The 67,032-nt window shown below is 50.5% G+C and overlaps 2 protein-coding genes and 2 long non-coding RNA genes across 4 annotated transcripts; 2 read left to right on the forward strand and 2 right to left on the reverse strand.

Moving 5' to 3' along the window:
• Positions 1 to 13,119: 13,119 nt before the first annotated feature.
• LOC114021907 (tigger transposable element-derived protein 1) lies at positions 13,120 to 21,149 on the forward strand. Its single transcript, XM_037912656.2, has 2 exons — positions 13,120 to 13,352; positions 17,231 to 21,149. Exon 2 carries the CDS (start codon positions 17,514 to 17,516, stop codon positions 19,212 to 19,214), a length of 1,701 nt encoding a protein of 566 aa, XP_037768584.1. The 5' UTR covers positions 13,120 to 13,352; positions 17,231 to 17,513; the 3' UTR covers positions 19,215 to 21,149.
• Positions 21,150 to 40,927: 19,778 nt separating this feature from the next.
• On the reverse strand, positions 40,928 to 42,099 carry LOC122462446. The gene is made up of 3 exons (XR_006284979.1): positions 42,033 to 42,099; positions 41,695 to 41,717; positions 40,928 to 41,000 (listed from the first exon to the last, which is right to left on the reverse strand). It is a non-coding gene; the product is annotated as an uncharacterized LOC122462446 (long non-coding RNA).
• A 9,040-nt stretch (positions 42,100 to 51,139) lies between these two features.
• On the reverse strand, positions 51,140 to 61,698 carry LOC114021908 (tigger transposable element-derived protein 1-like). Its single transcript, XM_043525533.1, has 5 exons — positions 61,670 to 61,698; positions 57,170 to 57,258; positions 55,819 to 55,931; positions 55,313 to 55,449; positions 51,140 to 53,033 (listed from the first exon to the last, which is right to left on the reverse strand). The coding sequence occupies exon 5, from the start codon at positions 52,276 to 52,278 to the stop codon at positions 51,286 to 51,288; it is 993 nt and encodes a 330-aa protein (XP_043381468.1). The 5' UTR covers positions 52,279 to 53,033; positions 55,313 to 55,449; positions 55,819 to 55,931; positions 57,170 to 57,258; positions 61,670 to 61,698; the 3' UTR covers positions 51,140 to 51,285.
• Positions 61,699 to 62,422: 724 nt separating this feature from the next.
• On the forward strand, positions 62,423 to 66,113 carry LOC122462425. Its single transcript, XR_006284963.1, has 2 exons — positions 62,423 to 62,705; positions 64,350 to 66,113. It is a non-coding gene; the product is annotated as an uncharacterized LOC122462425 (long non-coding RNA).
• Positions 66,114 to 67,032: the final 919 nt, after the last annotated feature.

Below are 67,032 nucleotides of genomic sequence, written 5' to 3' on the forward strand. Positions count from 1 at the left end.
CACAAGAAACAGCTGCTGCTGAGTTTAGTTCCTTAAGTCTAGATGATCCAGGACTGTGGACCCACTTGAGCAGTAGCCCGAGGGACTTCCTTGTACTGCGTGGGCCACAGCAAGTGAGAAACTTCATGTTCCCCAAAGACAATGAAAATAGAAGTTTCCATCCAACTCATTACTGGCCTGAAATCCCCAATGGTGACAAAGTGAAGAGGCCATGGCTTATGTACTCAAAAACCCAGAATGCTGCATACTGTTTTTGTTGCAAACTCTTCCAGTCTAATGTTCTAGCCACATTGGGTTCTACAGGAATAAAGGACTGGAAAAATCTGGCTAGAAATTTGGCATGCCATGAGAAGGCAGCAAATCACCAGAGAGCATTCCATAGTGGAAAGAGCTTGAGATGAGATAAAGGTTAAAGGCCACCATAGATGATCAGCATCAAGAGAAGACTGCAACCGAGTCTCTTTGCTGACAAAATGTTCTGAAAAGGCTCATTGCCATTGTGAGAATGCTTGCTCCCCAAAACCTAGCACTGTGTGGCACTTCAGATCAGCCGTATGTGCCAAACAATGGAAACTTCCTTAAAATTGTGGAGCTGATGGCTGAGTTTGATGCTGTACTCCAGGAGCATCTAAGAAGAGTCACTACCCAAGAAAGGTACACACACCATTACTTTGGAAAAACAATTCAAAATGAGATCAGTTACTGGCAAGAAAAGTCAAACAGAAGATTGTGGCAGATCTGAAGTCAACAAGATATTACTCTGTTATTCTGGACTGCACACCTGACATCAGCCATACGGAACAAATTACTTTAATGGGGCGTTTTGTAACAAAAACAGAACCTAGTGAAAATGTCCCTGCAATGATGACTGTCAGAGAGCATTTTCTAGAATTTATTGACATTGATGATAGTACAGCAGCTGGTATGACAAATGTGCTTCTTAAAAAGCTGGAAGTTATGGGAATTGCGATAGCTGACATGCAGGGCCGGCCCACAACATTTTGGCACCTGAGGCGGGGAGCTCAAATGACGCCCCCATGCCCCCTCGCTTGGGCCAAAACTTTGAAAGGTCCACCATCTCTGTGCATCTAGCGCAGAGAGAATACATATGCACCAGCAGCAGACACAATTTTCTACACTCTGGGTCCTAGTGGTGCCCCCCAACCCCACCCCCCAGTCTGGCACCTGAGGCGGCCACCTCAGTTCGCCTCATAGTAAGGCCAGCCCTGCTGACATGAGAAGTCAGGGCTACAATAATGGTGCCAACATGAGAGGAAAGAACAGAGGAGTGCAGACATGGATCCGAGAGTTAAACCCTCAAGCTTTCTTTGTCCCATGCAGTTCTCATTCATTGAACTTGGTGGTCAGTGATGCAGCATCAGCTTCTAATGAGGCTGCTGAATTTTTTAATGTAATTCAAAGCATCTATGTATTTTTCTCTGCCTCAACTCATCGATGGCAAATTTTAAAGCAACATCTGGGAACATCCTCTCTGACACTGAAACCACTGAGTGCCACACGATGGGAAAGTCGAGTGGAGGCGATAAAGCCTATCGAACACCAAATTGGAAAGACAGATGATGCCATAATTGCCATTATGGAGGATAATTCTATGACAGGAACTGTTCATGGGAGAACAGTGGCAGAGGGAAATGGAATCACCAGAAACATACATCACTTCAAATTTCTGTGTGGCTTAGTGTTGTGGCATGACATACTGTTTGAAATAAATGTTGTAAGCAAGAGACTCCAACGTGTTGATCTTGATATATCTGGAGCAATGGAACAACTGGACAAAGCAAAGTCATACCTACAATCTTACCGGTCAGATGAGGGATTTCAAAATGTTCTGGAGAGTGCACAGAAGTTGGCAGAGGAACTTCACACTGAAGCTATTTTCCCACCCATTCAAGAATACAAGAGTCACCGAAGAAGAAGACATTTTGATTACGAGGCATGGGATAATTCCATAAGAGACCCCAAACAACAATTCAAAGTTGAATTCTTTAACCAGGTGCTAGACTGTGCAATACAATCAGTTGAAGAATGTTTTATGCAGCTCAAGGAACACAGCAGTATATTTGGGATGTTGTATGATATTCCAAAACTCCTCACTATACCTGAAGAAGACCTACGCCAGCAATACAGGGCACTAGAGACAATGTTGACACGTGATGACATGCACGATATTGATGCGAATGATTTAGGTGATGAACTGAAAGCCCTTTCAAGATACATTTCAGCAGGATCAACTCCAAAGGCTGTTCTGGAATATATGTGCACAAATAAGACGACCACCCTCTTTCCAAATGTTTTGTTGCTCTGCGCATACTTCTAACACTTCCTGTAACAGTCGCCAGTGGAGAACACAGCTTCGCCAAGCTGAAGTTAATAAAAACACATCTACGCTCCACAATGACACAGGAGAGGCTGGTTGGCCTTGCAACCAGCTCAATAGAGCATGAGCTGGCCCAGACTGTGGACCTTCAGCAGGAAGCAGTTCAAATCTTTGTAACCAAGAAGGCACGGAAAGCACCATTTTGATTATTCAAACAGATAAAAATGCCAGTGTTTACTATGCAGACAAGAAAAATTATCTTTGCTGTTCAGGCGTTTGAAAATTAAGTGTTACTTAACATTTTTGAACAAGGCATTTTAAGTTATTAGTTCTTCTTTATTGGGGTAGGTGGCAGAGAAGTACCATGAGAAGAGTAGAACAGGAAGAAGGCAGAATTGAGACCTTTCAAAGCTTTGGCCCAAGCGAGGGGACATGGGGGTGTCATTTGAGCTCTGGGCCTCAGGTGCCAAAATGTTGTGGGCTGGCCCTGACTCCAGGACTAAACCCACCAGGCATTTCTAACCTCCTCTCCCAATAACGGAGTCTATGAACCAAATGCTAGAAAAGAGCAGAATCAAAGGAGTTGCTCTGGGGGATTCCCCCAGACACTGTTCCCAGGGCAGCACATCCCCCCCACAGCCCCTTGGGGACCAGGCAAAGGCAGGAACTGGCTTTTCCACTCTCTGCTCCTCACCTTGTACCCAAGAAACTCAATCTGCCCAGGCATGTTGCAGTGAATGGGGCTGGGCAGGGATGGGAGCCAGGAACCTCCCTCCCTCCTTAATGCTCTCTCAGTTTCTCTCTCTCTCTGTATATCTCCTTCCCTCTGCGGGGGTGAGGAATACCACACACTGGGGGCTGACATACTTAGATTTATTCATTCAAACCCTTAATTGAACCAAAAGCATGACCTAGTGTTTACAGTTACTATAAAAGCAATGAATGACATATACAGAGAAAGACATTGGCCAGTTACCTTCTCCTAGGGCACAGGTGGGTCACAATGGATTTCTCCTGCAAGTCTCCAACTCCACCCTTCCACTCTAGTATAGTCGTACCTTTCCACACTATGACCATCTAATAACCTATACGCCTGTACAGACTTCAATTTACATAGCTTTTGCTCTCCATGCTATTTTCATGCCACCGTGTCACCTTACTCCATAAAAAGATACTCCTGATAGGGAATTGGCCAGTACCTTTTGTGTATTAAGAGTTTACTGATTATCTTCCTCTTAGCTCTGCCTTTCAGCACTGTACAAAACATCCCCTCAATCCCACACAGCAGCTATAAGCCTTATTTAAGCAAGTCCACATAAGGATGAATTTTGCAATGCGACACATCAAGCAAAAACTAGGCCACAGTCAGTTACCTTAGCATAACATTACCCTGGCCTGGGTACATGACACATGCATCTGATATTTCCAACACCTCTGTAGCTGGGATACACTGTCTCTGTGCCATTCCCAGGGGCGTTCACTCTCTCATAGTGGGATCAGCTTCTGCAGGCGCAAACGGGAGCAAGAACCTGTGCGTGGCACTGTAGAGAGGTTAGCCGGGGCTCACCAATCTCAGGGGCGGCAGGGCCCCCGCTGCCTCACTAAGTTCGGGAAGAGATCTAGCAGGGAATTAGTCCGGCCACAGGAGTCTTCCTCCGCAGCCTTTGTGAGGGCAGAAACAACATAGTTAGTCGTCAGCCCAGGCCCTAGGTCAGGGCAGGGCAATGGTGAGTCAGGTGCTCAGGCAGGGGCTGAGCAAACACAGGTAAATAGCACACCCAGGCTTCAGGTTCCAAGCGGCCTGGGAGAGGGGGAGACGGCCACCTGCGAGGTGGGTGGCAGGGGGGATGCAGGCCCTCCCACTCCACTGCGTCCCAGCCCGGGGCCCTAGCAGCGGTAGAAGATCCGCTGCTGGGTCAGTGGGGATCCTGGCCACAACACACTGACATGGGCTCTGGCAGTGCTGCAGCCAGACTAGGGTCGGCTGCCCCCAGGCTACTTCCAGACTCCCCCTCTGGAGGTACCTGGGTCGGGGTGGTGTCCCCAGGGGCGTCCAGCACCCTGGGTTCCTCCGGGTAGCTGGCGTGGGGCAGGCCCGGCCAGCCCTTGGGTCCACCGCAGGCCGCTGGGGCTTCCCAACTGAGAGCTAGGCCAGAGGTGTCTGGTCTCGTTGGTGGCTGCTCTCCCAGTGAGCTCTGGGGTCCGGCCTTTATACTTCCAGTACCACGCCTGACCCTCTGGGGGCGGGCTCAGAGCTCCCGGCTCCGCCCACTCTGGTGTCCGGGGGGGCTTGTCTCTCTCCGGGGTGGCGGGGACCCACACCGCCTCACTACAGGCAGTTTGACAGCAGCTGCTCTGGGATTCACAACCCCCTGGGGAGCAGAGTTGGGAGTGTAGAGGGGTTGTTTATGAAGAGAGTCACTTTCCTGTCTGTCCCCAGCACTTTTACCCAGCTCCCTCTCAATCACCGGAAGTGTCTGGCTCAGGAGTTTATGTGGGCAGAGCCCGGGGCTGCCCTAGGGCAGGGCTGGCACCTTGAAGGGATGGAGGGATATAACTCAAGCGGGGTGAGGATACAGCGACAGCTCCCCTCCAGTAACAGGAGAAATGGCTGATGATAAAAGGGATGGGAAACTCCCCAGCTGTGAAGGGATTTTATACCAATACTTGAACCTTAACTGGAAATTGGGAAAATCTGAGGAGAGTTTCTATTAGTGACTGATGGTTAGAGAAAAGGGACAAAAACTCAGAGGGAAGTTTCTATCTAATTTGGAAATCAGATGGAAAATAGAGAAAATCAGAGGAATTTTGGATCAACAGAGAGAAAAAGAGAAAAATCCACGGTCATAAATAACTGGAAAATGCTGGTTGCCCCAGTGCCCTGCCATTAACCAAGGTAGCAGAGAGCCCTGGGCAATGCCAAGTTGATAGGGGAGGATGGAGCTGGAAGGTCCCATGGCATTTGGGAGAGGGCAGCAGCAGGGAAGAGGCAGGTGACTGACATGGTTTGGGGGAGCTGGGTTGGCACGCGGAGGGGAAGAAGCAACTGGAATGGGGCAAACTGGGGCTGGGCAGTTGTCCATCAGAGACATTGCTCTTCCTTCTATCGAAGATATATATTAGTATTTAATAGCTAGAGGGAAAAGGGGATATATCGGGATTTTATTTCAAAATGCAAGAATTAGAGAGGAAACAGCAAAATCTGCAGTTGGAGATAAATGTCAAGTCCTTGAAAAATGGCCCTTCCTTAAAGGTGACTTGATGAGCAAAGAAAAGATCATTGTTGTGGGCTGACAAATTTACCCTACATGTGAGTGCTCAGGGCAGGGGGCTGGGGGCACCCCCACGGCCCCAGCCCACCTCCGCAGCCCTGACTCCTGCACCCCCCTCACACACACCAGCCCTCTGCCCTGACCCCTGCACCCCCCTACATACCAGCCCCCTGCCCTGACCCCTGCACCTCCCCACACACCCTCCCAGCACTACGGGGACCGAGGGATGTGCTTTAACTGTAAAAATTCCTCTTTGATTGCAGCCTCTACCCGTCGCTAATCACACATAATATAAACCTTATCTTGTAGTAACGATGTGCTCCAGGAAAATTTAACTTGCAAACACAACATTGCCTCTTACACTTTTCTTACATTATGATGGTACTATTAATGAGTCAGTGACTGCAGTAACCACAAAGGTCACCGTCAGAGAGGCTGTAAGTAACAAAAATATCTTCAGCTCACTTAAAGCATTGTGATGTGGTGGCTCAGCACACGTGTAGAGTGCAGGGCTGACCACCTGGCCCAGAAATTGGCGGCGGCTGCAGTTACTAGACATGCTCTGTATCTGTTCCTGAACCATGTTGACTCTGCTGCCCAAACCTGACATCACAGTTAATAGTCAGAAATCCCAGAGATGTGACCATAGCCAGAGGCGGATTCAGATTGATAGGGGCCATGGGCACAAAGAACATTTGGACCCCCCACACTCCCTGCTCCGCCACGGGTCCCCTCTCCTTGCCCCTGGGACCCCACCCCACAGGCAGGCCAGGCTGGAAGCTGGAGCCAGGCTGTGGTAAGAGCTGCCCAGAGAGATTGGGCTGCTGCGGGAAGCCCCGGACCTTCCACCTGCCCTGGGCGGTGCGCCCCGGGGGGCAGGAACATCGGCTGGGGGCTGCTCTCAGGCCCCCCCTGGTCCTGGCCCAGGGCAGGTGGAGAGTCCACAGCCTAGGGTGACCATACATCCTGTTTTGGCCAGGACAGTCCCCTTTTTAAGTGCTGCCCCGGACATCCCAACTTTTTTGGCAAGTGATCCCAAATTGTCCCATTTGCTCCTGTCAACTGATCACCTGCTGGCAAAAGCAAACAGGAAAAATGCCCGCTTTTTCCAAAAAGAGGTTTGGGGAGGGAAACAATGGGGGGGAGGGAGGCTGGGCCAGCTCCGCTCAGGGGGCGGGTCTCAGGCCACCTCCACGCGGGGGCAGGGCCAAGGGTGCTCAGGCGAGTGGCTTGGCCAGCTCCATGTGTGTGGGGCAGGAGAATATGCCCACCCAACTACAGGGGGGGCTCCAGCTTCCAGCCTGGCCAGCGGGCGGGGCCTCAGGGGAAAGAGGAGGAGCAGGGGACGGGTCCAGAGTTCCGGCACTCCTGCGGGGTGGGGGGAGCCCAAATCAGCCGGGGCCCCTGGGCATGGGCCCCATGGGCCCCTGCAGTAATCCACCACTGACTATAGCTGGAAAACTGGCAGACCAGTATGTGGCTAGTCATCCCGGATTTGGGAGAAAATCTAATAGAGATGGAATGGGATCAGAGGACAGGGATCAGGACCATGCTGAGCCCCACAACCAGGGGGCAGGGAAACCACCTCCCAGAAGCCCTGGGGTGGGTGGGGAGAAGCAGTGTGCCATCTGTGGCCAGCAGGGTCACTGCCTGAGAATGCCCACGACGCCCACTGAGCTGCAGAGCCGTGCTGGAAAAGCCGGCTGCACCCCCACGTCACAGAGGTAACTGTGTGACTGAACCGCCGAGGGAGAGCGTCTCGCAGCCAGTTTGCCAAAGGCACATAAGGTTCGTGCTGACTCACTCACACCCCACACCGCTGTGTACGTGTCATGCTGCACCCTCCTGGGTGCTGAGCCAGCAGATCACCAGCGGGAGTGGAAGGTGGTGGTTAATGGGGAGAGGTTCAGTGGGTGGAGAGACTGCTAAGACTATAGATAAGTGAAACCCCATCAGATGCCCCCCAGGATGCCAAATGTGGGTTAAGGTTCCTGATGCAAAATCCTTCATGCTGCCTATGTCACAGATACAGCCCTAGGAAGGGCCAGGAGTGCAGGCTGTCGGTGTGTTGTCTGATAGTCCATGTTCTTTGTTTTTGGGGAATGACCTTAGGGCTCTGAATGCAGAAGGGCTGAATCAGCCCCTCGGGTAGCCTCAGACAGGCAAAAAGGGTGTGTGAGCAAAGCTGCAGATAGAACAGCTGAGGGGGAGTCACATTTGCCCAGCCAGACTCCCAGAGGGGTCAGGTGACACCCCCAGCTTTGCAGGCAAATGCCTGAGGAGGAAGGCAGTGACAGGGTGCACCCTAGAATCATAGAATATCAGGGTTGGAAGGGACCTCAGGAGGTCATCTAGTCCAACCCCCTGCTCAAAGCAGGACCAATCCCCAACTAAATCATCCCAGCCAGGGTTTTGTCAAGCCTGACCTTAAAAACCTCTAAGGAAGGAGATTCCACCAGCACCCTAGGTAATACATTCCAGTGCTTCACCACCCTCCTAGTGAAAAAGTTTTTCCTAATATCCAACCTAAACCTCCCCCATTGCAACTTGAGACTATTACTCCTTGTTCTGTCATCTGCTACCATTGAGAACAGTTTAGATCCATCCTCTTTGGGACCCCCTTTCAGGTAATGGAAAGCAGTTATCAAATCCCCCCTCATTCTTCTCTTCTGCAGACTAAATAATCCAAGTTCCCTCAGCCTCTCCTCATAAGTCATGTGCTCCAGCCCCCTAATCATTTTTGTTGCCATCTGCTGAACTCTTTCCAATTTTTCCACATCCTTCTTGTAGTGTGGGACCCAAAACTGGACACAGTACTCCAGATGAGGCCTCACCAATGCCGAATAGAGGAGAATGATCACGTCCCTCGATCTGCTAGCAATGCCCCTACTTATACAGCCCAAAATGCCTTTAGCCTTCTTGGCAACAAGGGCACACTGTTGACTCATATCCAGCTTCTCATCCACTGTAATCCTCAGGTCCCTTTCTGCAGAACTGCTGGCTAGCCACTCAGTCCCTAGTCTGTAGCAGTGCATGGGATTCTTCCGTCCTAAATTCAGGACTCTGCACTTGTCCTTGTTGAACCTCATCAGATTTCTTTTGGCCCAATCCTCTAATTTGTCTAGGACCCTCTGTATCCTATCCCTACCCTCCAGCGTATCTACCACTTCTCCCAGCTTAGTGTCATCTGCAAACTTGCTGAGGGTGCAGTCCACGCCATCCTCCGGATCATTAATGAAGATATTGAACAAAACCAGCCCCAGGACTGACCCTTGGGGCACTCCGCTTGATACCGGCTGTCAACTAGACATGGAGCCGTTCATCACTACTCGTTGAGCCTGACGATCTAGCCGGCTTTCTATCCACCTTGTAGTCCATTCATCCAGCCCATACTTCTTTAACTTGCTGGCAAGAATACTGTGGAAGACTGTATCAAAAGCTTTGCTAAAGTCAAATAATAACACGTCCACTGCCTTCCCCTCATCCACAGAGCCAGTTATCTCGTCATAGAAGGCAATTAGGTTAGTCAGGCATGACTTGCCCTTGGTGAATCCATGTTGACTGTTCCTGATCACCTTCCCCTCCTTTAAGTGCTTCAGAATTGATTCCTTTTGGACCTGCTCCATGATTTTTCCAGAAGGGACAGGGCCTACTGACTGAAAGGGAAATCTGCTTGTCCCTAATGCACAGATAAGGGAATTAAGCTCTCTGCTAACCCATTAGAGGGATACAGGGGCCATACAGACCATGAGGTTGCCACAAGTAGGGACATGGAGGCAGCCGCGGAAGCTGTTCATTCTCTCTGGGGCACCTGGCACTGGCCACTGTCGGAAGACAGGATACTGGGCTAGATGGACCTTTGCTCTGACCCAGTCTGGCCGCTCTTATGTTCTTATGTTATGGCACCCACCCCAGGGCTGGATTTAAGGGCAGGTGACCCAGGCAACCACCAGGCTCAGGGGGGCACCGGGCTCAGGGTGCTGTTTTTGTTGTTAGTGACAAAAGGGAAAATAGAATGTCTGAAGTAAAATGTTTCCAGTATTCCATATGTGGATTCATTTTTCACTAACTTCCTAGAATGTTCTGGAGCTTTGTAGAATCGCGTGGAACCTTCCAGACTTTCTGAGAACTACATTTTCGTCGAAGCTCCTAAAACATTGTCCGCCATGCCCTTGCGGGTGGATAAGGGGCAGGATGTCACCAGTCAATCAGTGAGATATAAGACCCAGATAAAGTGAAGTAAGAGCCCAGCTGTGATATTGTGAACCTTGTTTTATTGTGTAATTGTGAAAGTGTACTTGTGTTTTAAGACTTGAAGGGTGTAAGTAGCTACAGGTCGTACTTCCCTGGTCCAGCTCCCTCGGAACCTGACTGGTCCCAAACCAGGGAATTTACCGGACCAGGGGAGGTCAGGTCAATGCCGGCCCCTCTGCTGCTGCCGGCTGTGGGTTTCCACTCCAGCGGAAGCAGAAAAGCTGGCATTGACTGAGCAGGGACAGCTGCAGAGCCCCGCAGCCAGCAACGGAGCCCAGGGGCCGGGACAGCTCCCGGCTGCCTGCCGCTGGGCTGCGCTCCTGGCCCCCGGCCGCAGGACTTCACAGCTGTCCCGCATCTTCCCCCAAGTGTCCCCCAGTCCCTGCTCCTCCCCCTCCCTCCCTGAGCTTGAACACCGCAAATCAGCTGTTTGCGGTGCTCCAGAAGTTCTGGGAGGGTGGGGGAGGAGTTACTGAGCCTGGGGCCCCCAGCTTTTCCCCATGAGTGCTCCAGAGGGAGAACCAGCTTTCAAGTTTACACCCAAAAGGTTAAAATGACTCAGGGCCTTCTTCCTGGTCCAGCAAATGGACAGGACCCTGGTCCCCTAAGGGCCCCAGTCCTTAGGGGAGGAGTGGAAGGACTTGGCCGGCTGAGGCCTCATAAGACTGTGGCCTTGCTTGGAGCTGAAGCTCTGATGAGCTTTAACCAGAAGGAAACCCCTAGAGTGGGCTGGTGCCTGGTAAGCTTATTAACAGGTGTGTAGGTTCTTGTATTGCTTTTAATATGTCATCTTTTTACCTTATGAATGATGTGGGCTTGCTTAGAAAGAGCTGAGTGGTAACTTTACACCTGTAGCAATTATTCTGTAGCCGTCTCAGAAGTGAAAGCAAGCAGGTGTCCTAGGACAGCCTGTCTGTGCTGGGAATTACAGTGAGTGCCAGGAATTCGGCAGCCTAGACACACCCTGATCAGAAGGAAGAGGGACGTGGGTCCCCACCCAACAGAGGCAATGGCTGGGGGGAGCTGGAGAATGGCTGCTCTTGCAGCATCAGTGAGAGGAGATACAGGTATGGGTGCTCTGAACGGTGACACCTATTTCTGTGAGAGGGGTTGGGCTCAGGACACACCGCTCTCATCAGCATCTCCCCAGGAGGTGTCACGGACCCACAGGATTGGTGCTATGGCCCCAGCTTTGGAATAGTCTCTAAGAGGAACCAGTTCAGTGTTCCAGACCCCCTCGGGGTCTCACTCCTCCTCCAGGATAAGTCACGCAGCCTCACCACCTCCTAACACTGAGCCTCTGAGCTCCAGCACTCCTGCCTCACAGCGGGGGCTTTGTTCAGCGAGTACAACTGAGATAGACGCCTGGTGAACACTTGTCCACTCCTCAGGGAGTAACGCACTTCATCCAGCATTTGCAGTGACAGTCCAAATAACATTGCCCAAACAACCGGCTTTTTTAGTCAATTGGACACAGCATAGCAAGTCCTTAGGTTATCATAGAGAAATGAAAAGCAAAGCATAGGCCAGGCTGGTCAGCCCAGAACCCAGCCAAGCTGTTCTGAATCCCCTTGTTCAAGCACTATCTGCCTCCCCATCTGACCTCCTTGGTCAGAGCCCCAACTCCTTCCAGCAGCCAACTCTTATTCTCCCACCTCACACCTTCGCAGTCCTTTGTTCTCCATCTGGGGGATATTTGCTTGGCTTCCCCGCTGAGAGGTGAGGGGGCTCCATCTGCCTCTGGGTGGTTGGGTGCTGGGTGTCAATGTCCAGGTAACTGGGTTTGCTATTGTCTAATAGGTTTCTCCTTATCCAGCCAGCCATTCAGTCTCAGACAGCAAGAGGACATTCATGCCTATGCCTTTTAGCCTGCTCTGAGAGCAAACAGTCCTTTTTCACCCACTAGGTAACAATGCATCACATAGGAGAAACTGAGGCACACATAGGCTTCAGAAAAATATAACAGAAAATTTCCACTTTGCTACTGGAGGCTCCTGGCCTAGCGTGCTGGTTTTTGTGGATCCCGTTCTTAGGTGTCAAGTTTCAGAGGGGTAGCTGTGTTAGTCAGTTTCAGGAAAAACAATGAGGAGTCCTGTGGCATCTTAAAGACTAACAAATTTGGGGATAAACTTTCGTAGGCTACAACCCATCTGATACGCATCTGAAGAAGTGGGTTGTAGCCCACGAAAGCTTATGCTCAAGTACATTTGTTAGTCTCTAAGATGCCACAGGACTCCTCATTGTTCTCAGTTGTCTCTCCCCCTGTGCATTGTATGGGGAGCCCAGGCACCTAGCTCAGGCCTTATGGAGCACAGTGTTGTTCCAGTGATTTTCTACAAGTCTAACAATTAGGCATTGCAATACCTAAGTCCCCTTGTGGCTCTGGGCCCCAACCCCCAGTTCTGTGGAGAACTGGCCCTGTTGGATAATAGAGGGTAAAGGCCGGAGGAGGATGTCTGTTGGCACAGCTAGCATCGTTCAGAGAGGTGCTGTTTCTACACCTATGGAAGAACTCCTTCAGCTGGTGCAGCTGCATCTACCCGCGGGGCCTGTGCCAGCAGAGAGTGTGTAGTGTAGACATAGTCTGAGTGAGAGATGCGATGCTCACATGCACCATTGTTCCCTAGGTAATGCTAGCAGACCCCCGTCACTGGCAGGCAGGATTGAACCTGGGAACCTCTGGAGCTAAATGCATGAACCTCTGTTGCATGAGCTAAAAGCCACATGGCTGTTCACTAGGCTGTAGCAGACTCATTAGTCTCTAAGCGGGCTCAGTTCCACGCCATGGGACAGAGCACCACACCCTGGAGGTGTGTGATTACACATTAGAGAGTTTGAAGAGCAGGTTAGACAAACACCTGTCAGGGATGTTCTAGATGGTGCTGATCCTGCCATGAGTGCAGGGGACTGGACTTGATGACCTCTCGAGGTCCCTTCCAGTCCTATGATTCACCTGTACAGCATCCTCACCCAGAGCAGATGCAACACCTGGCTGGAGCTGAGGAGAGGCCAAGCTGCAGGAACTGGCTAACATGCGATGGGAGGTGGCTCTTTGTCCCTAATGACTCTTCCCAAGTCAGCCCACAGGAGCAGGGAGTTGGCAGAAGGGAAATGGATGATTGCTGTCAGAGCAGCACATTTCTGGGAACAGGAAAGTGAAACTAAACCTGTTACTCCTGGGTCACATGGGGGCAAGCCAGAGAATGGGGCCAAGGAAACATAAGGGAGCTGCCAAATGGTCTGTGTCATGGCAAGTCATCAGCGGATGTGTGGGGGGAGGACACACCCTGACTGGGTCGGGTTCTTGTGATGCATGGCACGGGATGTTTCTATCCACAGGCCCCAAGGGTGGGTGGAGCCTTTGGGTGCAGATATAATACTCACTCCAGAGCACACAGAGAGGCACCGAGCCCGGGGGAAGCACAGAAGACCTGCCAGCTCCCAGGGACAGACAGAGCCTGGGGAGACACCGAGCCCAGAGATGGACGGTAAGGCCTGATGACTCCATCCCCACCATCTCTCCATTCAGGCCCTGAGTCGGGACAGAGCCCCAGCCCCGGGGAGACAGATTCAGGGTCCCTTGTGTCTCTGACTCTCCCCAAGATAAAGAGCGATTTGTCTCTGTGCAGCTGGGGCAGGGCTGATGGGGGATCCCACTGCTGCCTGCATGTCCTGGAGTGGGGGATCTCTGCTCTGGGGCTGGGAGGGGGGACAGCTGGGGTCACCAGCTCACAGGTAGGACAGCAGCTGGGCAGGGCCCATCAGTAACTGGAGGCTGCACGTGGCTCAGGGCTTATTTGGGGCCACCAAGGTTTGTATCCTCAGGGTGAGGGGTTTGTATAGATGGAGTCCCAGGGATGAGGGCCCCTGTACGGAAGGAGCCCCCCCCAAAAAACTTTCTCATGCCTGGGGTATCTGCATAGAAGGACTCTAAACCTCCCCTCCCCCATCTCATCCACCATGGAACTGGGCAGGGCTGGGAGCTGGGACCAGTGGTGAGCTGGAGCTGGTTCGCACCGGTTCATGTGAACCGGTTGTTAAATTTTGAAGCAGTTTTAGAACCAGTTGTTAACCCGCTTCCCTGCAGGGGGTGTTGAGTCTTTGGTGGGCTCCGGCCGAGAAGTGATGTAATTCTTCCTCTGGCCGCTGGGGGCGCTGCGCTGCGGGAGCCATGTGGGCTGCCGCCTGGCCCTGGGCCTGACCCTGGTGCTGCTGCTGCTCCCCTGACCCCTGGCCCTGGGGCTCCCGCTGCTGCCTGGTGGGTTCCCGGCTGCTCTGCTGGACCCGGGCTGCATCCTGCTGCTCGGGCCACTCTGAGCCACTCTCCCCATGAATACCCACCCCCCTGCCCGCAGCCACCCCCTGCACCCCCTGCCTCCAGCCACCCCCGCGCCCCCTGCCCTGCCCGCAGCCAGCCCCTGCCTCCAGCCACCCCCGCACCCTCTGCCCTGCCCACAGCCAGCCCCTGTCTCCAGCCACCCCTGCACCCCCTGTCTCCAGCCACCCCCGCACCCTCTGCCCGCACCAGCCCCTGCCGCACCCCCTGCCCTGCCCGCACCAGCCCTGCACCCCCTGCCCTGCCTGCAGCCAACCTCTGCCGCACCCCCTGCCCTGTCTCCAGCCAACCCCTGCCGCACCCCCCTGCCCAAAGCTAGCCAGCTCCACACCCCCCATCTCCAGCCAACCCCTGCTGCACCCCCCTGCAGCCCCGCCCGAAGCCAGCCAGTCCCACACCCCCTGTCTCCAGCCAGCCCCGCACTCCCCTGCCCTGCCTGCAGCCAGCCCCTACCTCCAGTCAGCCCCTTCCCTGCCTCCAGCCAACCCCGCACCCTCCTGTCTCCAGCCAGCTCCGCACCCCCTGCCTCCAGCTAGCCCTGCCCCATGCCCCTGTCTGCAGCTGGCTCCACGTCCACTGGTGCCCTGCAGTTCCCAGGGCAGTAACCCTGCACACCTGCTTCAATGAGGGGGGCAGGGAGCAGCTGGAACCCACACTTGTGCACACCCTAGGGTGACCAGACAGCAAGTGTGAAAAATTGGGATGGGGATGGGGGGTAATAGGAGCCTATATAAGAAAAAGACCCAAAATCGGGACTGTCCCTATAAAATGGGGACATCTGGTCAACCCGAGCACACCCCCAGGGAGTGGCGGGGACCCACACATGTGAAACGGAGCTCATTTCTAGTTCAGGCCCATCTTTTAAAAAAGAACTTTAGGCAGGGTTAAAACACACCCGTATTTTCCCGGGCAGGTCAGGCTTTTTGGTTCTTAAATCGCCGTCCGGGAAAATACGGACATATGGTAACCCTGTTGGTACAAAAAATACATACTGGGGCACATCCCTTAAATCAGAACTTTTTATAGGGAACCGGTTGTTAAGATTTTGGCAGCTCATCGCTGGCTGGGACCCTCACCCACCCCACTTATTGCTCCTGCTGCCCCTTCCAGTCTCTCCCCCTGTCTCCCTCCTGCTCCCTCTCTGCTCCCCTCTGGCTGGGAGCCTTGGTCCTTAGCCCGGCCTGGGGCATTCGCTCTCCCGGAGCTGGCTCGGCTCCTGCAGGCACTGGAGGGGCAGAGCCTGGGGGGGTCTGGGAGGGCAGGAGCTCTGAGACTGGCAGCTCCCCCGGGAGCAGAGCTGGGGCAGGGAGAGGCTGCTGGTGCAGTCACTTTCCAGCGCAGCCCCAGCCCTTTCCCCCGGGGCTCTCCCCTCACCTGCTGGCTCCGGCTCCGGGGCAACCTGGGCTCCGGGCCTCTCCCAGCTCCAGCAAGGGGTTGGGGCAGCCCAGGCTGGGGACTTCCATCCTTCCTGCCCTGTTCCAGCTGGGGCTCAGGAATTCCACACACCTGCTCCCCAACGGCGGGACAGCCCAGGCTGGGGACTGACTGTCTTCCACCCCAGCTGAGGCAGCCCGGAATCGGGACTTCTGTCCTGCCCTGCAGCCCTGTCCTTCTGCGGCCCCAAGCTCCTACCGCGGCCCCACGGGCTTCCTCCTGCAGCGTCTCCTGGGGGCTTCCACTCCTGTCGGCTGCAGACAGGGCAGTGTGGGCTCAGGAATTCCCCCTCCCCACAGCCGAGGCAGCCCAGGGGCTACTGGGGGTTGAGGAGGGACAGCAGGGTCCCATCACTGTTGTGCTGTTTGGGCAGCAGCAGCAGCCCTGAGAGGGGGACCCTACACCCCAGAGCAGGGTTCGAGGGGAGAGCATTCCCTGGTGCCGAGTGCCACAGGCTGACTGTGCCTTGTGTGAAGAAATACTTCCTGTTGTTTGTTTCAAACCTGCTGCCTAGTAACTTCATTGGATGCCCCCTGGTTCTTGAGTTATGTGAGGGGGTAAATAACACGTCCTCGTTCACTGTTCCCACCCCAGTTATGTGTTGGTAGCTCTGTATCGTGGCTCCGCTTAGTCGCCCCTTTCCTAAGATGAACAGTCCCAGCCTTTTTAATCGCTTCTTGTTTGGAAGCTGTTTCATCCCCTTCATCGTTCTTGTTGCCCTTCTCTGTACTTTTTCCAATTCTAATATATCTTTTTTTGAGATGGGATGAGAACTGCACACAATATTCAAAATGTGGACGTATCATGGATTTATGTAGTGGCATTATGATATATTTTGTCTTATTATCTATCCTTTTCCCAATCATTCCTTCCATTCTGTTTGCTTTTTTGACTGCTTCTGCCCATTGAGCAGATGGTTTCAGAGAACGATCCACAATGATTCCAAGGTCTCTTTCTTGAGTGATAACAGCTAATTTAGATGCCCATAATTTTGGATATATAGTTGTGATTGTTTTTTTACCAATGTGCATTACTTTGCATTTATCAACACTGCATTTCATGTGCCATTTTGTTGCCCACTCACCCAGCCACTGGCTACTGGCTATAGAGATACTCCTCCCTCAGTGCCATGAGCCCCACTCTTTCCTTCTATTTACAGCCCCCTTTTTTACACTTGAATTCCCAGTCCTTGGTCTTCTGGACATCTGCAATGTATGCCAGTCCGTTGCCTCAAGAGAAGCAGTGCCCCCCAGTTTGCTGGTTTCACCTGTATTTAATTCTCTGCTTAGCACAAGTTACTTAGATGTGTCTACAGTAAAAATAAATTGAAGTTTATTTAACAGAGCTTGAGACAGAGATTCTAATGAAAGCTGGTATACGGATTTGGAAACATACAGTTACAGGTTAAAGAAAAACATGTCTCCTAGGCTGTACTCATTTACAAGTTACTTCCTGTCTAATAAAGTATTTCTCATCCAACGGTGTACCTGTCCAGTTTCAAAAGCTGGGATGCTCTTTTCATGAGACATGTCTGCTGACAGAGTCTCTCCTCCAGAATGGATAACATCTTGTGTCCTTTCCTATTCTGTTATACAGGTAGGCCTTGAATTTACGACGTTCAAGTTATGACAAACGGCACTTACGCCGTTTATAAAACTGACACCCTGTTTTGACTTTCTGACATCGTTTTTGACTTTCCGGCACCTGAGAGGACGCAACCCAAAGCCAGCGAACAAGTTCATATGTTTACAGCAACGTTCGGTGCCTCCCATCTCCCTAACTCAAGGTGCTCAATTGCTGTTCTGACGCCATTTTTACGTGGTGGATCTTCGCACTTCCAAACTTTTTCTTAAAATTTAGTGTTTCTTTGCCCATAATAATGGCAGAAAAGCGAAAATCTGGTGAAAGTGGTGTTTCTTCTTCTACGAAACATAGAAGAAGTTTGAATACAAAAATTGAAATATTTGAGAGGTCCGAAAGAGGTGAGACGCCAACTGAAATCAGCAGAGTTTTGGGGATCCCCCGATCAACTATCGCAACCATCCTGCAAAAGAAGGAATGGATTCAGAAACGTGTTAAGGGCTCAGCTCCTATACAATCAACTGTGATAACTAAGCAGCATGTTGGACTTATTGACCAGGTTGAAAGATTGTTAATCATTTGGCTGGAGGATCAATATGAACGCTGTGCTCCGGTGAGCTCAGGCAGAATTCGGGAAAAGGCTGGGAGTCTTTATGACGATCTAAAGAAACAACTGGGGGAGAGTTCTGATGCTGAGCCTTTTAATGCAAATGGGGAATGGTTGATGCGGTTTAAAGCCAGGGCCAATCTGCATAACATGAAGGTCTCAGATGAAGCTGTCAGTGCAGATGAGCAGGCAGCTCATGTTTTTCCTAAGACATTGGCTGAGATCATTGAAAAGGGTGGGTATTGTGCTCAACAAGTTTTTAATGTTGACGAAACTAGGCTCTTTTGGAAAAAAATGCCGTCGAGAACCGACATTGCCAAAGAGGAGAAATCCATGCCAGGGTACAAAGCTGCTAAAGATAGGATCACTCTTTTGTTCGGTGCAAATGCTGCAGGTGACTTTAAACTTAAACCTTTGCTTGTGTATCGTTCGGAAAACCCCAGGGCTTTGCACAGATATTCCAAAGCATTCCTCCCAGCGATCTGGAAATTCGATCCTAAGGCACAGGTCAATAAAGACATTTTTGAGGATTGGTTTAATTATCATTTTGTGCCAAGTGTCAGGAATTATTGCAGCAAAAACAATCTTGCATTTAAAGCATTGTTAATCCTCGACAATGCTCCTGGTCATCCAACCAGCCTTGGTGACATGCATCCTGACATCCAAGTGGTGTTTCTGCCCCCAAACACCACTTCCTTGTTGCAACCCATGGAACAGGGGGTAATTGCATCGTTCAAGGCCTACTATCTCAGGAGCACATTTGGTCAGGCCATCTGGGAAACTGAGAAGCAAGGTGGGCCAACTCTGAAGGAATTCTGGAAGAGCTTCAACATTTGCCATGCAGTTAAGAACATTGATGAGGCATGGAATGAAATCAAACAACCCGATTTGAATGGTGTTTGGAAAAAATTGTGTCCTGATTTTGTGTCTGACTTCAAAGGCTTTACTGACACTGTTAAAAAGGTGACCAAAAATGTTGTTGAAATGGGCAAAGACCTGAACTTAGACATTGCACCAAAGGATGTTGAGGAGTTGCTGGCATCACATTCTGAAGAATTAACTAATGAGGACCTCATTGAATGGGAACAGCAAAAAGTGGCAGAGGAACAAGAAGATGCACCCACTGTTCAAGAGACTCCTCCTCGTAAAGTCTTGACAATAAAAGTGTTGGCTGAGGCATTTCAACATTTGGAAGCTGCCATGTCCCTGTTTGAGGAGCATGACCCTAACATTGAACGCAGTGCACCTGTGAATAGGGACATATACAACACGTACTGCTGCTACAGAGAAATTTACAAGGAAAAGAAGAGAACATCTGCCCAAACTTCCGTGGGCACTTCCTTATGTTCTACCAAATCACCTCAACAACTCCTGAAAGCCCCATCCAATTAGACCCACCTGTGAGCTCAGAAGAACGTGTCCCATCTCCTTTTTCATCCCTTCAGTAGGTTTCTTAGATCAGCAATGCCCAGGAATGATGAAGACAAGTTATGTTAAAAAAATTTTAAGGCTTTAAAATTTGTCTATGCTTTTTAGATCATTTGTGGGTAGGGGTAATGTACAGTGTACAGTATTGTACAGGTACTATATTTCTTTATGTATTCTTAGTGTCTGATTCTTTTATGTCAACATGATTGCTATTTTCAATATGAATACATTAATGGAGCTATATTACTCGTCTATAATTGATTGAGTATAAAAATATGGGTGAAAATAGTATATCGGGCCTCGGTTTAGAAATAAGTCCCCCATTTTTAACATTGTTCCAATGGGAAAATTGATTCCAAGTTACGACATTTCAACTTAAGATGTGATTTAGGAACCAATTGTGTCATAAGTCCGAGGACTGCCTGTACAATTACAGTTTATTGTCTCTTCCCCCAGGGGTCCCCTATTCAGAGACTTTTCTTGGGGTTCTTTTGTCTTAGTAAATGCTCAAGCCTGCTTCTGGTCCGGACAGTAAACACAGGGCTTGGGCTGGGTTCCGGAAGTCCATTGTTCTCAATGTTGCTTGAGACAGTCCTGGGTCTCTCACCCCACCCCAGATGAGATCTTTCACCTCCAACAGTTTTGGACACTATACCCTACATGTTACATGTTAATAACTGTGACAATCAGTTAGACATTAGCTTCGGCAGAGACCACTCATGACACTTTTCAATGAGATATTGAGAAGATGGTTGGAGGCAGGTGTAATTAGTCATTTCCCCAGCTCACCAGCAGATGTCAGCGGAGAGCTCCTACCTATTTGTTTGCATGTATTATTTCTATGTCTGGATTTAGGAAAATAAGGTATAAACTTGTATTACTGATGTAGTGATATTAAATGGCAGCCATTAAGGGTGCTTCAGAAACAATGAGTTGTGAATGGCCTTGTTTACCTACAAGCCTTCCTGTGTGCTTGGGGACCGGCCCAGGAAGATTGGTGGCTAGGGTCTTACAGAGACATGTGACCATGTCACCTGATACTGGAATCCATCTTAAATCTGGTATTTTTCCAGATGGGAATGGCTAGGGGGTTGTAGCCAGACAGCCAGCCCCCCCCTCAGACCAGCATTGCTGGAAACACACGGGAGCCAAAACAACAGGGCACTCAACATAAATTCCAGCACAGCCTTTGAAGCTGTGAGAAGCACAGGTGTGCTGTGACAATGTGCCTCTGGGAACATATACAACGATTAGGCTCACAGCAGACAGAGAAGCTGTGACAGACATGGCTCTTAGCCCCTACTAAATAGCGTGATGCACACACCCCAACATCCTAGGTGGGAAAATATTTACCCTGATAAAAGAAGTGTCCAGTAGTCGAAACTTATTGTTTCTCCCTTGCAAGTGTGAACTACTCTTGCGAGAGCTGGCGTCACCCAGACAGACCAGCCCCAATTTGGCATAAGAAAGGAGAAAGAGAATAAAGGAGTACAGAGGTATAAGTATGGGACCTACAGCACCATGATTTTTGAGTGCTTTTCACTATCTATCTGCTGGTCAGATAAGTGACAGCCTCCCAAGGCTTCTGCAGCTAAGAGGGTCCCTAAACCTTGTCCCTTATTCGTCTTTCCGCGGAATTGAGTGACCGATCCTGGCTTGGCACCGCTGGAATCGAGAGATGCAAGGAGGGTAAGAAGCACCCACACCTGATCTCCTATCTTTAGTGTACACATATTTTGAAATAGAGCTCTATACTTTGTTTTCTTTTCTTTGGGATTGTGGCTTCAGTTTTGTAACTTGTTTGTGTGTGTAACATCTCTACATTTAAATAAGTAGGCACTAGCAATTTTGTAACCACATGATTAGAATCTAGTTTAATAAATTTTGGTAACCATTGTGCATAAGCCTGACTTGTTTCTCTGGTTTACTGTAAAGCAGCCAACACAATTAAAGAACCTCAGCCGTTTTGGCTATAAAGCCTGGCCATTAGGTGAGAGTACTAAGAGCCTAGCGTTGAGTTGTGCCGCCTCCACGGGGCAAACTCTTGGGGCACCTGTCAGTCAATCCTGGCTGCCCGCTGCGAAGGAGCTCTGAGCTCTAGCAGTTAAAGTCACGGGTGTGGAGAGGCTCTTAGTGCTGCCATTGGGGCACCTGTCAGTCAGTGTTGACTGCCCGCTGCGAAGGAGCTCTGAGCTCTAGCAGTTAAAGTCACGGGTGGTTAGGACCTTGGGGCATCCGTCAGCCTAGCCCGGGCTGCCCGCCGCGAAGGGACAGTGCGTCCTAGCGGTTAAAGTCACGGATGGTATAAACGGGCATAGCTGGCACCTCACCAAACATCCCTGGCCATCGGCTAACAGATTTGGCGTCACGAACAGGATTGTGATATAGGCTGCACTACAGTAACACAATGAAACCAGTCATGATAAACACCACAGAATTCCCTGAGCTAGAGAAAAGTTTGACCCAAGAGGGATGGGGAAATCCTCTGTGGAGCAAAGAACTGCTGGAGAAATATTGGGGAAAACCAGCAGAGATCTGGCAGCATTTCTGTAACTGGAGAACTGCCTGCAAGATGAAGAAAGGGAAAGGAAAAGGTGCTTGTATATGGCTGCTTACTAACATTTGGCAAGCTGCCTGTAAAGATTATCATAGTCTGGCAACAGAATTTAATAGGCTACAACAGGAAAGGGACACACTGCGCAAGGAATGCCAGAATTTAGATACCAGAGTAAGAACACTGAATAGGGATATGGAACATCTTCAGAAAAGATTACTTCCCTTAATTGAGAAAGAAGGGATAGAACGAAGGGAAAAGCTGGAGACTAAAACACGCAGAATCAACCGGGCTAAGGTTGAGACTGCTCTCTGGCTAGACCCTGAGGAATGGGATGGAGACATTTGGGATTCAGCAGATGAGTCCCCCTCCTCTGAGGAGGAAGGTCCCTCTGTAAAATTAAGACCAGCTATCACACATCACAAATCAGAAGAACATGAGGGAAATTTGAGTGGGGCAGAGCTGGATGAAGAAGGGGATGATAATGATCCATCCACCTCTTCAAAAACAAAAAGGGGAGGTAAAAAGGGAAAAGGGAGTAAAGCTCCAACACACTTTACCAAAATTACCACCCGCCAATATACTCCCATGGAGTTAAAAACAATCCAGGGAGATTTTGCTAAAAAGCCTGAGGAAGGTATAATAGAGTGGCTGGTCCGCCTCTGGGACACTGGGGGTGGATATATACGCCTGACAGCCCAAGAAACTGAGCGCCTTAACTTAGGTGCAGGAATATTCCTGGAACACTCAGAGGGGAACACCCCTAAAACACTTTGGTCTCTGGCTTGTCGATGGGCAAGAGGAATTTACCCAGCAGACCGAGATGAACCCACAGTAATGCACTGGACCAACATAGATGAGGTAAAAGCAGTTCTATTAACTGTGGCTGTCATTAGCATGCTTGGCCAAAACCCTCAAGAGTTAGCCTATGAAAGTCCATGGGAGGGTCAGGTAAATGTAGAGGATCTCAGACCCCTGCTTAAGGGAGCTCCGAGTAACCATAGGGCTGTGGCACTGTCCCTTAGATCAGAAGCTGCAGCACATAACAGTACCTTTCGGGCACTGCTAAACCTTCTGGTGTCATACTTTAGAGAATTCGGAGACATCAGAGCACTGACAGGCAAAGCTAAGATGCGTTCCCTTCAGGGAAACAAGGGGGCACCATCTAAAGGACATAAAAACAAGCGAGAGCCAACCCAGGAGGAAAAGGAGCTTAGAGCCAAGTTGTGGAGACAATGTCTGGCTTTAGGGTATCCCAGAGATGTGATAAATGGACTGCCCACAGAGCGGCTAAAATTATTCACCACCTTTAAAAGAGCTGACTGGGAGACAACTAATGCTACTCCCAGTGCACCTCTGCAGCTCTCTCCTCCTTCCCCAGCTGCAAACACCCTGTATACTCCATTGCTGCAGCAACTGCAAGAGTTACCAGAACAGGGAAACTAGCTTGCGGGGGTCACTCTCCTCTCCCAATAAACCAGCTTAAATCCAAAGAGGAGAAAACAACAGCAAAAGACCCCCGGATATATGTAACTGTAAATGACAAACACATTGTTCCTTTCTTAATGGACACAGGGGCTCAAATGTCCATGATTAAGCGAGAAAGTTTTCAGGGCTCGCCACCTACTGGCCGAAAGCAGGTACTTGTTACGGGAGTAAATGGCAGTACCATAACTTACCCATTAGTTAAGATAAAACTGGATATCCCATTGCAACCCCACCATCAGCCCCGAAAATATGAGGTGATTTTGGGCAATGCCAACATACTGGGCATGGACGTTTTAAGAGGAAAGAAGGGAAGGATTAATGGGGAAAGATGGGCTTTTGGAGTCAGTTCTGTTCCTCATGCCACCCACCTGGAAGAGGAAAGCCCTCCCCACTATTCTGTAAACTTACTTAGCAGCGCGCCTGCTCTCCCGCCCTCAACAGTAACAAACATAAAGCAGTATAATGTCCCAGCTGAGGCCATAAGCCCTGTTACTGACCTGATCAAAGATTTGGAACAGCGAGGAATTTTAATTCGTACCCACTCTCACTTTAATTCTCCTGTGTGGCCCATCAAGAAACCAAATGGCAAATGGAGACTCACTATAGACTATAGGAAGCTAAACAGTAACACTGGACCATTAACTGCAGCAGTCCCTAGCATAACAGATATTGTAAACACCATACAAACCTGGGATAAACCCTGGCTAGCAGTATTAGATGTAAAGGACATGTTCTTCATGGTCCCTTTGCAACCAGCTGACCAGGAAAGATTTGCTTTTACTTGGAAAGGTGTACAATACACTTTTACCCGAATGCCACAAGGGTTTAAACACTCACCCACTATTTGCCATGGGGCACTGGCAAAGGTCCTAGATGACCTTATACTGCCACCCAATATACAAACTGTGCAATACATTGATGACATCTTAATAGGTGGGAAAACCTCAGAAGAGGTACAGGAGGCTATGAATCAAATCAAAGAAGCACTAGAAGCCCTTAATTTAGAGTTACCAGCTGAGAAATGCCAAGGTCCCTCCCAAGAGATAAAATTCTTAGGTACTGTATGGATGGGAGGTAGGAGGTCTGTGCCTAATGACACTGTGCAAGAGCTAAATCAGGCACCCTCCCCTGAAAGTAAAGATCAATTGAGACAGATTTTGGGAACCCTGGGGTTTTGGAGAAAACATGTACCTGGCTTTGCCATTATAGCCAGACCATTGTACAATTTGTTAAAGAAAAGTGCTGCCTGGGAATGGGCTCCTGCCCATGAGGAAGCCCTCAGGCAACTGATAGGGGAGATACACACCTATCAGGCTCTGGGTCCCATACATCCTGAAGCCCCATTCCATTTGTACCTAACTGTGGGAGCCACTGGAATGTCTTATGCTCTCTGGCAAGAAAGTGACACTGCTCCCAAACGACCAATTCAGTTTGGTTCCAAGTCATGGCAAGGGTCACAGGCTAACTACACGCCTTATGAGAAGGTGCTTCTGGCAGCTTACACAGCCTTGAGAGAAACTGAGGAATTAACTCAGAATAAGGACATCACAATTCACACTCCTCTTCCAATCATTAAACCTATATTGGAAGGGAAAGAGTTACCACCTGGTGTAGCACAAAAAATGACTGTCCAAAGATGGGCACTTTACATACACCACAGGGTAGGTAGTGCAGACACTGCACAAAACCCCACTATGATTCAGGAATCCCTATGGAAAGTAGGAATGCCTGATGAATACAGCCTACCTCCACAGCAATCTCCCATTAAGGATGCTGCCCCATTTGACCCTTCTAAGCCTGAGGGAGTATGGTTCACTGATGGCAGTGCCAGGCTGGTTAAAGGAAAATGGAAGGGAAAAGCTGCAGCAGTGCCTGCAGACACCTCTGCAGCACCCCTAACTGCTGAAATTGATGGGTCAGCACAACTTGCAGAATTGGCTGCAATTAAACTGGCCTGTGAAGCAGGAGCCACCGCAGTATATACGGACTCCTATGCGGTATGGGCAGGTGCCACTCAGTGGATCACTAACTGGAAAAATAACCACTGGGAAATAGGAGGTAAACCAGTATGGGGACTGGAATACTGGAAGTGGTTATATCAGCATGCCCTGCAACAACCCCTGTCTATAGGACATGTCTCAGCTCATCAGAGGAATAATACCCCAGCTGCACAGTTAAACAATTTAGCCGATGCAGCTGCCCAGCTCTTTACCACACAAGTAGAATGGGAACGCTTATATTCATGGTTACATGATAATTTAGGACACACAGGAAGTGATGAGTTAGTGCGGCAAGCACATATCAGGGGGTGGCCTATCACCCACAGACAGGCTAGAGACCTGGTGCAAGCCTGCGCTATTTGTGCTGAGACTAGAAAACATATAGCAGAAGGACAAAGGTTTGCCAGGCTAAGAGATGGAAAAACACTATGGGCAACCTGGCAGGTCGATTATGTCGGACCACTGCCCACTACAAGGCAGAGGTGGAAATACATCTTGACTGGGGTAGAAATTGTTTCAGGGATTGGTTTTGCATATCCAACCCGATTGGCAACAGGGTTGTCCACAATTATGGGACTAAACCGCTTAACAGCAATTGTCCCAATGCCTCAAGAAATCCAATCAGATAATGGTTCGCATTTTAAGAATAAACTTATAAGGGAATGGACCCTTAACCATGGAGTCCAATGGACCTTCCACCTTCCATATCGACCTCAATCTAATGGCATGGTCGAGCGCTGGAATGGGTTGCTAAAGAATCACTTGAAGCCTACTGATGGCACATGGGGAGACAGACTGGACGAAGTGGTGCAGAGATTAAACAACAGACAGACTCCTACAGGAAGTCCAATCAGCAGGGGATTCTTCCCTACAGGGAAAGCTATCTCCCCTGCCAGAACACCACTGCACAGTTCCAAGTATGCTCCCGGGGACACTGTTGTGATTAAACACCCAGCCCTGGGAACCTTTACCTGCGTTTTGCACGCCTATAAAGAGAAAGGTGTATGGAGTGCCTTAAATGCTGATAAAAGATTAATAACCATTACAGAGGCTTGGATCGCATCCAAGACCGGCTGACCAGGTGATTTATTGCAGGAATGGTCCCATGGTTCCGAGCAACCTGCCAGCTAACCTGTCAGCAAAATGGACCATGCAGCAGACCTGTTTGATCACTAGAGACTACTATGGACTGTTGATATATTTGCCATTACTTATAATAGCAGGTGTAATTTTTGCTTTTGGTTTTAAAATAAGTTTTTTAGCTAGAACACGACCCACCCGAGATATGTTCCTGCAAGCCCTCATGATCCTTCTGTTGGCTCCAGTCACCTTGGCAATACCAGAACATCCTCTTCGGGGAGCAATCCAAACCATCGCCTCAGCTGCTGGTGCTACAAATTGCTGGATGTGCACCTTGCTAAATTCAACCAATGGACTGGGAATTGAATTTGTACCACTCAGCCTAAATGATTGGTGGAACAAAAGCGACATCTTTCGGTGGGGACCACCAGCATGGTACACCAACCACCCTCGCATTGACTCGGGGGAGGTGGGACAATGGCATCGCACTGTTTGGGGACGGCCTGTGGAATATGTAACGGGATACACTTGGGATTTTCCCTCTCCCCGTTTTTACATTCAGTTGTAAATACTGTTTTAACCATTTTAATTATTGTAATTGTTTTTTGTGTAACTTTATGTATTATGAAGCGTTTGATTCAAACTGCTCTTTCCTCCACACAAATCAGATACCTAGAGCTAAAAAGGGATCCTAACCAATTCCGCGAACCCTCATCCTCTAATTTGGTTGTTGGGTATTTCTAGATTTCCCCAAGGAGGGCAAGAGGTGCTGGCATCACCGCCACCTTGCAATCTGGGATGTAGTGTGGTGCATCAGGGGGTGGAATGTAGCCAGACAGCCAGCCCCCCCCTCAGACCAGCATTGCTGGAAACACACGGGAGCCAAAACAACAGGGCACTCAACATAAATTCCAGCACAGCCTTTGAAGCTGTGAGAAGCACAGGTGTGCTGTGACAATGTGCCTCTGGGAACATATACAACGATTAGGCTCACAGCAGACAGAGAAGCTGTGACAGACATGGCTCTTAGCCCCTACTAAATAGCGTGATGCACACACCCCAACATCTTAGGTGGGAAAATATTTACCCTGATAAAAGAAGTGTCCAGTAGTCGAAACTTATTGTTTCTCCCTTGCAAGTGTGAACTACTCTTGCGAGAGCTGGCGTCGCCCAGACAGACCAGCCCCAATTTGGCATAAGAAAGGAGAAAGAGAATAAAGGAGTACAGAGGTATAAGTATGGGACCTACAGCACCATGATTTTTGAGTGCTTTTCACTATCTATCTGCTGGTCAGATAAGTGACAGCCTCCCAAGGCTTCTGCAGCTAAGAGGGTCCCTAAACCTTGTCCCTTATTCGTCTTTCCGCGGAATTGAGTGACCGATCCTGGCTTGGCACCGCTGGAATCGAGAGATGCAAGGAGGGTAAGAAGCACCCACACCTGATCTCCTATCTTTAGTGTACACATATTTTGAAATAGAGCTCTATACTTTGTTTTCTTTTCTTTGGGATTGTGGCTTCAGTTTTGTAACTTGTTTGTGTGTGTAACATCTCTACATTTAAATAAGTAGGCACTAGCAATTTTGTAACCACATGATTAGAATCTAGTTTAATAAATTTTGGTAACCATTGTGCATAAGCCTGACTTGTTTCTCTGGTTTACTGTAAAGCAGCCAACACAATTAAAGAACCTCAGCCGTTTTGGCTATAAAGCCTGGCCATTAGGTGAGAGTACTAAGAGCCTAGCGTTGAGTTGTGCCGCCTCCACGGGGCAAACTCTTGGGGCACCTGTCAGTCAATCCTGGCTGCCCGCTGCGAAGGAGCTCTGAGCTCTAGCAGTTAAAGTCACGGGTGTGGAGAGGCTCTTAGTGCTGCCATTGGGGCACCTGTCAGTCAGTGTTGACTGCCCGCTGCGAAGGAGCTCTGAGCTCTAGCAGTTAAAGTCACGGGTGGTTAGGACCTTGGGGCATCCGTCAGCCTAGCCCGGGCTGCCCGCCGCGAAGGGACAGTGCGTCCTAGCGGTTAAAGTCACGGATGGTATAAACGGGCATAGCTGGCACCTCACCAAACATCCCTGGCCATCGGCTAACAGGGGTCAAACCAAATAAAGGTTTCCCGCCTTGGGGAAATCCTACATAAGGCGGAGGAAGTAAACAATGATTGTCTTCAGCTGGCTTAAGAGATGGCCTCCCCACCCCAAAGAGATACCTGAAAGCACCTGGAAACAAATGGACTGTAACCACAGGGGTGGGAGAGATTGGCTGGACCCAGGCCACAAAATACATCTTTGGCCTGAGAAGGACTTTTCCTGAAATAACATCTAGGGTGAGAAGCTATTATTTGTAACCACTTTCTTAGTATATTAAGCTGAGCCTTGCGTGTTAGTTTTATTTTACTTAGTAACTCACTTTGTTGGGTCTGTAATCTTGTTATATTTACTTAAATCCTACCTTTTATTCTTAATAAAATTACTTTTATTTATTAATAAACCCAAGTGTAAGGAATTGTTACCGGGGGGTGGGGGGGAGAAGCTGTGCGTATCTCTCTTTCAGTGTTAAAGAGGGTGGACATTTATGAACTTACCCTGCATAAGCTTTATGCAGAGCAAGATGGATTTATCTGGGGTTCAGACTCCCAGAAAGGCTGTGTGCTAAGCACTGGACAAGTCCCTATTAACTGAGAAGCCCCAGGGCTGAGTGTGTCTCTGTGTCTGTGCTGGAGCTAAACTGGAGTGTCTAGCTCTGCAAGACGGAGTTGAGGGGTGCCCATTCTGGCAGGGGGGTTATTCTCAGCGGTGTTCCAGCGCATTAAGTTACAGTCTCAAGGGGTTTCTGTGACCGAACGCATCACAACCATGATCAAGTCACCTCTCGATTTTCTTTTTGGTAAATTTACCATGTTAAGCTCATTAAGTCTTTCACGATCAGCTTTTTCCTCAAGCCCTTGAATCATTTCTATGGCTCTTTTCTGCATCATCTCCAAGTTTTTCAACATCCTTTTTAAAATGTGGACACCAGAGCCACATGCAGTATTCCAGTACTGGTCTCACCAACACCATATTCAGAGGTGAAATCACCACCTTGCTTCTGCTCACTTCTCCCCTGTCTATACATCCACGGATGACATCAGCCCTTTTACCCACAGCATCACCCCAGGAGTGGAGTTGTGCCCCCTCACTCAGGGTATCCCCTCCCAGGGGAACCCCAATCCCCTAAACCCACCTTGCCTTAGTGGCTACTGCCAGTCTTCATCTAGCCCCCTCTCACTGGAGCAAATTGCAGTCTGTAATGGCCACTCATCATTGGCAAGGGGGTTGGACCTGCTGCCTTTCCCTGCAGCCCCAATACCTCCCCTGGCCTTTAGCCGGGACTCGCCTGCCCTTCCCCAGCACAGCACAGCTCTGCTCGATGTACCCTGTATCATAGCCGCCAACTCCGTGGGTGCTCCGGGGCTGGAGAAAAATTAATGGGTGCTCTGCACCTACTGGCAGCCAAGCTTCCCTCCATAGGATCAGAAGGGACCTCAGGAGGTCATCTAGTCCAACCCCCTGCTTGAAGCAGGACCAATCCCCAGTTTTTTGCCCCAGATCCCTAAATGGCCCCCTCAAGGATTGAACTCACAACCCTGGGTTTAGCAGGCCAATGCTCAAACCACTGAGCTATCCCTCCCCCTGAGTGCTGTGTCTGTGCTCCTCCACCTACTTCCCAGTGCTTGCCGCCACCAAACAGCTGTAGCAAGCTCCGGGAGGAAGTGGGGAGGAGTGGGAACGTGGCACGCTCAGGGGAGGAGGCAGGGCCAGGGCGGGGATTTGGGGAAGGAGTCGAATAGGGGCAGAGAGCGGGAGGAGTTGGGGTGGGGACTTTGGGGAAGGGGTTGGAATGGGGGCAGGGCAGGGGTGGAGTCAGGGCAGGGCCAGGGGCAGAGGGGGGTCGAGCACCCACCAGCGCCATTAGAAGTCGGTGCCTTTGCCCCGTACTCCCAGGCAGCTAGGCCCTTCTCACTCCAGGGCTAGAGTGAGCCTGACCCAGCTCCTCACTTAGCCCTTATATCGGGGCCAGCTGTGGCCTGATCCGGTGTGGCCACAGCTGTGGCTGCCTTTCCAATCAGCCTACTTCAGCTGCCTTTTACCGTTTTCCTAGGAGCTGGGTAACTGCCCTGCGACTCCCCATCAGTGTAAATCTCTCTCCCCTCAGCCTCAGGACTCTCTGTTTTGGACATTGCTAACTTTCACCCAGTGCAGGGGGCACCGGATCTGAGCAGGCTCAGGGAACTCTGGCCCTGGGATGAGTGACACCCTACAGTGATGGCCATCCATGAGGTGCAGAAGTGGGGGATGGGGCATAGAGAAGGGGCCAGAGTTTGGGCCCCTCAGTGGCTTCTTGGTGTGGCTCCATAAACACACAGATCTGCCCTATCCTGATGCCTCCCCCACCAGGGGAGCGCTAGGGGCTGCAGGGCCAGGGCTGGACTCAGTGTCTTGACATTTCAGCTAAACTGCTGCATTCCACAGGGCTCTGAAAGCAGCAGCCGAGTGGGGACGAGTCTCCCCCAGGATCAGCATCTCAGCCAGACGATGCCTGAGGCCCTGCAGCGCTGACCCTGCTGCCTCTACCCGGGGCATTCTCCTGGCTTTGTTATTACAGGTTTCAGAGTAACAGCCGTGTTAATCTGTATTCGCAAAAAGAAAAGGAGTACTTGTGGCACCTTAGAGACTAACCAATTTATTTGAGCATAAGCTTTCGTGAGCTACAGCTCACTTCATCGGATGCATTGGTGGGGCTTTGGGGAAGGGGCAGGATAGATCCTGGGTTGCCCTTAAATTCAAAAAGTGATTTTGGGCATAAAAAGGTTGGAGACCACGCTCTAGGCTTTCTCCAGGTTGGGTCACCAGCTCCCAGACCAGACCATTTCTGTTACGTTCTCTACTTCAGCTTCTCTCTCACACACCTTCCCCACCCGCACCTTACCGCATGCCACCAAAACAATACTCACCAAAGACCTGGCGGCTGGCTCATTCATTCATTCAGTTGCAGACTGCTATTGTTCCCCACATGCAACTGGAATGAACAGTGACTATTAAACTCAACGATTTAAGGGCAACCCAGGATCTATCCTGCCTCTTCCCCAAAGCCCCACCCCCTCCATCCCCACCCTTCGCTCTCCCCCACCCTCACTCACTTTCACCCAGCTGGGGCAGGATGTTGGGGTGCAGTAAGGGGTGAGGGGTGCGGGCTCTGGGAGGGAATTTGGGTGCAGGAGGGGACTCCAGGCTGGGGCAGAGGGTTGGGGTGCAGGAGTGAGGAGTGCAAGCTCTGGGAGGGAGTTTGCCCCATTCTGGAGCCCCCTCCTGCATCCAAACTGTAATGATGTTATAACACACAAATCCCTTATTGATGCTGTAAAGCACAAATCCTGTACAACATGTTTAAGAGCACCCCAAGCCATGTTGTCTTACAGTTTAAAGTGATGCATCCTGCTTACGCTGATCAGTCGTTCACAGGTTGCTGACAGACGTTGTTAAATATTCTTTAGGTCTTACATGTATAAATTCCTTTCACAATCAACACACACACACACACACATAGGCACACACAGACACACACACACACATTAATCCATGGACACACATACACAAACCCTATAACTTTGTCAGACAGACTTACTTTGCTGACTACACTGTACTGTCTCTCCTGTGCGCGCTCTGTCTCTGCCGTCTGCGCCAGTGACAGGACAGGGCTCCCTCTGCTGTTGTTGTCTCTGTCAGCGCTCTCAGCCGTCGGCTCTCAGCTGACAGCCTGACCGTTACACCGTTCTGCCGGAACTTTCTAGTCACTTCCTCTAACGTTCTAACCTGTCAGTTCTATTTTTAGACTGTGACCATTATTTACCTCGCAGTGACATTATCTGCTGCTTTTTTTTTAGCATTGTTCTTTAGCACCTTTCCTGCACCAGTTTGGTTGTCTTGGCGATTCTATTTTTAGTGCTATGTGACCAGCAGCTTCTATCTAGTGATGGGGTGACTCTTGCTGATTCAAAATGAAAGTCAGGGTTATCAAACGGAGTCTGGGACTTCAAAATGGAGTTTCTCGGGTATCAATAGCAGCTTACAAATTTGTCTTATCTGCTCTGTTTGCCTGAATTGGTCTCCCTGTCCTGAAACCCCCTGGATTTCTGTAGTTCCGCACCTCTTCACTATTTATCTGTAACAATGTTATTTTTATGACAGTGTCCAGTGGTTCAGGAACCCACTGCAGAGGTAGGGCACAGTGGAGCAGCTACAAAAAGAGAGACGGAAGGAGCCTCACATCAGAATATCCCACAGCTTAGTTGTTGGCACCCTTGTCTGAATGGGGCAGGGGCCGGAGGAGGAGATATTTTGATCCTTTCTCTCTCGCAAAAGCGATAGTGGATGTGATGCTGGCAGACCCAGCACTGGCTGAGGCCCAGACCCCTAGGCCTCACTGACAAATGCATGGCTGGATACCAGTTTGGGTCACCTGAGTGTTAGTACTGGATTGCTAAGTAGAGATTCATGCCCCTTTGCAGCCCAGATTTAGCCATCTATGTGTGAGAGGTGGGAAAGGCTTAGGACACCCTTCTCCCTTTGTCAGCCTCTCCCTTGGCTGGCTTAGATGGGTCCCTGCCTACTGAATTGGCTTTTGTGAATCACATTGCGAGGTACCTTCAATGCCCATGCATTGTACAGGGAGTTTAGGCCCCTAACTCTGCTTTGTGGATCACAGTGTTGTTCCTGTGATTTTCTAACTGCCTAAAAACTAGACCCTGTGATGCTCAGCATTGCCGTGCTTAAGTCCCTTCCTGGACTGCACCTCTCCGCAGAGCACAGCTAAGCAATTCCTGGGCAAGAGACAGAGCACAGGCTGGACAATGACATACCACAGTAAAACCCAAACTCTCCCGATATTCCTTGTGGGTGCTGGGGAGATACAACCAGGTCAGGAAGCTAATCCCAACAACTGCAGCTGGGACATGAAAGGGGAATGAACAGGAAGAATGGTTTGTAATGCTTTATTTACAGTAAATAACTGGAAAGCAGGAAAGTCAAAGGAGCTGGGAAGGAGCTTTAATAACTACAGTGTATGGCCAGGAGATTCACAGCTACTGAGTACAGGTTTCTTAATGGCACTACAATAGCACCGATGTGCAGGAATTAATCTAGGGCAGTGGTTCCCAAACTTTAACAACCTGTGAACCCCTTTCACTAAAATGTCAAGTCTCACGAACCCCCTCCTAAAAATGAATATTTCCAGGGATTTTCTCCTAACCTGAGTATAAATTATAAAAGCAATGATCTTCGAAATATAAAATTTGTTTTTATGACATGCTTATTACACACTATTTATTAATATTTATCATTACAGTATTTTTATTACATTATGAAAATGGCAACCCTCTTCCAAGATCTCACTTTCGTAGCTTGTATCACTTTGAATAAGCCTGTTATAAGACAAGGCTCCTAGGTTTTATCCAGGAGTATCAGATGTGAAACAGCATGAAAGTATTTAAGAAGCCAGCTCATATCATTCCTCCTACACAAGCATTCAGGTCTTGAGCAGTCCAGGCAAACAATGCACGTTACAACAGAGCTTAAACTTGTTCTTCATAATAATTTTAAAAACAATACTAGCTGCCTATTTAATTTTAAAAACAGCAAAAAATATCCACCTCCCTTTCCGTTTCTTATAAGGAGTCTTGAAGTTTAAATCTCCTCAGTGTGCTAGTTATGCTTGCTTTGATCTGCTTAGCTCTTGGAAGTCCAGGGGCTCCGGGCTGCTGGCCCCATGCTGCCCGGGGTCCCCAGGGACAGATCTGTCTGCCATTAGGGAATTTTTTCCCGAGAACCCCCAGGGTTCACGAACCCCCGTTTGAGAACCACTGATCTAGGGAAATCATGAGTTAGTCTCACTTTCAGTAACATTTAATACAGCTCTGTCCTTGTCACAGCCCCTTTTCTTTCGTTCTGTCCTTTTCTACTCTCAATTTTCCTAGGCCCCCCTTCCCTTCCCTGTGCATCTCCCTCTCTCCTCTCCTCTCTGTCACAGATCTTCCCCCTTGGCTGCTCTATTCTTTTCTCCTGATTTTATCTCTTCCCCTCTTGCTGCCCCCTGGCCGGTTCCCCTGTCAGGGATACTTTCCTTTCACTCTTTTCATTTCTATTGTTCACTATTTCTCCAGGATTCTCTATTTGTTCTTGTTTTATTTTAATTCACATTTTCTTCGTGATTCTCTTCCCTCTGGTTAAACCTGCCCTGTCCCGGCCTCTCCCATATTCCCAATCTCAGGAGTTGATTTATCATCTTTGATGTGCGTGTGTGACAATTACTGTGTTACCCGCTCTCCCATAGTTACAGGGGAAGGTGACTTTGGCCCCTGTGGCAGGAGACCCCAGTGAGAGCTAATGACACAGATTGGTACAAAATGAGGAGCCAGCATATGTGCTGGAACGAGGGGTGCACCCCTGGCTGAAAGTGGTTTCCATTATATACAGGATTTATAGTTTGGCTCAATGCCATCAGTGGCGCTCAGCTCCCCCACTATAAAAATGATTCCAGCACCCCGGGAGGTATTCCAGGGTCACAGAGACTGAGATGACAGTAGCTAGAGCAGAGGCAGATTTGCAGTGAAACACAGGGTGCCCTGGCACAGGGCCCCCCCCAACGACAGGGGGCCCCCAGGGCCGGGCAGCTGCGGGAGCAGAAGCTTTGTCCTGCCTCCTGGGACTCCCGCTGCAGGGCAGGCTCCGCCTGCACCCACCGGCGGCCAAGCTCCCCCGTCCCCTGCCTCTTCCCCAACCTCCTCCCCCGAGCGCGCCGCATTTCCTCCCCGCCCCCCGCGCTTCCCCTGCCGCCGAACAACTGTTTGCAGTGCTCTGGGAGGAAGAGGGAGGAGCGGGGCCGCAGCGCACTTGGGGGAGGAGGCAGAGAAGAGGCGGGGGTGGGGCCTTGGGGAAGGGGGTGGAATTGGGCTGGGGCGGAGCAAAGGCAAGGCCTCCGCACTCCCCCTACACATACCCCCTCCAGCCCCCTGCCGTGAGCCGCTCAGGGCAGAGGGCTGGGAGCACCCCCACGACCCCAGTCCACACTCCCAGCCCCCTGCCCTGACTCCTGCACCTCCCACCCTGAGCACCAAACGGGAGTTCCTGCACCACCCCCACCCCCACACATTCCCACCTGCACCCCTTGCACCAAATGGGAGCTGCCCCAGGTAAGCGCTCCATACCCCAACCTCCTGTCCCAACCCTGAGCCCCCTCCTGCATCCTAACTCCTGGCCAGACCCTGCACCCCAAACCCCAGCCTGCTCCTGCACCCTAACTCCCTGCCAGACTCTGCACCCCCAGCTCTGACTCCTGCACCCCCTCACACATCCCCAGCCCCCTGCCCTCCCTGACTCCTGCAAGCCCCCACACCCCCAGCCATGACACCTGCACCCCCCTCACACACACCCAGCCCTGACTCCTGAACCCCCTCACACCCCCCAGCCCCCTGTCCTTCCTGAATCCTGCACCCACCCACATCCCAACCTGCACCCCTCACATCAAATGGGAGCTGTCCCAGGTAAGCACTCCACACCCCAGCCTCCTGCCCCAACCCCCAGCCTGCTCCTGCACCCTAACTCCCTCCCAGACCCTGCACCCCAATGTTTTTTTACATTTCTTTTAAACACTCTTATCCAAAGCGCTTTACAATAGTTAGCTAACGGTACAAACAATATTTGGAAAGATCATTACGTGGTCCACCGAGACCCCCAGCGATTTTCAAGTGGTCTATGGAAAAATAAGTTTGACGACAAGACAATCAAGGTCCCTCACTTTATTTTCAGTTACTGGCTATTACTGATAGGAGGAGTAGGAAGGAAAGAAAGAATGAAAAACGGGGGCGGGTGGGAGATAAGAGAGGAAATGTCCTTTTTCTTGGCTGGCTCCCAAGAAGGGGCCCCAAAAATGAAGCTGAGCACAGGGCCCCACTGACTCTAAATCCACCACTGAGCTAGAGAAGCCCATTTTTTCATTTTATCCTTCCCCTCCCCAATTAACCAGTGACACTGTCTGAGTCTGGATGATCAGAGTCATCCTGGATCACAGAGAACAGTGACAAACCGGCTACAAAATCCTTGGGGCAACGAGATTGGCTTCTCTACCTCCATCACTCCTGTTCTCTATGGTTTGACAGTCCAGAGACTCTGTGGGGCCTGCAGGGTCACAGAGACTTCATGAAGACAGCAGTCCTCTGGAGTCAGACAGACAAGGGTGCATGGGGCTAGAGAGGCTGATTTCAGGGTTCCCAGTGGAATATTCCCCCGGTGTCTCAGGAACACAATCTGAGCCGGGTTCTGGCCGCTACCCGTAACCAGGGGCGGATTCTCTCCCCAGGGGGACAGGTGAGTGGCAAAGTGAAGATCAGGGCCTCATCACTAGAATCAAAAAACGTCACCTGCCCCCGTTCACAGTCCAGACAAACACGGATCTTCCTGGGGACCCAGCACAGGGGCAGGCGGATCCCAAGGGAGGTGAGAGCCTCGAACTGACCTGCCACCACTGCCTCACAGCTGCGAACCCCCCATCAAGGTTAAAGGTATAGCTCATAAATCCCTTCCTCCTCACCGATTCTCTGGCCACCCCCACAGCCCAGCATTCCACACCCTCCACCTCCATGTCCCAGCAATGTCTCCCCAAGGTGAATCCCTCACAGCCCAGCACACATTGCTCAGTGTCAAATCGCTCAGGGTTGTTGGGCAGATCCTGCCGGGTGTCTCCCTGGCTCACACTTTTCTGATCCTCAGACAGGACGAGCTGGGGATGAGCCATGTCTGGATCCAGAGTCACTAGGGAGAGAATCAGAGTGTGAGGGGCAGAGCTCGGTCCTGGGGGAGGCTGGGACTATTTCTCACACTCCCCAGCAGCCCTGGTCTGGCTGGGACAGGCCTGGATCCCAGAGTGTTGCCTCTGTCCTGGGCACCTGAGACTGAGCAGAGATGTCACAGCAGCTCCTCAGTTTGTTTAATTGGAGGCAATTAATTGGTTTATCATTTGTTTGCAGAGACTTCAGCTCCTGGCTCCCCCTGCTGGGGCTGCTCCATTCCCAGTGGCACAGACACAGCGAGGAAAGTTTCAGAAGCTTTTAGTGAGGAGGGAGCAGAGAAGGCAGGTACCAGCTTTAAACCACTGGGGGAAACTCCCTCCCCAAACTGCATCCTCCATTCCCAAGCTGGAAAACAGAGGTGCAGCCTGGGGGAAGAGCCAATGAAGACCAGAGCATAGGAGGAGGCATTGGGTGGGGTAGCCCCAGCCCCAACCCCAGCCCAGAGAGAAGGCGGCGGCGGGGGGGGCAGTGTCAGAGGGAGAGCATCTCCCTAGTCAATTAAAGAGTGAGAAGCTCCAATGGGAGAGTCCCCCTTTGCCAGGGTAAAGGAGAGGCTCAGCCCTCAGGGGAGAGGGCTCTTTACTCATTCCTCTTGATTTATTATCAAAAGGCCTATGAATGTCTATGAAAAACTCAGGGTCAGAATTAAGGGTGCCTGGATGCTGCTCAGTGAGTGTTTCTGTGCATCAGTGTGGGGCACGAACTCAGCACTTGGTATCAGGAGCGTTTGTGTGACTTCAGCTTGGGATCTCCTCCCTGTTCAATGTGTTTATTTTTGGGGCTGTGTGCGCCATGGCAGGGGGCGGTTTATTTTTTAACTTTAGCTACTTTAGCAATGAAAATTTTTTCATTGGAATTTTCTCATAATTTAAAGATAATCTCACCCTGTCTGAGTGCTCCTAGGGATTCCCCTCTTTGTGTCTCCAGTGCAGATGGCAGAGTGTCTGGAGGGGGAAAGGTGAAAAGAGACGAGATTTCCTGCTTTCATATTTATAATGACATCCCCACTCTGAAGTGACCTAATTTGTTTTGAATGTAGACAGAGAAACTGACAGAGGGACAGAGACACACTCAGGTCTTTAATAGAAATAAAAACTATTCTGAGACCTTCCTTTTCCTCTCTCTCTCTCATTCAGGCATCTCCCAGCAATGGAACCTACAGCCATTAGGTCTCACAACCACCCTAGGAGATACAATCTGTAAGAGAGATTTACTTTCCCGTCATCATCCCCTCCCACCCTCCAAATCCAGCTGGTCTGAACAGAAGAACATAAGAATGGCCATACTGGGTCAGACCAAAGGTCCATCCAGCCCAGTATCCTGTCTACCGACAGTGGCCAATGCCAGGTGCCCCAGAAGGAGTGAACCTAACAGGTAATGATCAGTGATCTCTCTCCTGCCATCCATCTCCACCCTCTGACAAATAGAGGCTAGGGACACCATTCCTTACCCATCCTGGTAATTTAAATGCAGGGATTTGGTTCCCAAGTATCCAGCTGCCCATGTCTGGGAGCAGGTTCCAGCAGCAGCTGACCTGGAGCTGATCAGTGACCCTCTGGTTTTGCCTGGTCTAAACAAAGCCCAGGCAGAGGAGAAGTCCTGGTCAGCCCCTCCTCCCTGCTGCAGCCCTGGCTGCTGAACTGATGGGCCAACCTGCTGGGGGAAGGGAGAGAGAAACTGCTTTTGACACTACACCCCATATTCGGTATATCATGATGCATTTTATACAAGGTGGGTCGTGTTAGGTGTCATTGGAAAAGTTATGATTTGCTGAATAGGAGTATCCTATTTGTATGCATGTATCAATTTGGTAGCGGAAGTTATGAATATTGACTATGTATCTTTATTTTAAATGTAGTTACACCTGGGTGACACCCACTAGGAAAGATGCTTCCAGTTGTTAAGATTTTGGCAGCTCATCACTGGCTGAGACCCTCCCCCCACCCCACTTATTGCTCCTGCTGCCCCTTCCAGTCTCTCCCCCTGTCTCCCTCCTGCTCCCTCTCTGCTCCCCTCTGGCTGGGAGCCTTGGTCCCTAGCCCGGCCTGGGGCATTCGCTCTCCCAGAGCTGGCTCAGCTCCTGCAGGCGCTGGAGGGGCAGAGCCTGGGGGGTCTGGGAGGGCAGGAGCTCTGAGACTGGCAGCTCCCCCGGGAGCAGAGCTGGGGCGGGGAGGGGCTGCTGGTGCAGTCACTTTCCTGCGCGGCCCCCGGGGCTCTCCCCTCACCTGCTGGCTCCGGCTCCGGGCATTCAAAAACGATGTTGGAAAGTCGAAACAGGGTGTCAGTTTTATAAACGGCGTAAGTGCCATTTGTCATAACTCGAACGTCGTAAATTCAAGGCCTGCCTGTATAACAGAATAGGAAAGGACACGAGATGTTATCCATTCTGGAGGAGAGACTCTGTCAGCAGAAGTGTCTCATGAAAAGAGCATCCCAGCTTTTGACACTGGACAGGTACACCGTTGGATGAGACAGGAAGTTTCACCATTCCTTATCCATACTGCATTTTGTTCGATCCTAGACCAAGGAAGCTCACAACAAAATTTTTGGTGGCCTCAGAGTGGCCACCAGCTCTTGATGAACAAGTCTCTCTGTCCCTGCCTCCCGCCTGCCCCAGGAAAGGTGGATCAGGAACTCACTGGCTGCCTGCAGGATCCCAGGATCCCCATGCACCGGCTGGGCGGGAGTAGGGAAGCTGCCCGGGTGCACCCCAGCAACCAAACACTGCCGCTGCCTCCAGTGCCTCACTCACCAGCCCCACGTGTCTCCAGTGGTGCTGCGGCGCAGGTACCAGCACAAACACCGAGGCAGTGCATCTCACTGTCCTTGGTAACAGCTATTCGGGAGCAACTGCTGGGTGCTGCAGGGAGAGGCTGCTGCTGCTTTGGTCCCCCAGTCTCCGCCCAGAGAGGCTGTCATGGCAGAAAAGAAAATCTGCTGGTGGCTGCCTGTGAGAAACATTGCCCTAGAGCCAGATCCTGCAAAGACTTTAGTGTGACTATAACTTTACACACTTTGTGCCACTAAAGGGATGTTAAGAGTTTGCAGGGTCAGGGCTCTTAATTGTAAACCCCTTGGGTCTATTCACTCAGCATCTCTACAGAGCTCAGCACAATGAGGCCCTCATCCTCCTTACACTGAAATACAAGTAATAAAATCATTTTATAAGTGTGGAAATTCGAGCTGGGAGAGGGTCAGCTCAATGGGCCAGATTCACTCTGAACTGGCAAAGGGACAGAGGGGGCAGCTTGTGACTCCCCTATTCAGTAGCTGCAGAGGCCTGTGCAGACCTTGGCACAGGCTGGGGAAGTCCTGAGATCCAGTCAGACTAGCACCCATTTCTCTGACCCCTAGGGGCTTTGCAAGTTCTGTAACTGGGAGAGAAAATCAGGGACCCAAAATTAGGCCATTTTGCTAAATTTGGGCCTTGATGTCGTGGCCTCTGGTAAGTCATGAATTAATGTGAGACATCCCGACACCTGGGCCCCTGTTACACCTGCTCAATATCCCTACTTTCCACCTTTCATTCAATAGAGATGTCACATAACGATGAACCAACTGGACAGAGCCCACCTCTTCCCACAGTCTCAGAGGCTCATCCCAATTTCCCCTTGTAGAGCCCTTCTCAGTACCCTTGAACTTCCTCAGATTCTCCATTAGAGGAACAGTTTGCTGGGAGAAATTGCCGAGTCTCTTCTCCAGTTCAGGAGAAATCTCCATTGGCTGCTGGAACTTCCCCTTCTCACACCTGAAGAGAAAATTTCACATTCTTATTTTTCATTTAGTGACACAGCATAATCTGTTGTTTGTGAAAGTTGCTGCTCTAATGGGCCTGGAGTTAGAATCCCTCTGCTTCTTCCAGCCTCAGAGCAGGTAGAAAGTCCCATTGATATTCTACAACTCTGGCCTGGAGAGACCAGCTCCAGGGATAAAAGGGGAAGTGAGTCTCCATGGCCAATTCACTCCTTGGCCTCTATGCTCTGAGGGATACAAAGTTCTCATGTGGAATGCTGTAGAAATCTATCCACTAGGAACTATGCTAATACATCAGCTCCCCCCTCCCCAGCTCATTCCACACAGGTCTCCAAACAACCCTCAGGTAGGAAAGACTCTTGATCACTGTTGCCCCAGGCTGAATGGTAACCAGTGCCCCAGCAGTGACAGGCCCATATTCCATCCCCACAATCCTGAAGCAGTCAGTCCCCCAGGGATGTGACATCTCTAGAATATCATTTAGGTTAATCTTTCCCGTTCAACAGGTAATTCCAGAGTCTTCTATACAAGGGCGAGAACCTTAGGATAAAGTTGATCAGAGAGATTTATATCCAAAATGTGACCCTGCCCCACACATTTTGCTGAAGAGCCCTGGGGAGATGTGGTGCTAACATCATCTCCAAGCCAGCATTGTGATGTGTGAGGGGGAGTGAGAGAGAGACATGTACCTGCTCAAGGTGCTTCTGAGGTCCTAGAGGAGAGAGAGAAAATAATCTCAGTCCTATCTGACACACACACACGAGATCCTAGGGAAGGGATTTTGCAAATATGGGGAAAAGAGCCCCTGACCTGGCTCCAGGCCCATGGATTCCCTGAGCTAATGGGGCTTTCCCTGCTCTAATATCAATGTGTCTGTAACTCTTCAAAGAACAATAGTCATTCACATCTCAGGAATGCACACACCAAGTTACACTGCGTTCTCTGACTGCTGGACTCCAGGTATTTATGATTCAGGAGCCCTCCCTTCGCTGTGTGAGGATCTGGGATGTTTCTAACTCAGTCTCACCTGCAGGAATTCACTCGCTGGCTCCTGACCCTTCCCCTCCATCTCACTGATCAGGTTGCTGAGACAGGAAATCTCCTCAGAGAGTTTACTGGCATTGTCATTCTGTATCTTCGGAATCTCCTTTTCCAGCTTCTCCAGCCGGGCCAGCAGGAGTCGCTCTTGTTCCTCCAGGAACTGCAGCAGTTGCTGAAATTCAGACACAATCTTCTGCCTCTCGGCCTGTGTCGGGATCTATAAGACATAAGGAAAGGGCTGGTCAGGAACATGGATGGCGCCTGAGAGCCTTTAATAGAGTCTTACAAGAGAGAATTCTTTTACAATCTCTAAGACATCTGTGTAAGGACCAGGGCACAAGTAGTCAGGTCTAGTGGTCAAAACTGGAATTGGAAGCCAGGAACGAAAACCAGAGTCAAACCTGGAGTCAGAGTCAGGATCTCACCAAGGGTTGGGGTCAGGGTCGAGATCAGGAGTCATGCCACGGGCTGAGCCAGAATCAGTGTCAGGAGTCACGCGAGGGTAAGGAGTCAGACAGCCATGCGACGGGTCAGGCCGGAGTCAGACAGCAGTACTGCAGGTCAAACTGAGACAGGAACTATGCCAGGTCAAGCCACTGTCCGGGTCCAGTCTAGCAGCCGATCTGGAGTGCACTCAGTAGCGTGGGCAACTTCCTGTGATGCCTGCTGGCGTAAGTCATGTATTCGAATGCCTGCTCCAATCAGGAGCTTCGTAGGCGGATCCTCTGGTGGGCCAGAGTTCCACTAGCCCCTCCCCTGCTGGCTCCGGAGAGCCAATAGGTTGCAGCGACAGTCTGGGACCTGTGGTTTGGAGTTTGAAATCTGTGATTCGTCACATCCTGACACTTGAGTATCCCTTGGGATTCCAAAGGAGAGGATTTTCCTACAGCTTCCCATTTGGCCCCAATATCCCTTAAAGGGATGTCTCCATGTCAGACGTGGCTCCGACACTGTGTTCCCAATGGCCTCTGAGGGTCCGTCTACACAGCCCACAGCAGTGAGCCTCAGAGACCAGGGCAACAGACTCAGGCTCTTGGGGCTCGCGCTACCGCACTAACAACAGCTGTGTAGACATTGGGCCTGGGGCTGGAGCTTGGGCTCTGAAGCCTAGGGAGGGAAGGGGGTGGACTTCAGAGCCTGAGCTCCCACCCAAGCTGCAGTTTAAAAGTGCTGTCTACAGAGTTATTTTTAGTGCTTTACTGCGAGTCTCCTGAGTCCAGCTTTGCTGAGCAGGACCTGGAGGCTCACTGCTGCTGGCTGTGTGGGCGTACCCTGAGATGCCAGATCCAGAGCAGCAGGCAACAGAACTCAGCTCTACACTGATAGAATTATCGGGGAGAAAAAATAAAGAAATGATTAAATGATTAGAAAAATACAAGAAATGACGGCAGATGCCGGCACACAGCACTGCTGGGATATAGTCAGTGCAGTTTGGGAAAAGTTTTGTGAAAGCCACAAGGGACAGTAATTAACTTGTTAATTAAAATGCATTTTAGGTGCTGCAGAAGATGCTGTTGTCCTCCTCCAAGGAGAGAACATATGTGATGCACATGTGTGTACACACACAGAGAGTATCCCATGATCATGGAGAAACATACACAAGCCCACATTCCCCACACCATACAGAAATCTACCAACAAACCTCCCCTCTCCATGTCCCAGCAGGTGAAAAACAATGGGCACCTACCAGATACTCCTGGCTTCTTTTCTCTCCATTTACTTTCAATCGCAGGAGTTTTTCTCTCTCTTCCCTCAGAGACTTCAAACGGGCCTGGATCTTTTCCTGACAAACAGAAATGATTTGGTGGTTTGATTTTGAGGGTTGACCATCTGTTTGTAGGGGTTGGTTTTCCACCCAGAACACAAGATTTGAGATGACTGTAGGTCCTACTAGATAGCCTAGTGGTTAGGCCAGTAGCCTGAACCTCGGAAAACCAGGGTTTTATACCCAGCTCTGCCACTGACATGCTGAGGGACCTTGGACAAGTCACTTCCCCTCATGTATCCGACAAAGTGGGTATTCACCCACGAAAGCTTATGCTCCAATACGTCTGTTAGTCTATAAGGTGCCACAGGACTCTTTGCTGCTTTTACAGATCCAGACTAACACGGCTACCCCTCTGATACTTCCCCTCACTGTGCCTCTGTTTCCCCTTCCACCCTTTGTCTGTTTTGTCCTGTCAGACTGTAAATGGCTCTGGGCAGGGATTGTCCCTCACTCGGTTTTGTGCAGGGCCCCCCACAGTCGAGGTTAGATCTCATCTGAGGTACGTAGAGGCTGCTGGGAAGGAAATCACAATAATAAAATCTGTGATGAATCAGTAATAACAGCCACAGCTTGTAACACCCACCCCACCCCTTCTCCAGCCTGAGGGCAGCACTCTCACATAGATTGGCCTGCAGCTCTTGTGAATCAAACCTCACTCCTCATTTCACAGCTTCTGGTCTGAGAGAGTTCCCATATTTCACTGGTGGGAGCTGGCTTTGAAAAGGATTCAGCTGCTCAGAGAGAACTTTCCCACATCAGCCGAATTTAAAATCTGCTTCTGTTGCCTTTCTGACCAGGCTGGAGTATCATTAATTTGTACAGCTTCTGATATAACAGTGAAGGCTACACACAGCTGAGTGACAAATTACACCTGTGTCAGGCAATTTCTGCCAACATTAACCTGTAATTAAAATCCAAAGCTATTACCCATTAGACTGGACAGCAATTCCCTACCTTGTACTCCTGGGCAGCTTCCTCTATGGCAACCACAGTGCGAGCTTGGTGAGCCCGTGATCTGTCACACACCACACTGATGGGGGTTTGATCCTCTTCACAAAGCAGCTTGAGAGTCTCCTGGTGCCGCATGGGCCCTGGCACGGGCTGAGCCTGCGAGTGCAGCACCAGAGGCAGCGGCAGAGAGGGGGGCTCAGCCAGGCAGAGCGGCAGCAGCCCCTCCAGCCCCCCTCACCAACGGTCCTGCTGGAACCCCTGGGCCTGGCCAGCCTGGAGCAGCTAGTGAGTCTCTCAAGGCCTGGGAAACAACGGGTCAGATTTCGTGCCAGAGTCACCATGTCAGTTGGGGGATGAAGTTTTACCGATATAGCTGAACCAGTGCAGCCCCTCGGGTAGACACAGTGACACCAGGATAAAGGTGCCTTATACCAGTACAGCCTATTCCCCTTCCCATCACAGGGCAGTACCCCTGTAACAATGCTGGGATAATTCAAGTGGAGTACAGAAAAACCCCAGAGCGTGGACGTCCCTGGGGCAGAGCTCAGTCAGCGCTGAGAGCTCTCGGAGCCTCCCCCCGGCCCCCAAATGTCTAAACACGCCGGGCTCCGAGCACAGGCGCAGCCACCAGCTTGTCCTCCAGTCAAACACGGCCGAGCAGCAGGGCAGAGTGGAGCAGGGAGACCTCCTGATCCCCCTCCTCCAGCTCAGAGAGCTCAGCCGGCCTTGGTGTGGGGGCTGCTGCTGTACCAGGCTGCCAGTCGCAATATGGCCCCCTCACCATTTGTCCCCATCCATAACACAAGTCAATTCTCCTCCCTATAAAGGAAACCCAGCCGGCAGCTCTCACTCACAGGTGAATCTCGCCAGCATTTCCCTCATGTCAAGGCAGATTTTATACCCGTTCTTCAGGGCAGGAGAAATGGCTTCTGGTGGCTGGAGTGTCACATGCTCCCTCCTGTGAAGAAAACGTCCCATCATCACTTATCTGCTCTGCACCCACATCGCTCACGGGAACAGAAGGAGAAATGGAAATGGGCACAGACCTGATCAATGCACTTTTCACACCCTGAAAGGAGACAGAGAGACAGGGAGCTGGATTAACACCACATGCAAAACCACTGAGTGACTTTCCATTCTCTACCACACTGAATCCACAACATTTAGCATATCAGGGGCAGCTTCCCTCTAACACAGAGTGCGTGTGTTGGCGTTGACAGGACCAGGGCTTCTGTTCGTGTGTACAGGACAGTGGGTGGGTGGGTGCAGCGTGAACTGTCTCTGGGTGGGGCGTGTGCAGTACGCGGGGGTGGGTGCAGAGGTCGGGGTGCAGTGACAGTGGCTGTGCAGTGAGTGGGGATTGGGTGTATGGAGAGCCCTGGGGTGAGTCTGTGTCACTACCCCCGGGCGAGGAACTGTCCCTCCCCCAAGGGCTGCTGCACTGGGATCCCCACCAGACACGATTCCTGCTCCAGGAACCATGGCACCATCCCGGAGCAAACAGCCAGAGCAGGTTATAACCTCAGCCTGAAGCTTTACGGCCCTGCATCCCCAGGAACGCTGCAGGGAGAAGGGCTCCAGGAAGGATAAACCCAGACACCCACCTGCCAATTCATGGATTTCTTCTGCTCCTTAGACATCAGCTCCAGGGCCTCTTCCAGCTCCTTCCTCAGGGGGCCCAGGGCTTCCTGGAGTTTCACCTGCAGGGGCATTATGTGTGTGATAAACAGCCATTAGTCTTCATGTCTGATTGGTGGGGACACCAGGAGGCAGGGCTGGATGACGCAGAGGCGCTATAGGACCATGTCTAGCCCTGGCAATTGAAAACATGTGATTACATCAGGATCTTGGCTTCTATGGGAAAAAAAAAGCATGTTTCAACTATTAGGGTTGCAAAGAAAATACTGAAAACATGCCCCTGTGTGGCAGATGCTGTGACACCTGCCAGAGTCTGAAGAGAGTCTAAGCCAATTGCCCTGACAGGTAATTGTCATGTGTCCATATAGGGTGTTAACCTGCTTTGCCAACTGCACCCTAGCAGAAGGCTGTGTGTGTGGCAGGAAGGGGAGAGCTGAGTGGCTCTGTCCCCCTACCCAAGGAGAGACACTCCAGTTGCTGGGGTCAGTACAGTGGGGAAGGGGGCTCCCTGATCCTGTCTCTCTCTCTCTCAGAGGAGAAGGACCCCCCTCCTCCTGCCCTCAGTGTTCCCAAAGGGAGGGAGCCCCCAGCTTTTCCCCCTGTCTGCCAAAGAGGTTTGCAGGCCCCACCCCCAGCAGACAGCCCTTGGGTGGGTGACCCCTTTCACAGCCAATGGGGCAGGTTCACAGCAGGATCCTGTGTCAGGGTGTGGAGCCTGGGCCCTGGGTGGCCTCAGTCCAGCCCTGTGTGCAATGTACATTGTAATAACAAAAAGAAAAGGAGTACTTGTGGCACCTAAGAAACTAACCAATTTATTTGAGCATAAGCTTTCGTGAGCTACAGCTCACTTCATCGGATGCATCCGATGAAGTGAGCTGTAGCTCACGAAAGCTTATGCTCAAATAAATTGGTTAGTCTCTAAGGTGCCACAAGTACTCCTTTTCTTTTTGCGAATACAGATTAACACGGCTGTTACTCTGAAACCTGTAATAACAAAGCCAGGAGAATGCCCCGGGTAGAGGCAGCAGGGTCAGCGCTGCAGGGCCTCAGGCATCGTCTGGCTGAGATGCTGATCCTGGGGGAGACTCGTCCCCACTCGGCTGCTGCTTTCAGAGCCCTGTGGAATGCAGCAGTTTAGCTGAAATGTCAAGACACTGAGTCCAGCCCTGGCCCTGCAGCCCCTAGCGCTCCCCTGGTGGGGGAGGCATCAGGATAGGGCAGATCTGTGTGTTTATGGAGCCACACCAAGAAGCCACTGAGGGGCCCAAACTCTGGCCCCTTCTCTATGCCCCATCCCCCACTTCTGCACCTCATGGATGGCCATCACTGTAGGGTGTCACTCATCCCAGGGTCAGAGTTCCCTGAGCCTGCTCAGATCCGGTGCCCCCTGCACTGGGTGAAAGTTAGCAACGTCCAAAACAGAGAGTCCTGAGGCTGAGGGGAGAGAGATTTACACTGATGGGGAGTCGCAGGGCAGTTACCCAGCTCCTAGGAAAACGGTAAAAGGCAGCTGAAGTAGGCTGATTGGAAAGGCAGCCACAGCTGTGGCCACACCGGATCAGGCCACAGCTGGCCCCGATATAAGGGCTAAGTGAGGAGCTGGGTCAGGCTCACTCTAGCCCTGGAGTGAGAAGGGCCTAGCTGCCTGGGAGTACGGGGCAAAGGCACCGACTTCTAATGGCGCTGGTGGGTGCTCGACCCCCCTCTGCCCCTGGCCCTGCCCTGACTCCACCCCTGCCCTGCCCCCATTCCAACCCCTTCCCCAAAGTCCCCACCCCAACTCCTCCCGCTCTCTGCCCCTATTCGACTCCTTCCCCAAATCCCCGCCCTGGCCCTGCCTCCTCCCCTGAGCGTGCCACGTTCCCACTCCTCCCCACTTCCTCCCGGAGCTTGCTACAGCTGTTTGGTGGCGGCAAGCACTGGGAAGTAGGTGGAGGAGCACAGACACAGCACTCAGGGGGAGGGATAGCTCAGTGGTTTGAGCATTGGCCTGCTAAACCCAGGGTTGTGAGTTCAATCCTTGAGGGGGCCATTTAGGGATCTGGGGCAAAAAACTGGGGATTGGTCCTGCTTCAAGCAGGGGGTTGGACTAGATGACCTCCTGAGGTCCCTTCCGATCCTATGGAGGGAAGCTTGGCTGCCAGTAGGTGCAGAGCACCCATTAATTTTTCTCCAGCCCCGGAGCACCCACGGAGTTGGCGGCTATGATACAGGGTACATCGAGCAGAGCTGTGCTGTGCTGGGGAAGGGCAGGCGAGTCCCGGCTAAAGGCCAGGGGAGGTATTGGGGCTGCAGGGAAAGGCAGCAGGTCCAACCCCCTTGCCAATGATGAGTGGCCATTACAGACTGCAATTTGCTCCAGTGAGAGGGGGCTAGATGAAGACTGGCAGTAGCCACTAAGGCAAGGTGGGTTTAGGGGATTGGGGTTCCCCTGGGAAGGGATACCCTGAGTGAGGGGGCACAACTCCACTCCTGGGGTGATGCTGTGGGTAAAAGGGCTGATGTCATCCGTGGATGTATAGACAGGGGAGAAGTGAGCAGGAGCAAGGTGGTGATTTCACCTCTGAATATGGTGTTGGTGAGACCAGTACTGGAATACTGCATGTGGCTCTGGTGTCCACATTTTAAAAAGGATGTTGAAAAACTTGGAGATGATGCAGAAAAGAGCCATAGAAATGATTCAAGGGCTTGAGGAAAAAGCTGATCGTGAAAGACTTAATGAGCTTAACATGGTAAATTTACCAAAAAGAAAATCGAGAGGTGACTTGATCATGGTTGTGATGTGTTCGGTCACAGAAACCCCTTGAGACTGTAACTTAATGCGCTGGAACACCGCTGAGAATAACCCCCCTGCCAGAATGGGCACCCCTCAACTCCGTCTTGCAGAGCTAGACACTCCAGTTTAGCTCCAGCACAGACACAGAGACACACTCAGCCCTGGGGCTTCTCAGTTAATAGGGACTTGTCCAGTGCTTAGCACACAGCCTTTCTGGGAGTCTGAACCCCAGATAAATCCATCTTGCTCTGCATAAAGCTTATGCAGGGTAAGTTCATAAATGTCCACCCTCTTTAACACTGAAAGAGAGATACGCACAGCTTCTCCCCCCCACCCCCCGGTAACAATTCCTTACACTTGGGTTTATTAATAAATAAAAGTAATTTTATTAAGAATAAAAGGTAGGATTTAAGTAAATATAACAAGATTACAGACCCAACAAAGTGAGTTACTAAGTAAAATAAAACTAACACGCAAGGCTCAGCTTAATATACTAAGAAACTGGTTACATATAATAGCTTCTCACCCTAGATGTTATTTCAGGAAAAGTCCTTCTCAGGCCAAAGATGTATTTTGTGGCCTGGGTCCAGCCAATCTCTCCCACCCCTGTGGTTACAGTCCATTTGTTTCCAGGTGCTTTCAGGTATCTCTTTGGGGTGGGGAGGCCATCTCTTAAGCCAGCTGAAGACAATCATTGTTTACTTCCTCCGCCTTATGTAGGATTTCCCCAAGGCGGGAAACCTTTATTTGGTTTGACCCCCTAGCCATTCCCATCTGGAAAAATACCAGATTTAAGATGGATTCCAGTATCAGGTGACATGGTCACATGTCTCTGTAAGACCCTAGCCACCAATCTTCCTGGGCCGGCCCCCAAGCACACAGGAAGGCTTGTAGGTAAACAAGGCCATTCACAACTCATTGTTTTCGAAGCACCCTTAATATCACTACATCAGTAATACAAGTTTATATCTTATTTTCCTAAATCCAGACATAGAAATAATACATGCAAACAAATAGGTAGGAGCTCTCCGCTGACATCTGCTGGTGAGCTGGGGAAATGACTAATTACACCTGCCTCCAACCATCTTCTCAATATCTCATTGAAAAGTGTCATGAGTGGTCTCTGCCAAAGCTAATGTCTAACTGATTGTCACAGTTATTAACATGTAACATGTAGGGTATAGTGTCCAAAACTGTTGGAGGTGAAAGATCTCATCTGGGGGTGGGGTGAGAGACCCAGGACTGTCTCAAGCAACATTGAGAACAATGGACATCCAGAACCCAGCCCAAGCCCTGTGTTTACTGTCCGGACCAGAAGCAGGCTTGAGCATTTACTAAGACAAAAGAACCCCAAGAAAAGTCTCTGAATAGGGGACCCCTGGGGGAAGAGACAATAGACTGTAATTGTACAGGAAGTCCTCGGACTTATGACACAATTGGTTCCTAAATCACATCTTAAGTTGAAATGTTGTAACTTGGAACCCATTTTCCCATTGGAACAATGTTAAAAATGGGGGACTGATTTCTAAACCGAGGCCCGATATACTATTTTCACCCATATTTTTATACTCAATCAATTATAGACGAGTAATATAGCTCCATTAATGTATTCATATTGAAAATAGCAATCATGTTGACATAAAAGAATCAGACACTAAGAATACATAAAGAAATATAGTACCTGTACAATACTGTACACTGTACATTACCCCTACCCACAAATGATCTAAAAAGCATAGACAAATTTTAAAGCCTTAAAATTTTTTTAACATAACTTGTCTTCATCATTCCTGGGCATTGCTGATCTAAGAAACCTACTGAAGGGATGAAAAAGGAGATGGGACACGTTCTTCTGAGCTCACAGGTGGGTCTAATTGGATGGGGCTTTCAGGAGTTGTTGAGGTGATTTGGTAGAACATAAGGAAGTGCCCACGGAAGTTTGGGCAGATGTTCTCTTCTTTTCCTTGTAAATTTCTCTGTAGCAGCAGTACGTGTTGTATATGTCCCTATTCACAGGTGCACTGCGTTCAATGTTAGGGTCATGCTCCTCAAACAGGGACATGGCAGCTTCCAAATGTTGAAATGCCTCAGCCAACACTTTTATTGTCAAGACTTTACGAGGAGGAGTCTCTTGAACAGTGGGTGCATCTTCTTGTTCCTCTGCCACTTTTTGCGGTTCCATTCAATGAGGTCCTCATTAGTTAATTCTTCAGAATGTGATGCCAGCAACTCCTCAACATCCTTTGGTGCAATGTCTAAGTTCAGGTCTTTGCCCATTTCAACAACATTTTTGGTCACCTTTTTAACAGTGTCAGTAAAGCCTTTGAAGTCAGACACAAAATCAGGACACAATTTTTTCCAAACACCATTCAAATCGGGTTGTTTGATTTCATTCCATGCCTCATCAATGTTCTTAACTGCATGGCAAATGTTGAAGCTCTTCCAGAATTCCTTCAGAGTTGGTCCACCTTGCTTCTCAGTTTCCCAGATGGCCTGACCAAATGTGCTCCTGAGATAGTAGGCCTTGAACGATGCAATTACCCCCTGTTCCATGGGTTGCAACAAGGAAGTGGTGTTTGGGGGCAGAAACACCACTTGGATGTCAGGATGCATGTCACCAAGGCTGGTTGGATGACCAGGAGCATTGTCGAGGATTAACAATGCTTTAAATGCAAGATTGTCAGGGATTATTGCAGCAAAAACACTTGGCACAAAATGATAATTAAACCAATCCTCAAAAATGTCTTTATTGACCTGTGCCTTAGGATCGGATTTCCATATCACTGGGAGGAATGCTTTGGAATATCTGTGCAAAGCCCTGGGGTTTTCCAAACGGTACACAAGCAAAGGTTTAAGTTTAAAGTCACCTGCAGCATTTGCACCGAACAAAAGAGTGATCCTATCTTTAGCAGCTTTGTACCCTGGCATGGATTTCTCCTCTTTGGCAATGTCGGTTCTCGACGGCATTTTTTTCCAAAAGAGCCTAGTTTCGTCAACATTAAAAACTTGTTGAGCACAATACCCACCCTTTTCAATGATCTCAGCCAATGTCTTAGGAAAAACACGAGCTGCCTGCCTCATCTGCACTGACAGCTTCATCTGAGACCTTCATGTTATGCAGATTGGCCCTGGCTTTAAACCGCATCAACCATTCCCCATTTGCATTAAAAGGCTCAGCGTCAGAACTCTCCCCCGTTTGTTTCTTTAGATCGTCATAAAGACTCCCAGCCTTTTCCCGAATTCTGCCTGAGCTCACCGGAGCACAGCGTTCATATTGATCCTCCAGCCAAATGATTAACAATCTCTCAACCTGGGCAATAAGTCCAACATGCTGCTTAGTTATCACAGTTGATTGCATAGGAGCCGAGCCCTTAACACGTTTCTGAATCCATTCCTTCTTTTGCAGGATGGTTGCGATAGTTGATCGGGGGATCCCCAAAACTCTGCTGATTTCAGTTGGCGTCTCACCTCTTTCGGACCTCTCAATTATTTCAATTTTTGTATTCAAATTTCTTCTATGTTTCGTAGAAGAAGAAACACCACTTTCACCAGATTTTCGCTTTTCTGCCATTATTATGGGCAAAGAAACACTAAATTTTAAGAAAAAGTTTGGAAGTGCGAAGATCCACCACGTAAAAATGGCGTCAGAATAGCAATTGAGCACCTTGAATTAGGGAGATGGGCGGCACAGAACATCGCTGTGAACGTATGAACTTGTTCTCTGGCTTTGAGTTGCGTCCTCTCAGGTGCCGGAAAGTCAAAAACGATGTCAGAAAGTCAAAACAGGATGTCAGTTTTATAAACGGCGTAAGTGCCGTTTGTCATAACTCGAACATCGTAAATTCAAGGCCTGCCTGTATAACAGAATAGGAAACGACACAAGATGTTATCCATTCTGGAGGAGAGACTCTGTCAGCAGACGTGTCTCATGAAAAGAGCATCCCAGCTTTTGAAACTGGACAGGTACACCGTTGGATGAGAAATACTTTATTAGACAGGAAGTAACTTGTAAATGAGTACAGCCTAGGAGACTGCCTAGGAGACATGTTTTTCCTTAACCTGTAACTGTATGTTTCCAAATCCGTATACCAGCTTTCATTAGAATCTCTGTCTCAAGCTCTGTTAAATAAACTTCAATTTATTTTTTACTGTAGACACGTCTAAGTAACTTGTGCTAAGCAGAGAATTAAATACAGGTGAAACCAGCAAACTGGGGGGCACTGCTTCTCTTGAGGCAACGGACTGGCATACATTGCAGATGTCCAGAAGACCAAGGACTGGGAATTCAAGTGTAAAAAAGGGGGGCTGTAAATAGAAGGAAAGAGTGGGGCTCATGGCACTGAGGGAGGAGTATCTCTATAGCCAGTAGCCAGTGGCTGGGTGAGTGGGCAACAAAATGGCACATGAAATTCAGTGTTGATAAATGCAAAGTAATGCACATTGGTAAAAAAACAATCACAACTATATATCCAAAATTATGGGAATCTAAATTAGCTGTTACCACTCAAGAAAGAGATCTTGGAATCATTGTGGATCGTTCTCTGAAACCATCTGCTCAATGGGCAGAAGCAGTCAAAAAAGCAAACAGAATGGAAGGAATGATTGGGAAAAGGATAGATAATAAGACAAAAAATATCATAATGCCACTACATAAATCCATGATACGTCCACATTTTGAATATTGTGTGCAGTTCTCATCCCATCTCAAAAAAAGATATATTAGAATTGGAAAAAGTACAGAGAAGGGCAACAAGAACGATGAAGGGGATGAAACAGCTTCCAAACAAGAAGCAATTAAAAAGGCTGGGACTGTTCATCTTAGGAAAGGGGCGACTAAGCGGAGCTACGATACAGAGCTACCAACACATAACTGGGGTGGGAACAGTGAACGAGGACGTGTTATTTACCTCCTCACATAACTCAAGAACCAGGGGGCATCCAATGAAGTTACTAGGCAGCAGGTTTGAAACAAACAACAGGAAGTATTTCTTCACACAAGGCACAGTCAGCCTGTGGCACTCGGCACCAGGGAATGCTCTCCCCTCGAACCCTGCTCTGGGGTGTAGGGTCCCCCTCTCAGGGCTGCTTCTGCTGCCCAAACAGCACAACAGTGATGGGACCCTGCTGTCCCTCCTCAACCCCCAGTAGCTCCTGGGCTGCCTCGGCTGTGGGGAGGGGGAATTCCTGAGCCCACGCTGCCCTGGCTGCAGCTGGCAGGAGCGGAAGCCCCCAGGAGACGCTGCAGGAGGAAGCCCATGGGGCCGCGGTAGGAGCTTGGGGCCGCAGGAGGACAGGGCTGCAGGGCAGAAGTCCCGATCCCAGGCTGCCTCGGCTGGGGTGGAAGACAGTCAGTCCCCAGCCTGGGCTGTCCCGCCGTTGGGCAGTGGGTGTGTGGAATTCCTGAGCCCCAGCTGGAACAGGGCAGGAAGGATGGAAGTCCCCAGCCTGGGCTGCCCCAACCCCTTGCTCCAAGGGTGGGTGTCAAGTTTCAGAGGGCTAGCTGTGTTAGTCTGTTTCAGCAAATTCCCCTGACACTGTCCCCCCAGCAGCACATTCCCCCAGCAGCGTGGGCACCAGGCAGAGCCAAGACCTGGCTTTTGCTCTCCCTGCCTCTCCCCAGTAAATGGAGGGGGTTTTTACTATAGCCAGCCCTAGTCAGGGCACTGAGAGAATTTCTCTCCTATGTGGAGGACTCTCTGATGGCTAATGTGGTGTTAGCTCCAACTGAAGCATTTCCCATGCTAAGAACATCTGAGGGGCTCTTCCCTGTGTGGGTTCTCCCATGCTTAATAACGCTTGAGCACTGACTGAAACTGTTCCCACAGTCCAAGCATTTAAAGGGTTTCTACCCCATGTGTGTTTTCTAATGTAACGGGCTGATGGTGCACTGAAACTTTTCCCACAATAAAAGCACTTATATGGCCTCTCTCCTGTGTGGATTCTCCCATGCTTTATAAAGCCAGACTGCTGAACAAAGCTTTTCCCACAGTCCAAGCATTTATAGGGTTTCTTTTCTTTGTGAATTGTCTGCTAGGCTGTGGTTTCCTGGGGACACATTCAGTGTCCTCCTGTCCCACATTCAGTGGATTCATACACTTTCTTCCATGGGCTGTTTCCCAGCTTTCTCTCTGACCTGTGCTGATTACGCCAGGCTTTTCTCTGTTCCAAGCACTGGGAAAAAATACTGTCCAGCTCTTCACCGTCCCCTGCAGTTCCACTTGGTCAGGACCTTTCTGCTGTGGATTTCTGTCCTCATTCTCATGTCACCTGCTGCGGGAGAGAGAGAGAATCCAGGCAGGAGTCAGTTCCTGGGCTGATAGAAAGGGCACAAAGGGGAGTAGCAAAAAGGGAAAACACAACACAGTAACTGTGGGGAAGACTGAGAAATTGGATTCTGTCTCCACACCCCATCCAAACACTCCCAGGGAAGTGAAGTCAGGGAGAAAACTCCAGACAGTGAACAGGCTGGGTGGGAAGCCACGAGTGATATCTGCCATGATGATACGATACCTGCTGACCACAGCCTGACCTGGGTGAAACGACACAGAACTGAGGAGGGCTCACACCACATTTTGGGGATTTTCAGATTTTTCCTTCATTTGCCAGATGGAATCAGTGTCACTGACACTGATTCCTCACCTGTGCAGGTGCCTCTTGGGATGTTGCTTTCCTCAGAGGCCTGGAGATCCGGGATCCATGGCTCTTCCCCTGCTTCCAGCTCGTCGATCAGGGCAGGTTGGGAATGGGGAGTCCTGCTCAGAGAGTGAAATCAGGCATGAGCAGAGTGCACTGAGGATTCAGGCAGTATTTGTCACAAATTGAGTTAAAACTGACCCTATGATTTCCTGGGGGGTTGTGGGATGTGAACAGATGGGAACATGGTCACTGAGCCCCCTTGGGAGAGGCTGATATCTGGAGGAGGGGGAGTTATCATACCCTCACTAGGAATTTTCAGGGTCTGTGGGCTCTGGGGGATTTGCTGAGGCACACATAGCTCTGGTGTTCAACCCCTGCTTATGTCTGAACCCCCAGAGCCCTCCCCACACATGGAGCTAGTCCCATGAGGGGAGGTGCACAGAGATCCTGTGTTTGAGTGAGAATTAATGTAGAGAGGATAATACACTGCTCCTGCCCCCGTGATAACTGGAGGGATGGGGATGAATTAGCATGTCCATTACGTTCATGACTCTCCTATTGCATTGGAGGGCATTTGGAGGTGAATGCCTCTCTCACACTGGCACTGTGGACTATGTGAACCATTTCCTTGACATCTAACTGACCAGGGAAGAACCTGACCAGCTGCAGAAATGCAGGCCCCATGGCTTCACATAGCTGAGGGGACAGTCTCATATTTCTCCTGCATGACATCCCTGTAGAGGGCTCTCTGACCGGGGTCCAGCAGCGCCCCCCGCCCCACGGTGAAATACACAGCCACCTCCTCAAAGGTCACCGGCATCTGAAACAACAGGTGCCCCCCACTCAGTGCCTGCTGCCCCTGCCACAATCCCACTATTCATGGGGGAAGAAACACAACACTAGGACAGGTCTGGGAGGCCAGAGGAGCAGAATCCCACCCCACCCTGCTCAGAGTGGCCAGGAGGCTGCAGGGAACAGAGAGAAGGGGAGAGCTCCTTGTCCCTCCCAGCAGGAGGAGTGCAGGGTCTTCCCATTTACCATCCAACTAATAGGAACAGGCAGAGGTGGGAAGCAGGGCTCTGGGCTGGGAATAAGGACAGGAATCCCAGCATCTCCCTTTTTTATTTCACTGCAGTCTCTGCTTAGGGGGTTCAGGCTCCAGCACTTTGCTCTGTTTTCCCAGCCTTGTCCAGGGGGTTATTTCCTGTTTCAGAAATGGGGGAATGTTCACACACTCCCAATGGGTCTGTTCATAAATCAGGCCCTAGGCTGAGCATGTCCCAGCAGGTTTATCACACCCTGTCCCCCCCACCTCACCCTGAGTGTTTCCTGCCCTTCCCCCTCAATCCCCTACCTGAGCTGGATCCACCACAGCCATTTCCCTGCCCCGGCCCCTAGGAAGATGGGAGAGTTTGGAGCAAAACGGGGTCGTTATTCTGCAGCCTGTCAGGGCGAGAAGGGAAATTTGGGAGATTTCTGAATTAGCGTTAGTCCATTTCACACCCCGATTCCCCCCAGGCTCTTTCCCTGCAGACACTCTAGACTCTGCCATGCTGGGAGAAGCCTCAGTGACATTATTACAGCACAGACCCGACCTCTCCCACAGGGACTAAATCCATGAGACACATTTACACCCTCCCAGGAACAGAGCTTCTGAGCTAAATACCAGAAAAAAGCAGAATCAAAGGCACCTCTTTGGGGGATTCCCCTGACACTGTCCCCCCAGCAGCACATTCCCCCAGCAGCGTGGGCACCAGGCAGAGCCAGGACCTGGCTTTTGCTCTCCCTGCCTCTCCCCTTCTCCCCAGGAAAGTCAATCTGCCCCAGGGGGCTGCAGTGAATGGAGTTGGGCAAGGCTGGGTGCCCGAAACCTCCCTCCCCACTGATTGCTCCAGCTGCCCCTTCCAGTCTCTCCACGCTCCCTCCTGCATGAAGAACTGGTCACTGTCCTGCCATTCCCGTGGGCATTTCCTCTCCAATAGCTACAGCCACTGCTAATGGGGGTGTGAGCCTGGTGCGTTGGGGCAGCAGCTCTGTGACACGCAGACACTCAGGAGCAGAGATGGGGCAAGTGGGAGCCATTTCTGCAGAGTCACTTTCCAACCTGGCCCCAGCTTTTACCCCAGATCTCTCTTATCACCTGCAGTCTCTGGCTCAGGGGCTGATGCCAGCAGAGCCCAGGGCTGCCCCAGGGGGATAGTTCCAGACACAGGAGAAAATCCCCCCTCGGCTGGGCACAGAGGGAGGTTTAGTGATGGTCTGTCCCAGCACAGATCCCACTCAGCAACTGCTCAGCCCAGGCTCCAGATCACAACAGAGGCAGCAGCATCTGCCCCAGGAAGCCCAGTGAGCTCTAGGGCTCCAGTATCCTGAGCTCAGAGAGAGACTGACACTGGCCTCCTAGGCCTGAGCAATGACCAGAGTCCTCTGCTAGGGGCAGCTAATGACCGAGCCCCTCTCTGCTGCCCCTGCAGCCCCCAGGGACAGTCAGGTGGATGCTGATTTCATTCACCCATCTGGACCCATAGTGGAACTGGAGACCCAGTTCAAACCAGGATTTTCTACATGAACCAGAACCGAATCTCAACCAGACATTTGTTTTACTGACTGAACCAGAATGGAACTGAACAAAAAAAGGGGGGAAAGGGGCTGTTACCAGTTAAAATAAAGATTCAGCATTTTTAAAGCTCATTATTTTTTAAAAAAACATATAGAGATCTTACTTTCATTGTAAGAGAAGACAACAAACTAGCCAATGAGCTGGTGATGGCCCCAGAAAGGCCTGCCCCAGGATAGTGAGAAGAGCATGAGAAGAGAAGGGGGCCAGCCCGCAAGAGCAGGGAGGGAGAAGAAAACCTTGGGAGCTGCCTGCACACCATGAGAGGCAGAGGTGGGGCCCAGAGGTAGATGAGCCACCTCTGAGATGCCCCCCTGGGGAGAGAAGGGTGCTCCCTGGGCCCTGAAGTTCATAATAACTCTTCAAGGCCAAGGACAAAGGTAATGGCTCCCCAAACTTCTCCCCTTGACATGCCTCCTCCCACCATCCCCACCCCCTGGGGCAGCTTCTCCCTCCAGTTGCCCCAGTTGAGGCAGGATTCGTGCTCCAAACTCCCTTCCCCACTGAAGCTGCCTCCCAGCCCCCTCTGGGGGGGGGGGTGATACCCACCTCTAACCCACCCACCCCTATCCCAGAGAGATCTGTTTTTCTCGTATATATATCTTGATCCTAGACATCAACCCCCACTGTCAGCAGAGGACAAGGTCAAGGCAAAATTTCATGACACCAAAACATGGATGAAGATGGAAATGTTTGAGTCAGAAATAATGATGTCAGAGAATCAATGTCAGACACGTCTGAAATTGAAAGACGAATGGAAATTTCTTCTGAATGCTTGTGAAATATCTAAAAAAGAAGTGATATCTGGACGATGGAAAGCCCCAAAAAGGAATGGGCCAATGCCTGATTCATTCGCAGATGGGCCACATCTCCATAAGAAAGAAAACATACCAAACTACAGTACTGGGAACATCTGAAAAATGTCATGCCCACGCTAAATCAACTAGCAAAAATCGTACTGGCAATAACAGCAACACAAGGGAGTGTCAAAAGAAAACTTCCAGGCCTCAAATGTATCCTCTCTCTGTAGAGGTTCCAAAAGCATATGTTTAAATATGGTTTCTTAGGTTTCTCAAACAGATTGTTTAGGGAAAAAAATAATCGTGTATATTTGACAACACAAAAACACTAGGAAAAGTCACCTAAAGTTTAAGTTACAAAATAAATAAATAATCAAAAGTCGAAACAGTTTCCAGTCTAAGTTGCAGCTGGATTTACCTCCACTGAGATCGAAATAGGATTTAAACCTGTCACTGAACTTCTATTTTTGTTTCTTTGGGTGGCTTGAACCAGAAATGAAACTGAACATATTCAATGGAACTGAACCTGAGCATGAGTCAAACTTAAAAAAAAAAAAAAAAGAGGCCAGCTGGGCTCCCTGCCTGCTGTTGCTAACAGCGACTCGGGTTGACATGGAACTCGGAGCAGGGCCCGGTTCAGTCCTGTCAGCCCCAAGCATTTATCATTCACCAGTCAGACCCCCACATAATGAGATTGTCTTAATAAAACAAAAACTAAATTAGGAGCAGGGGGTGCGCACGTGGGCGTGGGGGAGGGGAATATTTGCCTTGTAAATTCTGAGCCTTTAGGGGGAACTCTGATGGCGCCCCCATGCTTGTTTGGCCTAGGGATGTAAATATCAATTACAACAGTTAACCAATTCAAATGATATCATTTAACCGGTTAACCACTTTACCCGAGGTCTCTCCAGTGGGCTGGTGCAGGGCAGCCAGGGCTGGGGTCCCGCTGGCCAAGCACGGCAGGGGCTGCTCCAGGCCGGCCTGCCTGCCGCAGACAGGGCTGGAGTCATTCCAGTGTGGCTGTGTCCAGGATCCTGCTTGCCCACTGGGGCTGGGGCTGCTGCACACCCCCCAGCCCACTGCGGCCATGGCTCAGGTCTAGCCAGCCCACTATGGCCGGGGCTCCTCTGACCCAGGGTGGCTGGCCGGCCCGCAGGGTTAACTAGCAAGGTCCAGTTAACCAGTAAGCAAACTGGTAAACCCAGTGCTTCCCAGTTAACCTTTTATATCCCTGGTTTGACCATGTCTAGGGAAAAAGATTCCCCACTGGCTCCTGGGCAGGTCAGCCCCTCCCTCTCTCCTACCCAATGGGCTGGGGGAGCAGCCCCACATCCCCGTGGCCCCCTCCCACCCACTGCAACCCTGTTCCTCCCCTCTTCCACATCCCTGTTCACCCCCCTCCTGTCCCCTCCCACATCCCTGTTCCCCCCTCAATGCCCTCTGGCTCTCACATCCCCTGCCCATCTTCAACCCCCTTCAGGTGTAGTGTATTAAACTGCTCCCCATAGGAAAGTGTCATTACCTGGCAGCGGGGCTCGGACATCGGTTCCCCTGCCTGGGGTCATGTAGTAATTTTGTTGTCAGAAGGGGGTCGCGGTTTGAGAACTACTCCTCTAGTCTAACCCCCAGCCAAAATGCAGGGTTTGTTGTGCCTGAGACAGATGGCTACCCAGCCCCCCTTTTGAAAACCTCCACAAAGAAGCCTCTATGACCTCCTGAGGCCTCTGTTCCACTGTCCTACTGCTTGTGGGTGAGGAAGTTTCTCCTGGGATTGACTCTAGATCTGCAGTGCTGCAGTTTGAACCCACTGCCTCTTGTCAATGTTGCTTGGAGCAGATGAAGGCCTTGGCTGTGCACTGCAGGGCCCTGGATTGGAGCCCGGAGCTGATGTGGGTAGGTTGATTTTATAGAACTGCCTTCAGTTCCCCTCTAAGTCAGGTTTGTGGGGTTTTTTGCCAGCGTGCTGCCTTCGTCAATTGTCAACTTCTAGGCATTGACTAAAGTGTTCTTAAACATCACTCAATTCTCAGTCACATTTGTTCCATTTAAATTGTTCCAACTCAGCCACATTTGTTCCATTTAAATTCTTCTTCTGAGCTCATTCGACTCAATTCATTTTCCGCTTTATGAAACTGCCCTTTTAAAAGCACAAAATATACATGTATATTACTCACCTGGACTCTGTTCTGTGTTTGCATATAACAATGTGCTCAAGTCACAATGACTTTTACTCAAACTACCACTGATGTTTAGTTCTCTGATCAATTCTTTCTCAGTCAGGAAGAGGTCTCATATAGCATTTGTGTGGGATGCAGCAATTTTTGAGCCAGGAAATTGTCCTCTGTGATATTTAGAAATCCCCCAAGGGGATCTGACTCCAGCAGTCTCCAGCATGTGTCACTCAGAATCAGGGGTGAAAGTAAGTAGAGGGACTTACCTGTATGCTGGGGCCAGCTCTGGCCCCCGGAAGGGGCAGGACTGAGGGGGTCAGAGCCAGTCCCAGTCCACCCTGTAAGGTAAGTGCCCCACCACCACTTCCTCCTCCTCCCTCTCCCCCCCCCCAATCCTGGCAGCAGCAGCAGCCAGAGGCTCCCCTGCTTCTACCGCAGGTCCTTTAATTAGCCACCAGAGCCCTGGGGAAGCGGCTGGGCTCCAGCTGCCTCTGCCGCCCTAGTCCTTCAGATAGCAGCTGGAGCCCCGGTCCTTTAAATAGGGGGCTATTTAAAGGGCCTGCGGCTCCTCTGCTTCTACTGCCCCGGCCCTTTAACTAGCCCCCGGAGCCCCGCAGCCACTAGCCCAGGGATCTAGCAGCAGGGCTCTGGAGGCAATTTAAATTTAAATTGCCCCCTGGGGAAGCCGGGCTGCCCCAGTAGGGTGCACCAGCTCTTGCCGCTTTCATCTCTGCTCAGAGTGAAGTACCCCCATCACAGAGTTTTTATTCTGGCTGCTCCAAGAGTCGCGCACCCTGTTCCCTGGATTGCATATTGACAGGTTTCAGAGTAGCAGCCGTGTTAGGCTGTATCCGCAAAAAGCATCCGATGAAGTGAGCTGTAGCTCACGAAAGCTTCTGCTCAAATAAATGGGTTAGTCTCTAACGTGCCACAAGTCCTCCTTTTCTTTTTGCTGTTCCCTAGATCCTCCCCTCTGCCCCCGCCGCCCTGTTTTATCCGCCTCTGACCAGGGCTTGGGCCCCCGCCCATCTCTCCGCCCCATCCCCCCCCGCTCTGTGGCTGCTGCAGGAAGCGGGAGGGGCTGGCGAGTGAGGGCAGCGCAGGGGGGCAGCGGCTTCAGCAGCTGTTACTGAGCATCCCCCACCCCCTCCGCAGCCAGACTAACCGATCCCAGGGAGGGGGCCGGGCTTCCAGCTTCCGGGCTTCCCCTCTAGTCTCTCCGCAGAGCTGGGGATGGACTTCCCGGGTCACACGCTGCCGCCGCCGCCTCCATTGTGAGCCGAGCGCGGACCCAGCTTGCAGGTGAGGGGGCCCCTGGGGAAAGCGCGGGGGCCGGGCAGGGAAGTGACTCTGCCCCGAAGGTCCCTCCCCGCCCCAGCTCTGCTCCCGGGGGGTGCAAGTCCCATAGGTGCTGCCCCGCACCCCCGGACCCTCCTGGGCTCTGCCCCCCCTGCGCCAGCAGGCGCCGAGCCGGCCCCGGGAGAGCGACCGCCCGGGCCGGGCCAGGGCCCGAGTCTCCCAGCCCGAGGGGGCAGGAGGGAGCCAGGGGCAGCAGGAGCAATGGGGGGAGGGAGGTTCCCGGCTCCCAGCCCTGCCCCGCCCCATTCCCTGCAGCCCCCCCGCCCCGGGGCAGTGACTGTCCTGGGGAGAAGGGGAGGGGCAGGGAGAGGAAAAGCCAGTTCGTGCCTCCGCCTGGTCCCCGCGCTGCTCGGGGGACGCGCTGCCCTGGGGCAGGGGCAGGGGGGTCCCCCAAAGAGGCACCTTTGATTATGCTCGTTGGCTGCACAATTTCATTCTAAAGGGACCTTTTCAGTTACTTACAAAGTGCTGAAAGTCGCTAGATGCACCTTTGGTCTGAGCCAGTCTCGCAGCAGTCCCTATGTTCGTCTTTAGGATAGAAAGTCTCTGTCCAGAGTGAATTTGTAATGGAAACAGATTAAAAAGCACCACTTAGCCTCATTTTGAGCAAGGGGGAAATGACCCTTTTACCATTATTTTTAAAAAGTGTTATCAACTTTTGAACTAATTGGGTAGCAGAAGGATTTAGGCTGGTAACTTTACATTTGATGCAGAGAGAATTCCTAGGTCAGGCATGCTTGTCTCTCAGCTCCAGTTAAAAATGACCTGTGATGTGTGTGTTTTCTGAGGGCTCAATAGCTCTCCATTCTTCACACACTGATTTCTTTTTCCATTTGGTAAGTTTTGTTTATTAACTTAGGATCTGATTTTGCCAATACTTCCACACATGCTTGTCTTTAGCCATCTGAGCGGCATTACTGAGTTTATTAAATCTCTGTTACTGACCAGATCTAAAAATGTCTCACAGATTTACTCCCAGTGGCAGGGGCAGAGTCTGTGCTATAATCAAATGACCAAGGCCAGGAATTTTAATTACAGGACCTTAAAAGTACATTTCCAAATCCATATTCAGGTAGCGGAATAAGTGGCCTGGTATCAATAGCTCTGGACACTCAGAACTGAACCCCAGTGTTGCAGGCTCAACGTTTTTGAAACTCAGGCCACTTATTGAGATAACTGAATGTTGGGCCCTAACGTCATGTTGCTCATTTGTTTGCTTGAGCCCCAAGTAGGAATTCCCGTTTCCAGACCTGACATGATCTCCTGGCTAGAGTGAAGGGAGGAGCTGTGGGTCCCCAGTCTCCACAGAGAGGGGGAAAGAGAGATACTGAGATGTGCCTGCAGAGGTAAGGAATGGGCAAAAGTGGCTCCGAAATTGTGTTTTACATTCTCACGGCAAATGCCACTCCTGAGTTTTTATCAATCCTGTGTGCCCATGTGGAAACAAACTCTCCTAACTATCCAGATTGGAATTAGGTGGCATAATTGGTTCCCTCCTTTCTGTCTCTGGGGAAGGATTTGGGGGCAGTTGTTTGGTGTGTTTCCCCTTTACCACTCCCCTTTTGGTTTGTCCCCTTTTTTCTGCAGCACAGGGCGTGACTCTGAACTGGATTATCTCTCTGTCTCTGGGACCGTGAGTGAGACCAAGGAGGAGAATCCTCAGCTGGGAGTCTTGGAGCAGGGGGAACCACACAGGACAGTTTGGGGAGATCCTAGGAGACTCAGCCCAGGCCATACGGGCACCCGGGAAAAGAGCCAGGGCAGAGACAGCGTGAATCAGCTCACCGGAGCAGAGGGGTTGGAAAAGTCAAAGAAACTGCCCAGCAGAGAATCCCCCTGGAGACAGACCCAGTATGTTTGGTGACTGTGGGAACAGCTTCCCTGGGAGTTCAGCCCATATTACTCCGCAGACAATCCACATGGGAGAAAAACGCTATAGATGTGCTGAGTGTGGGAAAAGCTTTTCTCAGAGTACTACTCTCATTAACCATCAGAGACTCCACACAGGAGAGAAGCCCTATATGTGCCCCACATGTGGGATCAGCTTTGTTCAGCTCTCACAAGTTGTTAGACACCAGAGAATCCACACGGGAGAAAAGCCCTATACATGCCTGACCTGTGGGAAAAGCTTCAGTGATAAATCACATTTCAATCAACATCAGAAGATCCACACAGGAGAAAAACCCTATACATGTCTGACCTGTGGGAAAAGCTTCCGGTACAGTTCAGCTCTTACCACACATCAGAGAAAACACACTGGAGAGAAACCTTATAAATGTCCCGAGTGCCAAAAATCCTTCAGTGACAGTTCAATCTTTAGCAGGCATCGGAGGGTACACACAGGAGAGAAGCCCTTCAAATGCTGTGATTGTGGGAAAAGCTTTGGGGAGAGCTCAGACCTTCTTGTACATCAGAGAGTACACACGGGAGAGAAACCCTATAAATGCCTTGAGTGTGGGACAAGTTTCAGGGTACCGTCAGCACTTATTGTACATCAGAGAGTACACACGGGAGAGAGGCCCTATAAGTGCCTGACCTGTGGGAAAACATACCGGTGTAGCTCTCACCTTACTAAACATCAGAGAATCCACACAGGCAAGCAATCCTTGAAGTGCCCTGAATAGGGAAGGGCCAAGTGAATAACGTCTTTGCCAGTTCCCAAGAACCTCAGAGCGTCAGGCCAGGCTGGAGTGGCCGTGTAATGGGGATATGCAATGGATATAAAGCAGAGAATAAAATCCCATTCCTGGAACAGAGTCATGCAGAGCAGGAGGCTGGGATAAGATTCCCACATTGTGATGGGATTTTATTATGATTTTTCAAGACTCTCTGAATGTCCTCTGATGAGCTCCTACATTTAAGTTAATTCCCCACAGGAGAGTTGGCAACCGTACCAGAGTGCTGGGCAATTCCCTGAGCTGAGCTCTCCCACAGACAGCTGATCGCAGACTCTGAGTGATTCTATAGCTGGGCGTGTCCCTACCTGTGTGGCTGGAAAGAGGGCTTTGAGAGCCTAACACAGCAGCACAGAGTGTGAGAGGGCCAGGCTAGGGGGACAGGCACACTCAGTGGGACCCCAGCACATCCGGTGGCACCCTGGGAATGGGGGCCCAACCCGTCAGAGCACTGCACACACTCCTCCCCCAGGAAAGGATAAGAGAACAAACAGGCTGCTTATTACACCATGGATAGGTAGGGGTGCTCACATATTGTGGGGATGAGCATGGTATAAGCACCCACACAGAATAGAATTTATCTTATGCTCTGTAACCTCTCATTTCTACTTGATAGTATATTGTTTAATAAAATGGATACATTCAGGAGCAATAATGGTCTCCATGAGGTTTGAAATGCAATGTCCTGACCTTGGCCTTGGGATGACGGTTTATTTGTGACGTTCCTGCTGTGCAGGAGGAGGAATAACATGGGTCTGAGTTTCTTAGATTCATTCATCAGGAGAGGAGAAGAATGTGAGAATAGGCCTTCGTGGGGTGAGATGGGACCTTCAGGAAAGTCTCTTTACATGTTTCTTTTAAATTACAGAGTCTAGCAGGGCTCTGCTGTTTATTCCCTATAGTTACCATCTATGATCTATGAATTCATAGATCAAGAAGGTTTAGCTCAGTGGTTCTCAACCCGCACCTTGTGGGCCGCTTGCAGGCTGCAGCCCAATCAGCGCGCAGCTGCAGCCCATGTGACATCCTCAGGGCCATACAGGTAGTATATATGTTGTGTGGATGCAGCCCACATAACACAGAGAGAGCTGCATATGAGGCCCACAATGGTAAATAGCTTGAGAACCACGGGTTTAGAAAGATGACTGAGTTGCTGATTGTAAGGCAATGTTTCCTCTAATTTTTTGCGTCCACGTGTGTAACGAATTTTATGTGCACCAATATGCAGGTGCTGTGTGGGAGGAGTGTGGGAGGGGCTCGGGTCTGGGGCAGAGGACTGGGGTGTGGGGGTGCAAGGGTTCTGGCTGGGGGTGTTGCTCGGGTGGGGCCTGGGATGAGGGGTTTGAGGTGCAGGAAGGGACTTAGGGCTGGGGCAGAGGGTTGGGATGTGGGGGTTAGGGTTTAGAGTTGGGGTGAGGGTTAGCATTGTTAGGGTTAGGGGTTAAGGATTAGGGTAGGTTTAGGGTTAGGGAGGTTAGGGGTTGGGGGTAGGGGTTAGGGTTGGGAGAGGGTGAGGGTTTAGTGTTGGTTTAGGGGTTAGGGTTCGGGGTTAGGGGTAGGGTTAGGGTTAGAAGTTTAGGATTAGAGGGATAGGT

This window comes from Chelonia mydas, chromosome 11, assembly GCF_015237465.2.
Source record: "Chelonia mydas isolate rCheMyd1 chromosome 11, rCheMyd1.pri.v2, whole genome shotgun sequence".
NCBI lineage: Eukaryota > Metazoa > Chordata > Testudines > Cheloniidae > Chelonia > Chelonia mydas.

Excerpts from the sequence above, each read along its gene's own strand:
- LOC114021907 (XM_037912656.2), top strand. The coding sequence starts at position 17,514 with ATGGCAGAAAAGCGAAAATCTGGTGAAAGTGGTGTTTCTTCTTCTACG.
- LOC114021908 (XM_043525533.1), bottom strand. The coding sequence starts at position 52,278 with ATGAAGCTGTCAGTGCAGATGAGGCAGGCAGCTCGTGTTTTTCCTAAG.